Raw genomic sequence first — 70,247 nt, forward strand, 5'->3', positions numbered from 1 at the left:
GGAGTGCAATACCACAATCACAGCTCACTGCAGCCTCGACCTGCCAAAGCTCAGGTGATTCTACTGCCTCAGCACCTCTGAGTAGCTGGGATTACAGGCAGCTGCCACCACACCTGGCTAATTTTTGTATTTTTAATAGAGACGGGGTTTCACCGTGTTGCCTAGGCTGGTCTCGAACTCCTGACCTCAGGTGATCCGCCCGCCTTGGCCTCCCAAAGTGCTGGGATGACAGGCGTGAGCCGCCTCTCCTGGCCTGGGCTGAACTATATTATAGGGTGTCTGCAGTTCTGCCAGAGGATCAGGAAGACAGCTCAGTTCAGAAGCCACAGGCCAGCGTGCATCTCTCCGGATTTCCAAGGTTTGGGTCAAACCTCTGCAGAAATGTTTGTCTGTTTTTTTTTCTGGAATCTTCTTTTTCAGCTGCTGTCCCCAATCTCAGGCCTGATTTCATGCACTTTTATGCACTTTGAGAAGTGCACGAAAGGGACCAAGAGAAGTCTCATTTGCAGCTGAGGACCGCCCTTAGCAGCAGCTCATTAAACAGCCATTTAATGCCCAGTGTTTCCAGACTCGATTATGGCTCGAAGTGGGGGGATTTACGCTGTGGAGGCAGCATCCTTTCTTAATCCAAAGCTGTCACCTCGGATGCTACGACGGTGTGTGAAAATCTCTTGGGAGCGACAGAACCCAGGGCCACACGGTCGGCAGAAACGAAATGAAGAAATTACAGTAATTTTCTAGTTTAACGAGGTCGCGTTCCTTCTGTTGTCATTCACCAGCTACAAGGAGAGGAGACCAAATTTTCTGCCCCTGGCATTTTTTTTTTAAACAGAATTTCATATGCAAACAAAAATAGATCGCTCTAAAAATGAGTGTTTTGGAGGTTTTCGGTACAGGCAGGAGGGAGGGGAAGAGAGGTTTTCAATAAGGAGAGAAGGCTCACTTTGGAGACCTTGTTTCTGCGTCTCGTGAATAGACTCTTTTTTTATTACTACTTTTCAATTTTTATGGTTTTAGAGACAGGGTCTGGCTCTCTTGCCCAGGCTGCAGTGCAGTGGTGCAATCATAGCTCACTGCAGCCTCGACTTTCTGGGTTCATGCGATCCTCCTGCCTCAGCCTCCCGAGTAGCTGGGACCACAGGTGCCCACCACCACACCCAGCTAATGTTTTGTGTTTTTTTTGTAGAGATGGGGACTCTCTATGTTGCCCAGGCTGGTCTTAAACTCCTGGTCTTAAACGATCCTCTTACCTCAGCCTCCCAAGATGCTGGGATTACTATCTCTGGCCTGGTTATCGTCTTTGTTTATCAATGGAAAGGTATGCATTTTGCAGATACCTGGCTTGTAGCTTTTTGGGGTTATTTCGACACGGAGTCTCACTCTGTCACTGAGGCTGGAGTGCAATGATGCAATCTCAGCTCACTGCAGCCTCCACCTCCTGGGTTCAAGCGATTCTCTTGCCTCAGTCTCCCGAGTAGCTGTGATTACAGGTGCCTGCCACCACGCCCAGCTAATTTTTGTATTTTTAGTAGAGACAGGGTTTCACTGTGTTGGCCAGGCTGGTCTCAAACTCCTGACCTCAGGTGATCCACCCACCTCAGCCTCCCAAAGTGCTGGGATTATAAGTGTTAGCCACTGCACCCGGCTGCTTGAAACTTTTATAGAGATGGGGTCTTGCTCTGTCTCTCTAGCTGCCATGCAATGGCTTGGAGCTGCTCCAGGTCAACTTGGTCATCCAAGTCCATATAGCACCAACATCTTCCTGAGCTCAGAGAGCACTGAAGGCAAATAGAGCCCCTTCCCTTCCCTCCCCTCCCCTCCCCTCCCCTCCCCTCCCCTTTTTCTTTTTTCTCTTCTCTTCTCTTCTCTTCTCCTCTCTTCTCTTTTCTTTTCTTTTCTTTTCTTTTCTTTTTTTTCTTTTCTTTTCAATGGAGTTTCGCTCTTGTCGCCCAGGCTGGAGTGCAGTGGTGCAAACTCGGCTCACAGCCTGAGCAACACAGCAAGAGTCTATCTCTACAAAAAAATACAAAAAATTTCCTGGGCATGGTGGCCCACACCTGTAGTCCCAGCTACTTGGGAGGTTGAGGTGGGAGGATCACTTGAGCCTGGGAGGTCGAGCCTGCAGTGAGCTATGAGCATGCCACGGCACTCCAGCCTGGGTGACAGAGCAAGACCCTGTCTAAAAAAATAATCATAATAAAATAAAATGAATGTATATCTCTGTCCTTTATGTATTTCCCCCCTCTCTCCCTCTCTCTCTCTCTCTCTCTCTCTATATATATATAATGGAGATATATAAAAATATATAAATATAAGAGATAAATATCTAAAGGACTTAGATATATTTATTTTATATTATTATATAAAATACATATAAAGGATATCTATCCTTTATAGATCTAACTATATTATCTATATTATATTATCTATATTATACTGTCTATATTATGATCTGTTATTATGTTATATCTATAACTATTATAGATATATCTACATTATATTATATCTATATTATCTGTCTGTTATTATAATCTATTATCTATAATATCTATTATATTTTCTATATTATCTGTATCTATATTACTTATATTATTTATATATGCTTTATAGATCTATCTATATTATTTATCTATCTACCTATATTATCTATGTATCTACCATCTATATCATCTATCTATCTACCTGTATTATCTATCTGTCTTATCTATCTTATCTATCATCTATCTATCTAGATATATCTTAATATATCATGTAGGCGGGACACGGTGGCTCACGTCTGTAATGCTGGCACTTTGGGAAGCCAAGGCGGGTGGATCACGAGGTCAGGAGCTCGAGACCAGCCTGGCTAACACAGTGAAACCCTGTCTCTACTAAAAATACAAAAAATTAGACAGGTGTGGTGGCATGCACCTGTAATCCCAGCTACTCAGAAGGCTGACGCAGGAGAATCGCTTGAACCTGGGAGGCGGAGGTTGCAGTGAGCCAAGATTGAGCCATTACACTCCAGCCTGGGTGACAGAGGGAGACTCCATCTGTCAAAAAAAAATATATATATAAATATATATATATGTGTGTGCGTGTGTGTATATATATATCATCATATATATGTCATATATATAGATACCTATATATATCATGTCATTATATATATGTGATCCAATTTGCTAACATTTTACATGTATCTTTATAGATAAGACACACACACACACACACACACACACATATACACACACGGGCCTCCCAGAATGGTTTAGGGAGTGCCTCCACCCCTCCACTGCTGAAAAAGTTTGTGAAGGTTTGCTGTATTTCCTTAGACAGAATTCACTAGACAACCTGGGCCTGGAGATTTCTTTGGGAGCAGACTCTTCATCGCAGCCCCGATTTTTAAATGCTAAACAGGACTATCCACATTTTCTACTTCTTCTGATGTCAGCTTTGGTGACTTGTGTCATTCAAGGAATTTGTCTGCTTCACGTCAGTTAAATTCATCGCCATAAGGTTGTGGACGAAATTCTCTTGTCATGTTTTGAATAGTGTTGGGATTTATAACTTCCCTCCTTCCTAAAACACTGTCTTTCAGAGTCACCTTCTCTTGGTTTTTCTCCTACATCCCTGGCCACCCCCTCTGAGCCTGCTGCATCCCAACGTTTGTCTCGCCCTATAAACATTGCACTGCCCAGGGCTCAGTGGAAAGACCTCTCCTCTTCCCTATGCATGTTTAAGCCGTGGGGGATCTCATCCAATCCAATGCAATAATTCCCAAATATATCCATGTCTATCTCATCCCAGTCTCCTCATGGAGCTCCCACTCAGCAATCCAACCAATGACTCCACATCTCAGAGGTCCAGTAACCATCACAAATAAAACAAGCCCAAAACAGGCCACCTTTCATCCCCCTAAAACTCCCCTTCACATCCTCTGCCATTTTGGTGAATGTGCCACTTTGTATGTGGTCATGCACGTAGGTCACTGAAGCCCTTTGATTACTTCTGAATGTGAAAGGTTTATTCCAGCCTCCTGTCTCTCCTTGTTTTTTTTTTTTAAATTAAAAAAATATATTTTCATAGATTTAGGTGGTACAAGTGACTATGTTACATGGGTGTGTTGTGTAGTGGTGAGTTGTGGGATTTTAGTGTAACCGTCACCCAAATAGTGAACATTGTACCCAATAGATTATTTTTCAACCCTCAACCCCTCTCCCACCCTCAGGCCCTCTTGACCTTCCAAGTCTCTAATGTCTAGTATTCTACTCTCTGTGATCATATCCACACATGGTTGATCTCCCACTTCCACGTGAAAACATGCGGTTTTTGGTTTTCTGATTCTGCATTAATGTACTTAGGGGCTGTGACGAAGAGCCTGCTCCCAGACAAATCTCCAGGTGCATGGATGAGGGCATCCAGCTGCATCTATGTTTCTGCAAATGACTTGATACCATTCCTTTTTCATGCCTGCATAGTATTCCATGGTGTACAGATACCACATTTTTCTTGTTTTCTTGAGACAGAGTGTTACCCTATTGCCCAGGCTGGAGTGCAGTAGTGCCATCTTGGCCCACTGCAACTTCTGCCTCCCAGTTTCAAGCAATTCTCCTGCCTCAGCCTCCCGAGTAGCTGGGATTACAGGTGCATGCCACCACGCCCAGTTAATTTTTGTATTTTTAACACAGATGGAGTTTCACCATGTTGGCCAGGCTGGTCTCAAACTCCTGACCCCAGGTGATCCACCTGCCTCGGCTTCTGAAAGTGCTGGGATTACAGGCTTGAGCCACTATGCCTGGCCCACTTTTTTTTAATCCTGTACATTATTGATGTACACTGAGGTTGATTCCATGCCCTTGCTATTGTGAACGGTGCTGTGGTCAACATCCAAGTACATATAATGACTTCTTTTCCTTTGGGTAGAAACCCTGCCTGAGGATGGCTGGATGGAACACTAGTTCTACTCTTGGTTGTTTGAAAAATCTCCATACTATTTTCCATAGAGGTTGTAATACTTTACGTTCCCACTGGCAGTGTACAGCGTTGCCCTCTCACCATATCATCACCAACATCTGTTGTTGTTTGACTTTTTAATAATGGCTATTCTGCTGGTGTGTGATGGTATCTCATTACAGATTTGTTTGGAATTTCTTCTGTCCTTCTTTTATCTGCTTATCATGCCCTTCCCTCTAGGGTCTCATAACCCCTTCCCTCACTTCCCCAAGATTCTGCACTAAATGTCACTTTAACTTCCAACTCTTTCTTTTTATAAAAAAAAATTATTTCCATAGGTTGTTGTGAACAGGTGGTGTTTGGTTACATGAGTAAGGTCTTTTTTTTTCTTTTGTTTGTGTGTGTGTGTGTGTGTGTGTGTTTTGTTGGTGGTGGTGGTTGTCTTTTTTTTTTTTTTTTTTTTGAGACGGAGTCTTGCTTTGTCGCCCAGGCTGGAGTGCAGTGGCGCGATCTCGGCTCACTGCAAGCTCCACCTCCTGGGTTCACGCCATTCTCCTGCCTCAGCCTCCCGAGTAGCTGGGACTACAGGCGCCCACTACCACGCCCGGCTAATTTTTTTGTATTTTTAGTAGAGACGGGGTTTCACCATGTTAGCCAGGATGGTCTCGATCTCCTGACCTCGTGATCCGCCCGCCTCAGCCTCCCAAAGTGCTGGGATTACAGGCGTGAGCCACTGCACCCAGCCCAGTCCATTGTATCATTCTTACGCTTTGCCCACTTATGAGTGAAAACGTCCAATGTTTGGTTTTCCATTCCTGAGTTACTTTACTTAGAATAATTGTCTCCAGTTCCATCCAGATTGCTAAAAATGCCATTAATTGGTTCATTTTTATGGATGAGCAGTATTCCATCATATCCTTGACTCCCAGCTCCTTCTAAACAGCTCCTGCACCCCATCTCCTTCTCTCTCCCTCCATCTCTCTTTCTCTCTCTCACTTTTTCTCTCTCTGTATTTAGAGACAGGCTCTTGCTCTGTCACCGAGGCTGGTGTGCAGTGGTGCAATCACAGCTCACTGAAGCCTCAACCTCTTGGGCTCAAGCAATCTTCCCACCTCAGCCTCCCGAGTAGCTGGGACCACAGGTGCACGCCACCATGCCTGGCTAATTTCTAGTAGAAAGGGAGGGTCTCAGTATATTGCACAGGCTGGTCTTAAACTCTTGGGCTCAAGTGATCCTCCCACCTCAGCCTCCCGAGTAGCTGGGACCACAGGTGCACGCCACCAAGCCTGGTTAATTTTTAATAGAGAAGGGGGGGTCTCCCTATGTTGCCCAGGTTGGTCTTAAACTCCTGGGCTCAAGCAATCCTCCCACCTCAGCCTCCCAAAGTGCTGGGATTACAGGTGTGAGCCACTTCACCCAGCCCCAATCACTGTCAGACTCCCAGCCTTTCAGTCTACTTACCGTCTTGTGAGATTGTATCTGATTTTCGACTGATGTATTTCCTGATTGGCTGTGTCCTCCAGTAAGATGGGAACTCGGTGAGAACAGAGAATGTACTTCTGTATTTCCCGCTCGTGTGCCTGGAAGACAAGCAGGTGCTCGTCTAAGTGGGTGGATCTGTTTCTTCTTGCTGCTGTAAAAAGTGATCCTAAATGCAATGGTTCCAAACGGCACCTCTTCATCATCCTACGGTCACTGTGAGTCAGACGTCAGGCACAGCGTCGCCAGCTGCATCCCCTCCTCAGAGCCTTCTATGGCCACAATTATGAGATCCACGCGGTAGGCTCTGACTGAGGGTCCTCAGAGATGGTCCATGTCCGCATTCAGGCAGGTCGTTTGCCCAAACTAAGTTCCTTGGGGTTGCAGGACTGAGGCTCCCAATGCAGGACCTGGCTTTACTCTTGGAGGTGCTCATGGTCCTTCTCCTGCCCCCACGTGGGGCCCCTGTAGCAAGGGCAGGCTGAGTTTCTCTGTGCTTGGAACCCTCCTGATGCCGTCTTCTCCTTGTCTGTCTGACTCCAGGCACAGAAAGTTCTTTGCTATGGAGAGTGCATCTGATTAGATTGCACCCACCTGGATAAGTTTGGCAAACTGAATCCCATCTTTAAAGTCCCCTTTGCCAGCCAAGGTCATATTGAAGCTTAGAAAATGATACCCTAAATGAAGGCTTTATCAGCAGCCTGAGAGGCAAATGTTTCTCTCTTTGACCTTCTCTTATCCTCCTGCCTCTCAGTCCCATTCTCCGCTGAGACACCACCAGAGAAACTAGAATTTTTCTTCCCCCCACATGGGTCTTGGAATTCAGAACCTCTTTTCCTCAAAGACATCATAGAAACTAGAATCCCTCTTCCCCAACACGTGTCCTAGAAACAGGACCCCCCAAGCCAGGCGCCGTGGCTCACACCTATAATCCCAGCACTTTGGGAGGCCAAGGCAGGTGGATCACCTGAGGTCAGGAGTTCGAGACCAGCCTGGTCAACATGGTGAAACCCTGTCTCTAGTAAAAATACAAAAACTCCCGGACGTGGTGGCAAGCGCGCGTAATCCCAGCTACTGGGGAGGCTGAGGCAGGAGAATCGCTTGAACTTGGAAGGCGGAGGTTGCAGTGAGCCGAGATTGTGCCATTGCACTCCAGCCTGGGTGATGCAGCAAGACTCAGTCTCTAAAAAAAAAAAAAAGGAACAGGAGCTCTTTTTCCCCAAAGACATCATAGAAACTAGAATCCCTCTTCCCCAACACGTGTCCTAGAAACAGGACCCTCCAAGCCAGGCGCCGTGGCTCACACCTATAATCCCAGCACTTTGGGAGGCCAAGGCAGGTGGATCACCTGAGGTCAGGAGTTCGAGACCAGCCTGGTCAACATGGTGAAACCCTGTCTCTAGTAAAAATACAAAAACTCCCGGACGTGGTGGCAAGTGCGTGTAATCCCAGCTACTGGGGAAGCTGAGGCAGGAGAATCGCTTGAACTTGGAAGGTGGAGGTTGCAGTGAGCCGAGATTGTGCCATTACACTCCAGCCTGCGTGACAGAGCAAGACTCAGTCTCAAAAAAAAAAAAAAAAAAAAAAAGAGAGAGAAAGAAAAAAAAAGAAACAGGAGCCCTTTTTCCCCAAAGACACCAGAAAAACTAGAATCCGTCTTCCCCAACACGGGTCCTAGAAACAGAAGCCCCCAAGCCAGGCGCGGTGGCTCACTCCTGTCATCCCAGCACTTTGGAAGGCCGAGGCGGGCAGATCACCTGAGGTCAGGAGGTCGAGACCAGCCTGGCCAACATGGTGAAACCCCGTCTCTACCAAAAATAGAAAAAATAGCTGGGCGTGTTGGTGAGCACCTGTAATCCCAGCTATTCGGGAGGCTGAGGCAGGAGGATCACTTGAACCCGGGAGGCGGAGGTTGCAGTGAGCTGAGACTGCGCCATTGCACTCCAGCCTGGGCGACTGAGCAAGAGTCAGTCTCAAAAAAAAAAAAAAGAAAGAAACAGGAGTTCTTTTCCCCCAAAGACACCAGAGAAACAAGAATTCCTCTTCCCCCATATGGATCCTAGACACAGGAGCCCCTTTTCCCCAAAACCAGCCATAAAACCCAAAAATAAGACTCTAACTTTCCCTCTACCATATCTGTATAAAAACCAGTCATAAGGAAATTCGCTGACATACATTGTTTGACTGAAGGTCCTACGACCCCCATTTCAGAGAAGACCCTGCCCCACACCTAGAAGAAAGGAACGCTGCTCAGAGAGGCCGAGAAGATTCTAGACAGACAGGCCTGGCTCAGTTTCCCCACTTAGGCCATTAGCCTTAGGTCAAGCCCTTTTTGTGCAATATTGTTTCTACAGGCCTTTGTTAAACCAAAGCACAAAAATGGATAATTTCCTTTCTGAAGCCTCCTGTGTACACACGTTACATAAATGTGTATGTGTTTTCTCCTACTCTATTTTTTTTTTTTTGGAATTGGAGTCTTGCTCTGTCGCCCAGGCTGGAGTGCAGTGGTGTGATCTCGGCCCACTGCAACGTCTGTCTCCCGGGTTCAAGCGATTCTCCTGCCTTACCCTCCCTAGTAGCTGAGATTACAGGCATGTGCCACCACCACCACGCCTGGCTAATTTTTGCATTTTTAGTAGAAACAGGGTTTCACCATGTTGGCCAGGCTGGTCTCGAACTCTGGACCTCAGATGATCCGCCCGTCTCGGCCTCCCAAAATGGTGGGATTGCAGGCATGAACCACCGCGCCTGACCTCTCCTATTCTTCTGCCTTTTGCAAATTAATTTTTCAGCAAACTTTCAAAGGGCGAAGCTCCCTTGGCCCCCACAGTAAGACAATCACAGCTTCCGGGGATGAGGGTCTGGATATCTCTTTTTTTGAGGGGGGTGAGGAGATGGGGGCTGGCGTGATTCCATCCCCCACAGGGCTCAGGTACTATTTCATTACTCACAGAATCCGCAAACAGGACCCTTTCACAGCTGGCTTGGTCCTGATGCCTGCCTGGGGGCAGTGATGCCTTCAGAGCTCTGTGAGTCTTTTTCCTCCGGGGAACACGGGATTGTCTCCAACATTCTGGGAGATCAGATCCTCCTAAAGCACCGCAGCCCATTTTGCAGCAGAAAGGATTTTGGGAAAGCAAATGAGCCGAATAAAAGCTGCAGAGGGTGAAAATGATGGTGTCTCCCTCCAGACCGAAATGGTGTCATGTACCCTCTGGACCCCCAGGTTGTCGCCTCCCCTCCAGACCCCCACGTTCTCATGTCTCATGTCCCCTCCACATACCCACGCTGTCATAGCCCTGGGCATCGTGGCCTGTGTGCAGAAGAACCTCTCGTCCTTGGAGACCCAGAGTCCCCAAATAACCTGGCCACACGGGGGACCCCAGTCTTTCTGGTCCAACCTGGCTGCACCCTGAAGTCACGGAGACCTAGGGACCCCAAAACATGTCCCCCAAAGACACCTTACTGCGCCCTGGTGCAAGAGGCCTCACTCCCAACCTGGAAAGCTGCCTTCCTGACTCCCACACAGACCCCAGAGCTGCTGGGAAGGCCCTGGGCGTTTCAGAACTCCCCTGGCCAAGCTCCTGTAACCCCAGAAACTCTGTGACTCCTCTGAAAACAGGAGTGGGAGTCACTCCCACCTCCCCGCTGCCAGACCTCGGGCTACAGGGTCACGGAGGCAACCTCAACAGGTGTGAGAGGATGACAGCTGAGGCCAGCAGGCACACAGCAGAATGAATGAATGAATGGATGGATGAATGAATGAATGGATCAATGGATGAATGGATGAATGAATGAATGGATGAATGGGTGAATGGATGAATGGATGAATGAATGAATGGATGAATGAATGAATGGATGAATGAATGAATGGATGAATGGATGAATGGATGAATGAATGAATGGATGAATGGATGGATGAATGGATGAATGAATGAATGGATGAAGGAATGAAGTGAACCCAGGGCAGTCCCCTGCCTGCAGTATCTCCCCACACACCTCAGGGCTTTCTTAGCTGCGGCGAGCGGACAAATGCCCTGAGCTAGACTCCCTGAGTGACCAATGCAGACAGCTGTCCGCTCAGATCCCCCGGGACCCTCAGCCAGTGGCACAGAGTAGCTCTCCTGCCCACGCCTGCAGAAGCAGACATGCCCGGGTGGTTTATCCTGCGTGGCTGGGGGCGTGGGGGTCGCTGGGCTGTCGCTTGCTCCCATCCCTACCCCGGGTGCGGCCCCTGCCCCGTGCGCTGCGGGGGAGAAGCGCGGGGCGGTGCAGAGCGCAGAGCTGGGCTCCGGGAGAGAGTCCAGCCGGGTCGAGCTCAGGTCTCTCGCCCCAAGCTTCGCCTCGGGCCAGGAGGCTGAGCTGCGGGTGGAAACCCCCCTCTCCTGCCTCGCCCCGGGGCCCCCTCCCCCGCACTCCGGCCTGGGCCGGCGCCTGAGCTCCCCAATTAGCCCGGCTGCACTCGGACCTCCCCCAAATTCCTCCCCCAGATCCCTGCCCCGCACGCTCCTGCCTGGAGACCCCGCGCGCTCTGCGCTCCTCGCCTTCCCAGCCACCGCGGGCCAAGTTCCCCAATGCGCGCAGGGCATGACCGGGGCGCATCCCCGGCCCCCCAACAGGCAGCCTTGGGCGGTCAGCGCGGGCGCCTCATTAGTGGGGTGAGATGAAGGGTCCCCCGGAGAGACGCAAGGCGAGCCCCCACCCACCCACCGAGGCCCTGAGCATGGATAAGCGCCCCCAGTCCGGGCACCGTGGGGGACCCCTAGGGTCGTGGCCTCGCGGGCTGGTCCAGGAGCGCCCAGGAGCCTGGGGCAGGGGTGGGGGTGGGGGTTCCAGGACCGGCACGTGGGGGCCCCAGAGCCCCTGCGCTCACCGGGGTCGAGCTGTCTCTCCAGAAGCTGCGCTTGGTCAGGACTTGGGCCTTGTCCCCGTGGAAGTTCGGTTCCAGGGCAGCCCCCGGAGGCAGGAGGATGGGGAGGAGGCGGCCAGGTCTGCTGCACAAATTAGGCCATTAATTCCTTCCTGCTCCTAGAGAAGGCAAAGTTTCTGTCCTGGAACACGTTTCCAAAGACACAGCTTCTGGAAGTGGAAGGGAAAGGATGGAGAGACTGCGCGGTGCTGATTCCACCCGACAGGCAATGCTCCTTGGAGCATTCCTTGGAGGGGGAGGGGTGGGGGCGATGAGAAACCTCTGGGGGATCGGGGCAGGTGGACACGCGCGCTCGGAGCTGTCCAAGGCCTGGTCTCCCCGGCGATGAGCCTACCCAAGCGTCAGGTCCCCACCTCAGGGAATCCTCCCGTTCCTTGGAGTTGGGGGGATGGGGGCGATGGGAAACCTCTGGGGGCTTGGGGCAGGTGGATACGCGCGCTCTGGGCTGTCCAAGGCCTGGTCTCCCCGGCGCTGGCCCTACCCAAGGGTCAGGTCCTCACCTCAGGCCTCAGGCCTCAGCCGAGGAGGAAGGCGGTGAGCCAGGCACGGCGCCCTGTGCGCGCTCCTCGCTCCCCGGAGGCTCGGGGGCCCCCCGTGTCCCCGCCGCGCCCCTGGGTGCCATTCGCGTTCTGCCGAAGCTTCTGTTCTTGGGAAGCAAAGTGTGCCTCTTCCCGGCTCTGCGCGGTGGACGTCTTCGTTCTTTTCATCTGCGTTTTGACGTTGGAGAGACCAACGTCAAAGACTGGGAGCCAAAGACTCCCAAAGACTGTTTGGGAGTCCTGCCAATTTCTTAAGCCGGTGCGTCCTGGGGACGCGAATCCCGCGTCTGGGGCACGGGCAGGAGGAAGGAAGGACCAGTTCTTCTTCTGTCCCCTTGCGGAGGCCCGTGCCAGAAGTGGAAATAAAAATCGAAGTACACCTCCAAGATGTATTCCTCAGAACATGAATGACCGCAGAAAGGGGGCTGAATTTATTCCTGGCGAGGGAGGGCCGCCCCTTGTTTGTGCAGCGGTGGTCTCCAGCAAACGGCCTTGCTGGGTTTCTTCTTCGTGACAAACGCCTTTGCTCCCTGAAAAAAATAACGTTTTTCTTAAACAAATAAGAGTTTTCTTAAATAAAACATAGAGGCCCTGTGATTAAATCGGAAAGGAAAGACGTCTAATGCCCACCATATGTTGCAAAGTACATGCTAAGGTTTAAAAGAGAGAGAGAGAGAGAGAGAGAGAGAGAGAGAGAGAGAGAGAAGCAAATTCCACAGAAGGTCCCTGAGAAAAAGCAAACAACGTTTTCTCCTAGGAAGTTTTACTTTAAAAATTGCAAGTTTGCATTGTGGGGTATTTTAGAGACACCCCGTCCCACACACACACACGTAGGTACTAGGACTTGTAGAAAAAGTGAGATAAAATGAAACAAATACAAAAAAAAAAAAAAAACCCACACAAAAACAAAGCTACATTCCCAAGGCAGGTCCTTAGACACATATGGTCAGCCAGGCCTGTAGAGAGAAGAAAACAACCAACCAGGGCCTACGCGCCCTTTTTCAATATTATAGAGGTTGCGCTTGTCCATTGGATCAATGTCAGCCATTCACGGGCCAGACTGACAAACCTCACTTTAATGAAAATCTATTAGCTTCACGCGGGCAAGGTGGATGTTTGCGTCAATCAATAAACAGCGTCGGAGGGAGTACAAATCCAGGTTTCTGAATTTAAAAGGAGAGGAGGGAGAAAGAAAACAACAAGAGTTCGTCTAGGAAACGTGTTGAGACGTCTGTAAAATTCTGAAACCCTAAATCCATCCTTATACATATTTAATGTGTGGGGAGGGGTTGGTGCTTGTTGTAGGGGCTGAACCTGGGTCCAAAACCATGAATACCCGCCCTTCCGTGCTTATCATTAATAGAAATGGCCTTTCGAATTATGTGCTTAAAAAAAAAAGTTGGCCACACGGAAGGGGTATTTCTTGAAATAGCTTTAGGAGATATACCTAATGTCAATGATGAGTTCATGGGTGCAGCAGACCAGCATGGCACATGTATACGTATGTAACTAACCTGCACGTTGTGCACATGTACCCTAGAACTTAAAGTATAATAAAATAAAATAAAATAAAATAAAATAAAATAAAATAAAAAGAAAAGTGTTTCTTTCCTGGCTGGAGGACCCAGGAGGAGGTCCCAGTTTGCTGGTGGGGGTGGGCGCGGAGTAGGGGGCGGGGAAGGGATGAGGGCCTTAGATTCTGCAGTCAGGAGGGCTGGAGGCCCCAGAGGGCCCCGTACAAATGCCACTCTGCAATTAAGAGCTCTGGGCGTGAAATTTGACTTAAAGTAAATACATTAGGTTCCAGAGAGCGGAGTTTCGTTGGAGCTAAAACAGAAAAAATATAATCAAAGCCATACTTTTCGGGAGTTAAAGAAATCAAGTGTTCAGTATTTGAAGGTTCACGGCTTCTATTCCCCTTGGTGCTGCAAATGAGAGAGAGAGAGAAAGGAGAGAGAGAAAGAAAAGAGAAGGAGAGAGAAGACAGAGAGAGACAGAGAGAGAGAACAGAGAGAAAAGAGAGAGGAGAGAGGACAGAAAGACAGAGAGAGAGAAAGACAGAGACAGAAGAGAGAGAAAAGAGAGAGAGAGAAAGAGAGAAGACAGAGACAAAGAGAGAGAGAGGAGAGAGAGAAACACAGAGAGAGAGAAGAGAGAGAGAGAAAGACAGAGAGAGAGAAAGACAGAGACAGAAGAGAGAGAAAGAGAGAAGACAGAGACAAAGAGAGAGAGAGAAGAGAGAGAAACACAGAGAGAGAGAAGAGAGAGAGAAGACAGAGAGAGAGACAGAGAGAGAGAAAGACACAGAGAGATGAGAGAGAGAAGACAGAGAAGACAGAGAGAGAAAGACAGAGAGAAGAGAGAGAGAGAAAGACAGAGAGAAGAGAGAGAGAGAAAGACAGAGAGAGAGAAAGACAGAGAGAAGAGAGAGAGAGAAAGACAGAGAGAGAGAGAAGACAGAGAAAGACAGAGAGAGAGAAGACAGAGAGAGAGAAAGACAGAGAGAAGAGAGAGAGAGAAAGACAGAGAGAGAGAAAGACAGAGAGAAGAGAGAGAGAGAAAGACAGAGAGAGAGAGAAGACAGAGAAAGACAGAGAGAGAGAAGACAGAGAGAGAGAAGACAGAGAGAGAGGACAGAGAAGACAGAGAGAGAGAAGAGAGAGAGAAGACAGAGAAAGACAGAGAGAGAGAGAAAGAGAGAGAGAAGACAGAGAGAGAGAAGGAGAGAGAAGACAGAGAGAGAGAAGAGAGAGAGAAGACAGAGAGAGAAAGAGAGAGAGGACAGAGATAGAGAGAAAGAGAGACAGAGAAGACAGAGAGAGAGAGAAAGACAGAGAGAGAGAAGACAGAAAGACAGAGAGAGAGAAGACAGAGAGAGAAAAAGACAGAGAGAAGACAGAGAGAGAGAAAGAGAGAGAAGAGAGACAGAAGACAGAGACAGAAAGCGAGAGAAAGACAGAGAGAGAAAGTCAGAGAGGAGAGAGAGAGAGAGAAGACAGAGAGAGAAAAAGACAGAGAGAAGACAGAGAGAGAGAAAGAGAGAGAAGAGAGACAGAAGACAGACACAGAAAGTGAGAGAAAGACAGAGAGAGAAAGTCAGAGAGGAGAGAGAGAGAAGACAGAGAGAGAAAAAGACAGAGAGAAGACAGAGAGAGAGAGAGAAAGAGAGAGAAGAGAGACAGAAGACAGACACAGAAAGTGAGAGAAAGACAGAGAGAGAAAGTCAGAGAGGAGAGAGAGAGAGAGAAGAGAGAGAGAGCAAATGACTTATTCCTTAAAATGTACCTAATTCACATAGAAAAAGCCAGATTATTTGATAAAATGGGCCAGTGTCAGAGTTCCTTCCTCTTCGCAGCCATCCTAAGCGCGTTCCTCGTGTTTCCCCCCAGCAGATGCGTTCTAGAAAGGGCTGGTCAGGACGCATGGCTGCCCTATAGATTTCTTGGGGACGGGAGTGAGAGACGCCTGGAAGCCCAAGCGGAACTCTCCAGCCTCCAAGGTCCTACAACAGATGCAACAGCTACTGAGTCTCCTCTCTGGTTTCTTTTCCGCACCTGGGGAGAGAAAAGAGAAGGGGAGAAACGTCACCACCAGCAACTGCTCCCAGCCAGCAAGACGCACGGCGGGGAGGCCGGGGCTGGCCGCGTCCTGCAGCTCCTGAGCTGCGTGTCTCAGCTTTTCCCAGCCCCGCCTGCGTCTCCAGGGGCGAAATAAAAAGCAAATCTTGCTGGGACCAAGTTCAGGTCGGGGAACTCCGGGGCCTCTGCAGCCTCAGCCCTGCTGCGCTCCCCGCAGCTTCGGGCCTGTTGCGGGGAGTTGGGGAGGAATCCAGGGAAGGGGTGAACCAGGCCGGGATAAGAGGCTCCAGCTTGCTGTGGGCTGCATGAGGGGTGCAAAGGCGAGGAGAAGCCCCTGGGATCCTGGCTCGTCTGCTGCGGGGCCCCCAGCCCCGGCGGGCGGACCGCGGAGAGCGCTGTCCCGGATCCGGAGATTCGCTTTTCCTTTGCGACTGCGGGGCTGGCGCGCGCGCGAGGGGTCAGCACCCCGGGCATTGGGGTCAATGCAACCAGGGCAGGTCCCTGGGGGGGCCCCCAGGAGCCAATAGGGGTCTTCCAATCACCCTGCGGCCGCCTCCTTTTGCCCGGGTCCTGAGAACAGGGGCTCTCCACATTTTTCTTTTTTTTTTTGGTTTTGTTTTATGTCGTTTCCGCGCGTCTCTTTCTACTGCAAACAGAAATGGGAGGGTGGACAGGGGGGTAGGAGCGGATCAGACGCCCAGGACTCAGCAGCCCGAGTCCGCACAGGGTTTGCAGGAGGTGGTGACCGCGCTGGGGACGCCAGGACGCGAATCAACCTCCGGGGCGCGCTCGGGGCCTGCGCTCAGAGCTTGGTGAGCTCGGTTTTGGAACTTTTCCTTTTCTTTTCCAGAAAGCTTTTTCCTTCCTTCCCTCCTTCCTTCGTTCTTTCCTGCCTTCCTTCCTCTCTTCCTCTTTCTTTTCTCTTTCTTTCTTTCTTTCTTTCTTCCTTTCTTTTCTTTCTTCCTTTCACTTGGCAAGATTGGTTTTGGAGCTTTCCTTTTCTTTTCCAGAAAGCTTTTTCCTTCCTTCCCTCCTTCCTTCCTCCCTCCCTCCCTCCTTCCCTTTCTTTCTTCTTTCTTTCTTTGTCTTTCTTTTTTTCTTTCTCTTTCATTTCTTTCCTCTTCCTTCCCCTCCATCCTCCCCCTTCATCGTCCCTCCTCCTCCTTCTCCTCCTCCTCCTTCTTCTTCCTCCTGCTCCTCCTTCTACTCCTTTTCCTCCTCTTCCCTCTGCCATTTCTCTCTTTCCCCTTTGGGTTTTTATTCGCAGTCGTTGTTTTTGTCCATCCACTAACTTCTCTGAAACCTGATTCTTTTGGGACACTTGGCAAAAGGCATTTCATACAGGGAGGCGGCCACATGCTAACAAGACACGGTGACATGTGAAAAGTCCCTTCTCATCGGCTTGGTGTGCCGGTCTCTTCTCTCTCTCGCTTTCTCTCCCTGTCTGTCTCTCTGTCCCCTGTCTCTCTGTCTCTATTTTTCTCTGTCTCTCTCTGTATCTCTGTCTATCTCTGTCTCTCTTTCTCTCCTCTCCTCTCTCTTTTTCTCTGTCTCTGTATCTCTGTCTATCTCTGTGTCTCTTTCTCTCTCTCCTCTCTCTCTCTTTTTCTCTCTGTATCTCTATCTCTCTCCTCTCTCTCTCTTTCTCTGTCTCTGTATCTCTGTCTGTCTCTCTTTCTCTCTCTCCTCTCTCTCTTTTTCTCTGTCTCTGTCTCTCTGTCTATCTCTGTGTCTCTTTCTCTCTCTCCTCTCTCTCTCTTTTTCTCTCTGTATCTCTATCTCTCTCTCTCCTCTCTCTCTCTTTCTCTGTCTCTGTATCTCTGTCTGTCTCTCTTTCTCTCTCTCCTCTCTCTCTTTTTCTCTGTCTCTGTCTCTCTGTCTATCTCTGTGTCTCTTTCTCTCTCTCTTCTCTCTCTTTCTCTGTCTCTGTCTGTATCTCTATCTCTGTCTCTCTTTCTCTCTGTCTTCTCTCCTCTCTCTCTTTTTCTCTTTCTCTGTCTCTCTATCTGTCTCTCTTTCTCTCTCTCCTCTCTCTCTTTTTCTGTCTCTGTATCTCTGTCTGTCTCTGTCTCTCTTTGTCTCTCTCCTCTCTCTCTTTTTCTCTGTCTCTGTGTCTCTACCTCTGTGTCTCTTTCTCTCCTCTCTCTCTCTTTTTCTCTGTCTCTGTATCTCTATCTCTGTCTCTCTTTCTCTCCTCTCTCTCTTTTTCTCTGTCTCTGTCTGTATCTCTGTCTCTCTTTCTCTCCTCTCTCTCTTTTTGTCTGTCTCTGTATCTCTGTCTATCTCTGTCTCTCTTTCCCTCTCTCCTCTCTCTCTCTTTTTCTCTCTCTCCCTGTCTCAGGGAAGCATCAATAAAATCTCCAACAAGCACCCCCTTCTACACAGCCCAGGCCAACAGAGGTGCAGACTCTGCTTTCTGCCTGCAGCCGCCTGCTGTAAAATGTCAATGCAAAACATTTCATAAAGTCCACCCACTCTGCAGACGGGAGCTGCGGCCTCTCGGACAGCGTCTTGAATTTGCAACGAAAAACGTGTGTGGTAGAAAAAGCTGTCGTCTGGATTTCTAACACTCAAAGGCTGGGTGTTTCCTGCCTGTCTTTAAAGGGAAGGGCAGGGAGAGAATGTAAAAGCTCTGGTCAGAGAAGGGAGAGGGCTTTAGGTGAGAGGGGTGAGGCCGCCTGCGTGCTCATCCCAGAGAAAGAGTTGGAGTTTTACAGAAAGATGATCTCTTTCACGTAGCCAGAAACTCTTAGGAAAAGCGGGGTGTTGGAAAGGCAGAAAGTGTGCCATGAATTGGACATGCGTGATTTCAAAGCCACTTGTCTGCAATGAGAATTACAATTCGGGCTTCAGTTGAAAAAGGGCCTTTGCTTTTTCTCCGAGGCTGAGGGGCCTTGAATAGCCACAGCTCCTGACTGGTGTCCCCATTCTTGTTCCTGGAGGCTCGGAGACCCAGGCAGAGCGGAGTTTCCTACTAGACAAAGGGCTCCAGGTTGCAGCCCAAGAAGGAACCTCAGGTCGCAGAAGGCCTGGGCCTCACGGGACCCCAGGAAAGCCTGGTCCTTGGGGTTGGAGAAGACAGCTGAGCTGGGAGGACAGAGGGTTTTCGGTAGGGAGCCCAGTGAGCAGCAGAGGAAGAGATGGGGAGGCCTTTAGAAGCAGAAAATTTACCCGGCCTCTGAGGACCCCAGAAAGTTGCTCTAACCCAGAGATCCTTCTCCGAATCTCTCTCTCTGTCTGTCTCTGCCCCTCTCCCTCTTTCTCTCCCCACTCCCTGTCTCCCTGTCTGTGTCTCTGCCTCTCTTTGTCTCTGTGTCCCCTGTCTCTCTGTCTCTCTTTGTCTCTCTCTGTATGTCTATCTCTGTCTCTCTTTTTCTCTCTCCCTTTCTCTGTCTCTCCCTTTCTCTCCCTGTCTGTGTCTCTTTCTCTCTCTCCATCTCCCAGTCTCTCCCTTTCTCTCTCTCCGTCTCTCCCTGTCTCTCTCTTTCTCTCTCTCCATCTCTCTGTCTCTCCCTGTCTCTTTCTCTCTCTCCATCTCTCTGTCTCTCCCTTTCTCTCTCTCTGTCTCTCCCTCTCTCTCCCTGTCTGTGTCTCTCTTTCTGTCTCTCCATCTGCCAGTCTCTCCCTTTCTCTCTCTCTCCGTCTTTCCCTGTCTGTCTCTTTCTCTCTCTCTCCATCCCTCTGTCTCTCCCTTTCTCTCTGTCTCTCCTTGTCTCTCTCTTTCTCTATCTCTCTCCATCTCTCTCTCTCCCTGTCTCTCTCTCTCCATCTTCCTGTCTCTCCCTTTCTCTCTCTGCCTCTCCCTGTCTCTCTCTTTCTGTGTCTTACGCACACCCCCAACCCACCGTCCCTCGTGTCCCCCCATTGCTGTGCCATCTCACACAAGTTCACAGCTCAGCTGTCATCCTGGGTGCCCAGGCCCCGCCGGGGAGGGAGATGCACCGTGGGGTTACGGGAGGAAGGGGACTCCGGGCCTCCTGGTGCCACACCCGCGCCCCTGCCCACCCTCCCGGCCTCTCCCCAGGCCTCTTCCCGACAGCGACGACCCGGCGAGGCGCCTCTGCCTGATACATGCAGCTGTTTGTAATTCTCTGTGATATCTGGCGGCCCCCGCTTTGATGGGAGGGCGCAGCGACAAAGACCTGTTTGTTAAGTTTCCAAGGCGTCTTTGCGTTCGGTTTTGAAATCTGGGGAGGTGGCAGCGCCCGAAGTATTGGGATCAGCCGGTGTGTGCATGGGGCAGAGTGGCCCGGGACACGGTGAGAGGGGCCGGCTGCCAGGGCTGGGCTCCTGGGAGGGGAAGGGGGAGGGAGGGGAGAGGCAGAAAAGGGGGGAGGCAGACAGAAGGGCAGGGAGGCGGAGGCACAGAGGGAAGGAGGAAGATGGAGGGGGAGAAGGAGGGGCAGGAAAAAAAGGCAGAGACTGAGGAAGTGAGGGAGGGAGATAGAAAGAGAGGAAGGAAGAAAGGAGAGAGCGAGGAAGGAAAGAGGGAGATGGGGAGGAGGAAGATGCAGGGGAACAGAGAAACGAGGGAGGAAAAGAGAGAGGAAGGAGGGACGGGGGAAAGAGGAAGGAGAGAGGATGTGGGAAGGAGAGAGAGAGGGGCAGACAGCAGGCCTGGGGGCAGGGGTCTCGGGGAGGGAGGGAAGGAAAGAGGAAGGGAAAGAGGGAGGGAAGGATAGAGGGTTAGGGAGGGAAGTGTGCAGAAGGGAGGAAGAAAAGGAGGGAGGGAGGAAGGAAGGGAGTAAGGAAGGGAGGAAGGAAGGAAAGAAGGGAGGAAGGAAGGAAAGGAGGAAGGAGGGAGGGAAGGAAGGAAGGAAAGAAGGGAGGAAGGAAGGGAGGAAAGGAGGAAGGAAGGAAAAAAGAAGAGAGGGGAGAAAGGAGAAGCAGGAGAAAGTAGAGAAGGAAGAAAGACAAGAGAGGAAGGGAAAGAGGGAGGAAGGAAGGAGAGAGGGAGGAGGAGGGAAAAGGAGGGAGGAGGGAGGGATGGAAGGAAAGAAGGAAGGGAGAGAAGGAAGGAGGGGAGGAGGGAGGGAGAGAAGGAAGAGGAAGAGAAGGAAGGAAGAAGCAGAGAGCAGGGGAAGGAGGGAACAGGCAGGGAAGACGACAGCGGTTTCTTCGGCTCCTCAGCTCCTCCCCCTTCCTCTCAGCCCCTGACTCCCCAACCTGAACCTGACCCAGGCTGCTGGGGGCCCCTTCCCTGAGCCCTGGGGCCCGGGAAAACGTCTCACTTTCCTTCCGCTGAACGACACCAGGGCCCGGCTCCCGAGCGCCAACCCTGGGCGCCTTCGAGGCTGAGCGGTCCCCGGAATCTCCCTCAAAAAACAGTTAAGGGAACCTCTCCAAAAATCACACCTCCCTCAGGACACTCCCCAGCTACAAACGCGATGGGAGAAGGAAAATGAGAGCATTTTACAGAAAATGAAAGAAAGAGAAAGACAGAAAAAAAGAGAGAGAGAGAGGGACAGAGGGAGAGACACAGAGAGAGAGAAAGAAAGAAGAGAAAGGAAAGAAAGAAAGAGAAAGAAAGAAAGGAAGGAAGGAGAGAGAGAGAGGGAGGGACAAAGGGAGAGACACAGACAGAGAAAGAAAGAAAGAAAGAAACAAAGAAAGAAGGAAAGAAAGAAAGAAAGAAAACGAAAGAGGGAAAGAGAGAAAAAAGTCCACTTTATTTGCAGAAGGTCCTTGGCAGGAACCGTGACGCATTTGGTTTCCAGGACTTGGAAAACGAATTTCAGGTCGCGATGGCGAGCACCGGCTTCCCCTAAAGCACATTCAGTAGCGAGAGGCGGGAGGGAGCGAGCAGGAGCATCCCGCCATGAAAACCAAAAACACAAGTATTTTTTTCCCCCCAGTAAATACCCCAGACGCCAGGGTGACAGCGCGGCGCTAAGGGAGGAGCCCTCGCCGGGGTCTGCCGGGGTCTGGCGCGGGCAGAAAGAATATAGATCTTTACGAACCGGATCTCCCGGGGACCTGGGCTTCTTTCTGCGGGCGCTGGAGACCCGGGAGGCGGCCCCGGGGATCCTCGGCCTCCGCCGCCGCCGCCTCCCAAGCGCCCGCGTCCGGGTTTGGGGACACCCGGCCCCTTCTTCTCACTTTCGGGGATTCTCCAGCCGCGTTCCATCTCACCAAGTCTCCATCCAAGGGCGCGCCGCCACCAACTTGGAGCTCATCTTCTCCCAAGATCGTGCGTCGCCGGGACGCCCGGGTCCCCCCCTCGCCATCTCAACCCCGGCGCGACCCGGGCGCTTCCTGGAAAGGTCCAGGCCCCGGGCTCTGCGCTCCTCCCGGGAGCTAGGGGGGCCGGACGGCTGGGACCCTCCTCTCTCCAGCCGTGAACTCCTTGTGTCTCTGTCTCTCTCTGGAGGAAAACTGGAGTTTGCTTTTCCTCCGGCCACGGAGAGAACGCTGGTAACCTGTGTGGGGGGCTCGGGCGCCTGCGCCCCCCTCCTGCGCGCGCGCTCTCCCTTCCAAAAATGGGATCTTTCCCTCTTCGCACCAAGGTGTACGGACGCCAAACAGTGATGAAATGAGAAGAAAGCCAATTGCCGGCCTGGGGGGTGGGGGAGACACAGCGTCTCTGCGTGCGTCCGCCGCGGAGCCCGGAGACCAGTAATTGCACCGGACAGGCAGCGCATGGGGGGCTGGGCGAGGTCGCCGCGTATAAATAGTGAGATTTCCAATGGAAAGGCGTAAATAACAGCGCTGGTGATCCACCCGCGCGCACGGGCCGTCCTCTCCGGGCGGGCAGACGCGCGCATCCACCAGCCCCGGCTCCTCGCCAGCCCCGGCCCCAGCCATGGAAGAGCTCACGGCTTTTGTATCCAAGTCTTTTGACCAGAAAAGCAAGGACGGTAACGGCGGAGGCGGAGGCGGCGGAGGTAAGAAGGATTCCATTACGTACCGGGAAGTTTTGGAGAGCGGACTGGCGCGCTCCCGGGAGCTGGGGACGTCGGATTCCAGCCTCCAGGACATCACGGAGGGCGGCGGCCACTGCCCGGTGCATTTGTTCAAGGACCACGTAGACAATGACAAGGAGAAACTGAAAGAATTCGGCACCGCGAGAGTGGCAGAAGGTAAGTTCGTTTGCGCGCCGGCTCCAGGGGGGCCCTCCTGGGGTTCGGCGCCTCCTCGCCACGGAGTCGGCCCCGCGCGCCCCTCGCTCTGCACATTTGCCCCGCCCGGCTAGCCAGGGTAAGGCCCGGGCCGTCAGGTTTTGCCTAAGAAAGGAAGGAAGGCAGGAGTGGACCCGACCGGAGACGCGGGTGGTGGATAGGGGGGTGCGGGGGGGACCCAGGGAGGGTCGCAGCGGGGGCTGCACGCGTGGGCACCGACACGGGAAGGTCCCGGGTTGGGGTGGATCCGGGTGGCTGTGCCTGAAGCCGTAGGGCCTGAGATATCTTTTTCATTTTCTTTTTCTTTTCTTTCCTTTTTTTGTTTGTTTGTTTGTTTGAGACAGAGTCTCGCTCGGTCTCCCAGGCTGGAGCGCAATGGCGCGATCTCAGCTCACTGCAACCTCCGCCTCCCGGGTTCAAGCGATTCTCTTGCCTCAGCCTCCCGAGTAGCTGGGATTACAGGCGCCCACCACCACGCCTGGCTAATTTTTGTGTTTTTAGTAGAGACGGGGTTTCACCATGTTGTCCAGGCTGGTGTCGAACTCCTGACCTCAAGTGATCCACCCGCCTCGGCCTCCCAAAGTGCTGGGATGACAGGCATGAGCCACCACGCCCGGCCTGGGTCCTGATGGCTTAGGATGTGGGTTTCTGTCTCTGCCTGTCTGCCTCGTATTTACGGTCACCCAGACGCACAGAGGAGCTGTCTCCAGGCGCCTTCCCAGCGCTCAGCGCCTGCCGGGCCCCCCCGAGATCACGGGAAGACTCGAGGCTGCGTGGTACGAGACGGGAAGGCCCCGGGTCAGCTCGGTTCTGTTTCCTTTAAGGAACACTTCATTATTATTTCGTTTTTTTCCTTTGAACCTCGAGGCTTGATCTTGGCGAAAGCTGTTGGGTCCATAAAAACTACTCCCGTGCGCGCAGGTGGCCGGGATCTGGATGGGGCGCGAGGGGCCCCGGGGAAGCTGGTGGCTTCGCGGGCGCGTCCTAACTCAAGGTTGTCAGAGCGCAGGCGGTTGTGCGCGGCCCGGGGGAGCTCCCCTCTGGCCCTTCCTCCTGAAACCTCAGTGGTGGGTCGTCCCGTGGTAGAAATCGGGGAGTAAGATGCTCAGAGAGAGGGGCTGGCCCCGGGGATCTCTGTGCAAACGCGACAACTGGGCAGCATACATCTTAAGAATAAAATGGGCTGGCTGTATCGGGGCACAGCTGGAGACGGCTATGGACGCCTATTATGTTTTCATTACAAAGAGGCAGAGAATCTAGCCTTGGCTTTTGTTGATTCCCAGAGTTGAGGTGCGAGGGTGAATTCCCCAAAGGTAATTCTTCCTAAGACTCTGCGGCTACCTGCTCTCCGAGGCCCTGCATTTGGGGTGTGGAGTGGCCCCGGGAAATAGCCCTTGTATTCGTAGGATGCACCAGGCAGCTTCCCAAGGCCCTGACTTTGTCCAAGCAGAAAGCTGGCTACGGTTTACAAAGCAGTCCCCGGTTTCTGACCGTCTAAGAGGCAGGAGCCCAGCCTGCCTTTGACCGTGAGAGGAGTTCCTCCCTACACACTGCTGCGGGCACCCGGCACTGTAATTCATACACAGAGAGTTGGCCTTCCTGGACGCAAGGCTGGGAGCCTCTTCAGGGCCTGCATTTAATTTAAGAGGGTTCGCAGCGCCCGGCGGCCGGTTCTGTGGGGCTGCTTTTTGGTTGTCCTTCGCAGACACTGTTTTGCTCCTCTGAACTCTCTCTTCTCCCTCTGGCCATGGACCCGGGAGACCAAAGTGTCCTCCAGACCTTTCAAAAGTGAGAGGAAAGTAAAGACCAGGCCAAAGACCCAGGGCCATAGGAGAGGAGACAGAGAGTCCCCGTTACATTTTTCCCCTTGGCTGGGTGCAGAAAGACCCCCGGGCCAGGGCTGCTACCCAGGCTAGTATTTATTCATCAGATCCAAGTTAAATAGAGGTTGGAGGGCAGGGGAGACTCTGAGGTTACCGTGGAAGCCTGGAGTTTTTGGGAACGGCGTGTCCCCGCCGAGCCTGGGAGCCCGTGGGTTTTGCAAAGCCTGCGGGTGTTTGAGGACTTTGAAGTTCAGTTTGTCAGTTGGGCTCAATTCCTGGGGTTCAGACTTAGAGAAATGAAGGAGGGAGAGCTGGGGTCGTCTCCAGGAAACGATTCACTTGGGGGAAGGAATGGAGTGTTCTTGCAGGCACGTGTCTTTTAGGAGGTGAAAGAGAATGTGAAATCCACGTTGGAATAAGCGTCCAGCACTGAACGTAGCTCGGGGTGCGGTGGGAGGGCCCTGGTGTGGGTCGTGGAAGGAAGAAAGACAGAACAGGGTGCTAGTATTTACCCCGTTCCCTGCAGACAGCTTGGATTTGTCAGCTTTGCAAGCTTCTTGGTTGCAGCGGCGTTGCCTGTGCCTCTTTGAGACTGTTTCCAGACTAAACTTCCAAATGTCAGCCTCTTACCCTTGACAGCAAGGGGCACCTCGTTAGGGCATCGTGTGCTTCTCATCTGTGCTCAGCAGGCCCGAGATAGGAACAGAGGGGCGTTGGAGATGCCACTTCCACCAGCCCTGGGTTGAAGGGGAGCGAGGGAGACACCTTTTACTTAAATCCCTGAGCTTGGTCAGAGGCTGAATGTCTAAAATGAGGAAGAAAAGGTTTTTCACCTGGAAACGCTCGAGGGCTGAGTTTTCTGCCCTTCTGACTGCCCCAGCAAATACAGACAGGTCACCACTACTGGAGATGAGAAAGTGCCATTTTTGGCACACCCTGGTGGGGTAGGTGCCCGACCGCGTGTGAAAAAGTGGGAAGGAGAGATTTCTGCGCACACGGTTCACCGCCCAGGCGCGGTGGTGCATTCAGGTACTCAGACGCGGTTCTGCTGATCTGCTGAGAAACAGGCTTCGGGTAGGGGCTCCTAGCTCCGCCAGATCCCGGAGGGACCCCCAGCCCTCCTGCGCTGCAGCGGTGGGGATAGCGTCTCTCCGTAGGCCTAGAATCTGCAACCCGCCCCGGGCCCTCCCCGTGTCCTTCCCGGGCGTCCCGCCGGGGATCCCACAGTTGGCAGCTCTTCCTCAGATTCTTTCCCTTAAAAATAGGATTTGACACCCCACTCTCCTTAAAAAAAAAAAGAAAGAAAGAAAAGGTTAGGTTATGTCAACAGAGGTGAAGTGGATAATTGAGGAAACGATTCTGACATGAGGCCAAGAAAACAAGGCTCGTGCAAAGCCCAGGTTTTTGGGAAAGCAGCGAGTATCCTCCTCGGCTTTTGCCTTATGGACCCCACGCAGTTTTTGCGTCAAAGCGCATTGGTTTCCGAGGCCCCCCTTTCCACCGCGGGATGCACGAAGGGGTTCACCACGTTGCGCAAAACCTCCCCGCAGCGCGCGCCACGCTGCCTGCGCGGAGGACCCCGCGGGCCGTGCTGGGGGAGGCGGGCGCGGGCGGAGAGGACCGCGGGAGCCTTTGGCGAGGCGCTCCCGGCCTCAGCCCTGTGCCCTCCGCTCCCCACGCAGGGATTTATGAATGCAAAGAGAAGCGCGAGGACGTGAAGTCGGAGGACGAGGACGGGCAGACCAAGCTGAAACAGAGGCGTAGCCGCACCAACTTCACGCTGGAGCAGCTGAACGAGCTCGAGCGACTCTTCGACGAGACCCATTACCCCGACGCCTTCATGCGCGAGGAGCTCAGCCAGCGCCTGGGGCTCTCCGAGGCGCGCGTGCAGGTAGGAACCCGGGGGGCGGGGGGGGGGGGGGGGCCGGAGCCATCGCCTGGTCCTCGGGAGCGCACAGCACGCGTACAGCCACCTGCGCCCGGGCCGCCGCCGTCCCCTTCCCGGAGCGCGGGGAGGTTGGGTGAGGGACGGGCTGGGGTTCCTGGACTTTTGGAGACGCCTGAGGCCTGTAGGATGGGTTCATTGCGTTTGTTTTTCACCAACAGCAAACAAATATATATACATATATATGTTATACAAATAACAAATAAATATATATGTTATACAGATATGTATGTTGTATATATTATAGATATTTGTTCGTCCTTGGTGCAAACACACCCGGTGAACCCATATATTGGCCCCCGACTGCCTTCGGTTCCCGTGGGATTGGTTATAGGGGCCAACACATGCAAACAAAACTTTCCCTGGATTATACTTAGGAGATGAAGCTACAGATGCGTTTGATCCAGAGTGTTTTACAAGATTTTTCATTCTAAAAACATGTATCTTTTGGCCCCTGATTCCCCTCCGTCTTCCCGTGTGGCTGCATTGAAAAGGTTTCCTTAGGATGAAAGGAGAGGGGTGTCCTCTGTCCCTAGGTGGAGAGAAATAGGGTCTTCTCTTTCCTCCCTTTTTTCACCCACCGTTTCTATCTCCCTCCTCCCCTTTCCAGCCTTGTCCTCTGCTACAAACCACCCCCTCCTCCCTCCGGCTCTGGGGAGCGCAGGAGCACGTTGGGCATCTGGATGAGCAGAGACCATTAGCGGGGCACGGGGGCTCCCCGAGGAGCGCGCGAATTCACGGTGCCCCATCAGACCAGGCACTGGGGGGCGGAGGGGCCTTGGGTGTGCGCAGAGGGACGGGCGGGCAGAGCCTTCCTCCGCATTGTAAACATTAACTTAAAGGTATGAGTTTATTTCAGGGGTGCTGCTGGGAGAGCCTCCAAATGGCTTCTTCCGGCCCCTGCCTGACAGTTCAGCTCCCCTGGAAGGTCAACTCTTCTAGTCCTTTCTCCTGGTTCTGGGCAGGACAGAAGTAGGGGGAGGGAGAGAGAGAGAGAGAGAGAGACGGTCAGGATCCCCGGACCCTGGGGACCCCGTCAAAAATAAATGAAATTAAGGTTGCCGACCAGAGAGAGAACCGTGACAAAGCAAAGGGCGTTCAAAGCAAAGAGACGCCTTGAAAGCCCGTTCCCGTAGGATTGGTGATGAGGTCAACACATTCAAACACAGCTTTCCCTGGATTTTGCTGAGGAGAGGAAGATACAGATGCATTTGATGCAGAGTTGTTACATCTTTCATTATATGTGTGTGTATATATATAAACATATATAAATATATAAACATACATAAATGTATGTAAATATATATAATATATACACATATATAAATATATGTAAACACATATATAATATATAAATATATATAAACATATATAATATATAAAATATATAAACACATATATAATATATAAATATATAAACACATATATAAATATATAGAAACATATATAATATATAAACATATATAAATAAATATATTAACATATATAAATATATATAAGTATATATAAACATATATAAATATAGATATATAAACATAGATATATAAACATATATAAATATATACAAACATATATTGTAGATATATAAATATATACAAACATATATATAAATATATACAAATATATATATAAATATATATAAACATATATATACACATATAAAAATATATATTTTTTTGGCCCCTGATTCCGTTTGGTTCCTGTGGGATGGGTGATTGAGTCAACACATTCAAACACAATTTTTCCATCGATGTTGCTTAGGAGATGAGGATACAGATGCGTTTGATGGAGAGTGTTTTACAAGCTCTTTCATTTAAAAAATGTATATTGGCTCCTGATTGTCTTCCGTCTTCCCATGTGGCTGCATTTTAAAAGGCCTCCCTAAGATCGTTAGGATTAAATCAACCCTCCCCAGGCATCTTTACCGAGGGCTGTGGTCCCCAAAGCGATACAGCCCAGGAGGGAGAGAGGCTTTGGTGACTTGGAGGAAGGACTGTGTCCCTCCTTAGGGCGTCTGTGGTCTCAGTGAGGGAAGGAAGCTGCATCAGACAGGGGTTTCCTCGCCGTCCACCCCTCTGGCAGAAGATGGATTGGGCTGCCCCGTATAAATTAATGAAAAGATTAAAGTTTCGCTAAAGGGGACATCAAGTTTATGTCATCTCCTGGTGTCTGTGTGCCTGGGATCTGTAATATATCCCAGCCCTTGATGTACTGTTTCTATAAAAATAAATTACTTGTAATTTAATTCCACACTATTTCTTTCCGTAGTCTATTACCGACGAGAGCGCGTTAGTTCAGCTGCGGAAAATTGGTTGTGGGGTGTGTACGGACCCCGAGAACGCCCTAAAATAAAGACAAATCGGGGACAAGCTGGGGGTTATCGATCGCAGGGGTCGCCTGAAAATTTAACGACGGTAAATAATAATAAAAACAAACATGGGAATGCAATAAAAGACATAATTCTCCATCGCCGCGGGGGGAAAAGGATCCTATAATAAAGGCGAGTGCGCTTTGAGTGGTCATAAAAATCAATTAGTTCAAACCCCGACGTCCCGCGTTGAGGGGACGGGGACGACCAGGGACGGAAAACGAACCATACTTGAGTTTCACTACAGCCCGTCCCGTGCTGTGACCGGATAGAGTTTCAATTTACTGTGGAATTTTGCTGTAAATAAATTGAGCATCCGATAGAAGCTGTTACTGATTAACCTTTTATTTTTAGCGTGTGGCCCTGCAAAGTCGCATCACCCAGCTGTCAGGGTTCTAATCGAAACTTATGAGACCATGGTGAGGGGCAGGCGGTAATTTAATTACAACAAATATCTGTGGGTTTATGGCGCAGAGCTAAATTAAATGTCATTATTCACTGTCTGTAATGGAAATCAAAAGGAAATCGCATTACGGCATTTGGGAAAGAAAGCGGGGAGTGCTCTTTAATGAAGAAATAACTGTCTTAACCAGTGTCACACACTTCACTTACCATATTCGGGCCTAATTGGAATGGATCGTGAATCACTCCAAGACTGATTTATTAGCGCTTCACGCAGCGGTTAATTCATCACTTGTATTCTTCATCATTTTTTTTTTCCTCTCCCCGTGTTGAACGGAGACTGAATGAGGCTTTCCACGTTTCAGGACGATTTTCTTTTTTGAAAAATGCCCTTCCAGAGGCTTTTGGGTGGCTGGCTCGCTTTCTGGGCCCTGGAGGAGAAAGGCGGAGAGTCCAGGTGGGCATGGAGAGGCACAGTGACAGTCACCTGGATGGTCAGTGGAGGTGGAGGTCCGAAGGCGCCAGCTTTGGAAATTATTGGTGAATTTCGATGTCAGCACCAGGCAGGGGCCTTTTTGGCGGGGGTGTGAGGGAGGATGACTTTGCTGGGAAACAGGATCAGGTTCTCCAGGCGCGCCGCAGCCCGGCAGGACCCACTTTGGAAATGAAAAGCCACTTCCGAAAGCTGGGCTGGAAGCTCGGTGTTGGGTTCAAGAGCAGGTTCACGTTGCGTTGTGTAGACTCCTGGCTGCTCCCAAACTCTGAGGGTTTTGTGAGGTTCCCTTCATAGGGGCACCGGCCCCGGGCCACGCACAGTGCGTAAGGGTGGCTGTGGGCCGAGGGACCCGGCACCTGTTTTGCCCACAACAGCCGGAGTGACTGGTTCACTTACCGCCTTGGCTGAGGACGCCTGTCTCTAGACGAATTATTTCTCTTGGGCGGTGACTGCCTTGTGGGTCAGGGTGCAGCTTTTCTGCCACAGAAAACCTGTTAGGAGGAATTAAGCAACTAAGACTGTCAGGGAGGTGGTGGTGGGGGAGGGGGGGGGTGTCCAGATTACCAGGCATAGGCTAAACCGCCTGCACCCTCCAGCTGGTCTGTCTGTGGAGGAGGGGATTGTCAATACTGGGAGAGCAGAGGAGGCTTGTAGGAGGTGAGAGGGGGTGGAATTGGCACGCAAATCTTCACATGAGGCCTGTGTGAATTTCTCCAGCCTCCTGAGGGTCCCCTGCGCTATTGCACTCAACTTCTTGATAGTTTACCCCAAGACTCAGAAGTCCTCAGAGGGGCAGAATGCCCCTACCACAAAGCCTGCTATCCTTGGGCGTCCTCATGACCCTTGGTCATGAGTGGGACCCCTTCATGTATGGGGACCCTTGGTAATAAGAATGGGACGCCTTCAGCTCCCCAGCGCTTCCGAGGAGGCCGAGAAGGGCAGAGACATTTTCCGGGCTTGGTGTGTCAAGAGCTAGATTGGAGAAGGGGCTGGATTTGGAACTCTTTAGCCATCAGCTCGCCCTCTCCGTTTGTGGCTAAAGTCTGAAGGGGGAAACTTGGATTGTCCTACAGGGTCTACAGGAGTTGGGGGGCGGGGCGCCCACACAGAACGCTGGAAAGTTCGACGGTCCACTTCCACTGTCTCGGAACTCACTTTTTCACCTTAAATTCATCACTGGTAACGCACAGGTCTCACTTAGGCAGGGCACGGAGGATTTAGCAATTTCTACTTCTAGGTCAGGTGCGGTGGCTCACACCTCTAATACCAGCACTTTGGGAGGCCCAGGTGGGTGGATCGCTTGAGGTCAGGAGTTCGAGACCAGCCTGGCCAACATGGTGAAACCCCGTCTCTACTAAAATACAAAAATTAGCCAGGCATGGTGGTGAGCACCTGTAATCCCAGCTACTCGGGACGCTGAGGCAGGAGAATCTCTTGAACCTGGGAGGTGGAGGTTGCAGTGAGGTGAGATCGCACCACTGCACTCCAGCCTGGATGAGAGAGCAAGACTCTGTCTCAAAACCAAAATAAAACAAAAACAAAACAAAAACCAAAAGACAAAACCCAATTTCCAGTTCTAGGTCAGGTGCGGTGGCTCACACCTCTAATCCCAGCACTTTGGGAGGCCGAGGTGGGCGGATCGCTTGAGGTCAGGAGTTCCAGACCAGCCTGGCCAACATGGTGAAACCCCATCTCCACTAAAATACAAAAATTAGCCAGGCATGGTGGTGAGCCCCTGTAATCCCAGCTACTCCGGAGGCTGAGGCAGGAGAGTCGCTTGAACCTGGGAGGTGGAGGTTGCAGTGAGCCAAGATCACGCCAGTGCACTCCAGCCTGGGCGACAGAGCAAGACAACATCTCAAAAAAAGAAAAAAAGTGTAAAACCAAGCTGTAAGGCCAGACATGGTGGCTCACACCTCTAATCCCAGCACTTTGGGAGGCCCAGGCGAGTGGATCACTTGAGGTCAGGAGTTCGAGACCAGCCTGGCCAACATGGTGAAACTCTGTCTCTAATAAATACAGAAATTAGCCAGGCGTGGTGGTGGGCACCTGTAATCCCAGCTATTCGGGAGGCTGAGGCAGGAGAATTGCTTGAACCTGGGAGGTGGAGGTTGCAGTGAGGCGTGCCACTGCAATCCAGCCTGGATGAGAGAGCAAGACTCCGTCTCAAAAACAAAATAAAACAAAAACCAAAAAACAAAACCCAATTTCCAGTTCTAGGCCAGGTGCAGTGGTTCACGCCTCTAATCCCAGCACTTTGGGAGGCCCAGGTGGGTGGATCGCTTGAGGTCAGGAGTTCGAGAGCAGCCTGGCCAACATGGTGAAACCCGGTCTCTACTAAAAATACAAACATTAGCTGGGCGTGGTGGTGCGTGCCTGTAATCCCAGCTACTTGGGAGGCTGAGGCAGGAGAATGGCTTGAACCTGGGAGGTGGAGGTTGCAGTAAGCCGAGATAGTGCCACTGCAGTCCAGCCTGGACCAGAGAGCAAGACTCCGTCTCAAAAACAAAAGAAAGCAAAAACAAAAAACAAGAGACCAGCCTGGCCAACATGGTGAAACCGTGTCTCTACTAAAATACAAAATTAGCTGGGCGTGGTGGTGGGCACCTGTAGTCCCAGCTACTCGGGAGGCTGAGGCAGGAGAATCGCTTGAACCTGGGAGATGGAGGTTGTAGTGAGCCGAGATAGTGCCACTGCACTCCAGCCTGGGGACGGAGCAAGACTTGATTTCAGAACAACCACCACCACAACAAAACGAAACAAAACAAAAAATCCAAAAAACCCCAATTTCCAGTACTAGGTAGTCAGTGATGCAGGGCTGGAGACAGAGGGGCGGTAAGTGTCTGGGCGCCCACCATCAGTCACCTCCCGGCTCCCAGAGGTGCAAAGTGCTTGGTTCAGCCTCATGGGAAGGATGCTCCCTGGGGAGGCTGGGCTGGGTTCACAGGGTTCTTCACATCTCTCTCTGCTTCTCCCCAAGGTTTGGTTCCAGAACCGGAGAGCCAAGTGCCGCAAACAAGAGAATCAGATGCATAAAGGTGGGTGTCGGGACTTGGGGGACCTGAAGCTGGGGGAGCCTCCTCCAGGAGGGATGGGGGGCGACGAGGTGCTGGCTACACCCAAGACCACCACACTGACACCTGCTCCCTTTTGACACAGGTGTCATCTTGGGGACAGCCAACCACCTAGACGCCTGCCGAGTGGCACCCTACGTCAACATGGGAGCCTTACGGATGCCTTTCCAACAGGTAGCTCGCTTTTTCTTCCTCTGAAGATCCCTAGGGACCTGCTGCTCCCCTCCCCTTTCCCCTATTTGCTGCCGCATCCTGACACTCCTAGTCCCTCCCTGCCCCTGCAGACTTCTCAGCTGGCCCTCAGAAAAAAAGCCTCTTTTCCGAGGAGGCATTTACAGGCACCTTGGCACCTATGAAATCAGGCTGGGCCAGGCGGGGTGGCTCACACCTGTCATCCCAGCACTTTGGGAGGCTGAGGAGGGTGCGTCACCTGAGATCAGGAGTTCAAGACCAGGCTGGCCAACGTAACGAAACCCCGTCTCTATTAAAAATACAAAACGGGCGTGGTGGCTCACGCCTCTCATCCCAGCACTTTGGGAGGCCGAGGCAGGTGGATCACCTGAGGTCAGGAGTTCGAGGCCAGCCTGGCCAACACGGTGAAAACCCGTCTCTACTGAAAACACAAAGCTTAGCCAGGCGTGGTGGTGCACACCTGTGATCCCAGGTACTTGGGAGGGAGAATCACTTGAACCTGGGAGGTGGAGGTTGCCGTGAGCCAAAATCGCGCCACTGCACTCCACTCTGGGTGACAGAGTGAGACTCCAAGACTCCATCTCAAAAAAAAAAAAAAAAAAAAAATCAGGCTGTAAAACTCCACTTTTGGGAAGGTGAATACATACAAGCCCAAACAGAAATCTGACTAAACCAGAGGGGTGAAAAGTCCACACAGTCAGGCACCCCCACCTGGCTTGCTGCCTGGTTAATAAGGGCGCAGATGCCTGTGCCTGGATATCAGAGATGGGACAGACACCCATTCCCTTTTCATCACCACCCCCGAGTGCCCGAGGGCCTGGGGCGTCTGCCTGGCCCCTGGCCCCTGGCTTGGGCTCTGCACCTCTGAGCTGGAGACACCCTACTCAGCTCCCCACTTACTTTGGAGTGAGCAGCGCTTGGGTGCCCAGCGTGGATTTGGGGCTTCCAGGGAGTCGGGGTTCGGTCGCGGAGCCCAAGCTTCCCAAGGGCGCCCCCGCCCTGCTCTAGCTTAGTGGCAGGGATGGGATGGGGGGAAGCGGGGAGCTGCGTGGAAGGAGGTGAAGGGTCACAGGAGGAGAGAGCGCAGCGCCCACGTGCGCCCTGCCTGAACGCTCAGCGCAGCGCCCGGCTGCGGTGCCCGTTGCCCCTTCGGTCCCTAATTTGGGGGTCGGGAGTGCATGCGCGGGCGGAACGGGGTTGGGGGGGGCTCTGGCAGGGCGGACGCGTGCGTTCTTCACCGTTTTATTACAAGGGGACAGGCTGGGGATTGTATTTGGGCGCGTGTTTGGCTGAGGGTGCAGGGGCTTGGGGGGTGGCGGTGGGGAGCGGAAGGTATAAACGTATAAATCATAAGTGAACGACTCAGAAATGGACCCCAAGCGCTGGTCGCCGCGAGCTCTCCAGCTCTCCCTGGCCTAGGCCCGAGGGAGAGGGGTCCGCATCCCTCCGCGGTTCTCCTCTCCTGGGTACCTGGCCTTGAGGTGGGGGAACGAGCCCACTTCTTGTACCGTCTCTTGCCGACGGCGGGACCCAGTGAAATTAGGCCGTTGGAGCCCGCAGGCCTGCCTGGCTTTGCGCACCGGAGTCTTGGGGACCTGGTGTCCCCGGGAAAAACTTGGGGACCTGGTATCCCCGGGAGAGGCTTGGGGACATGGCGTCCCGGGAGAGCCTTGGAGACCTGGTGTCCCAGGGAGAGCCTTGGGGACCTGGTGTCCTAGGAGAGGCTTGGGGACCTGGTGTTCTGGGAGAGCCTTGGGGACCTGGTGTCTCTGGAAGAGGTTTGGACACCTGGTGACCCGGGAGAGCCTTGGGGATCTGCTGCCCCGGGAGAGCCTTGGGGACCTGATGTCTCTGGGAGAGGCTTGGGGACCTGGTGACCCGGGAGAGCCTTGGGGATCTGTTGACCCGGGAGAGCTTGGGGACCTGGTGTCCCGGGAGAGGCTTGGGTACCTGGTGTCTCTGGAAGAGGCTTGGACACCTGGTGTCCTGGGAGAGCCTTTGGGACCTGGTGTCCTGGGAGAGGCTTGGAGATCTGTTGTCCCGGGAGAGGCTTGGGGACCTGGTGTCCCTGGAGAGGCTTGGGGACCTGGTGACCTTGAAGAGGCTTGGAGACCTTGTGTCTCTGGAAGAAGCTTGGACACCTAGTGACCCGGGAGGGCCTTGGGGATCTGGTGTCCTGGGAGAGGCTCGGGGACCTGGTGACCTTGGAGAGGCTTGGGGACCTGGTGTCCTATGAGAGCCTTGGGGATCTGGTGTCCCAGGAGAGGTTTGGGGACCTGGTGTCCTAGGAGAGCCTTGGGGATCTGGTGTCCCAGGAGAGGCTTGGGGACCTGGTGTCCTATGAGAGCCTTGGGGATCTGGTGTCCCAGGAGAGGTTTGGGGACCTGGTGTCCTAGGAGAGCCTTGGGGATCTGGTGTCCCAGGAGAGGCTTGGGGACCTGGTGTCTCTGGAACAGGCTTGGACACCTGGTGTCCTGGGGAGAGGCTTGGGGACCTGGTGTCCTAGGAGAGCCTTGGGGATCTGGTGTCCCAGGAGAGGCTTGGTGACCTGGTGACCCGGGAGAGCCTTGGGGACCTGGTGTCCTGGGGAGAGGCTGGGGGACCTGGTGTCTCGGGAGAGCCTTGGGGACCTGGTGACCCGGGAGAGGCTTGGACACCTGGTGTCCCAGGAGAGGCTTGGGAACCTGGTGTCCCGGGAGAGCCTTGGGGACCAGGTGACCTTGGAGAGGCTTGGGGACCTGGTGACCTTGGAGAGGCTTGGGGACCTGGCGTCTCGGGAGAGCCTTGGTGACCTGGTGACCCGGGAGAGGCTTGGACACCTGGTGTCCCCGGAGAGGCTTGGGGACCTGGTGTCCTGGGGAGAGGCTTGGGGACCTGGTGTCCCCGGGAGAGGTTACGGGGGCTGGTTGGGGGAGAGAACGTTGTGAGCCAAAGTCCCCGAATCCCTGCGAAGAGAGCGCATCTGGAGCTCCCCCGAGGGCGTTCCATTTGTGGACCCCCCTCCCATGCGCTTTGCAGGGAGCTGTTCGGATTCCCCTGGCCCGGCTCCCGCGGATGCATCCAGTGGCAGCGCCAATTCTGGGCCACGGGGAAGGAGGAAAGTCGGGTGTGGGGTGGTCTCCAGGGCTGGAGAAGGGGCGACGCTCCCTAGGGGAGAAGAGGCACGTTGGGGGTTTCCGGGGGCGCGGGGCGGAGCAGGCCCCCCAGTCCCCATCCTGCGCCCTCACCCCGCCGGGTTCGCTCCTGCAGGTCCAGGCTCAGCTGCAGCTGGAAGGCGTGGCCCACGCGCACCCGCACCTGCACCCGCACCTGGCGGCGCACGCGCCCTACCTGATGTTCCCCCCGCCGCCCTTCGGGCTGCCCATCGCGTCGCTGGCCGAGTCCGCCTCAGCCGCCGCCGTGGTCGCCGCCGCCGCCAAAAGCAACAGCAAGAATTCCAGCATCGCCGACCTGCGGCTCAAGGCGCGGAAGCACGCGGAGGCCCTGGGGCTCTGACCCGCCGCGCAGCCCCCCGCGCGCCCGGACTCCCGGGCTCAGCGCACCCCGCCTGCACCGCGCGTCCTGCACTCAACCCCGCCTGGAGCTCCTTCCGCGGCCACCGTGCTCCGGGCACCCCGGGAGCTCCTGCAAGAGGCCTGAGGAGGGGGGCTTCCGGGACCGTCCACGCACGACCCAGCCAGACCCTCGCGGAGATGGTGCAGAAGGCGGAGCGGGTGAGCGGCCGTGCGCCCAGCCCGGGCCTCTCCAAGGCTGCCCGTGCGTCCTGGGACCCTGGAGAAGGGTAAACCCCCGCCTGGCTGCGTCTTCCTCTGCTATACCCTATGCATGCGGTTAACTACACACGTTTGGAAGATCCTTAGAGTCTATTGAAACTGCAAAGATCCCGGGGCTGGTCTCCGATGAAGATGCCATTTCTTCGTTGCCAACGATTTTCTTTACTACCATACTCCTTCCTTCATCCCAAGAGGCTGCGGAACGGGTGTGGATTTGAATGTGGACTTCGGAATCCCGGGAGGCAGGGGCCGGGCTCTCCTCCACCGCTCCCCTGGAGCCTCCCAGGCAGCAATAAGGAAATAGTTCTCTGGTTGAGGCTGAGGACGTGAACGGGGGGCTTTGGAAAGGGAGGGGAGGGAGACCCGAACCTCCCACGTTGCGACTCCCACGTTCCGGGGACCTGAATGAGGACCGACTTTATAACTTTTCCAGTGTTTGATTCCCAAATTGGGTCTGGTTTTGTTTTGGATTGGTATTTTTTTTTTTTTTTTTTTTTTTTTGCTGTGTTACAGGATTCAGATGCAAATGACTTGCATAAGAGACGGACGCGTGGTTGCAAGGTGTCATACTGATATGCAGCATTAACTTTACTGACATGGAGTGAAGTGCAATATTATAAATATTATAGATTAAAAAAAATAGCCGTGCACTCTTGACCCTGTCAGCGTCCAACGTGGAAAAGGCGTTACCTCTTCTCCCAGCGCTGGCCGCCTGGCCACTGAGGGCCTCTTGCAAAAATCACGGGTGTAGAGACGGCCCTGGGCGCACTGGGAGTGTGGTTGTGTTTCTGAAGGGGATAAAAGAGGGCACGGTGGTGCCAAGATACCAGTTTGGTACCTGAGCTGTTTCTGGTTAGGAAGCATAAAAGCCAGGGAGACATCCGGAGAGTTTTCAAGTTTTTGCAGATGTAGGTGGTTCCAGCTTTTCTTTCTCCCCTACTCCGTCTTCTGCGTTCCCCCAGTTCTTTTATTTCTTTGTTTTTTATTTTTGAGACAGAGACTTGCTTTGTAGCCCAGGCTGCAGTGCAGTGACGCAGTCTCAGCTCACTGCCACCTCCGCCTCCCGGGTTCAAGCGATGCTCCTGCCTCAACCTCCCGAGTAGCTGGGACTACAGGCACCCGCCACCACCCCCGGCTAATTTTTTGTATTTATAGTAGAGACGGGGTTTCACTGTGTTGGCCAGGCTGGTCTCGAACTCCTGACCTCATGATCCACCCGCCTGGGCCTCCCAACGTGCCCCCAGTTTTATAAACAGCAGATAGCAACTTGTCGTCACAGCTGGCGTGGGCTGGACAGTTGCTTGAAATGACCTAACCAAAAACATTCAAGGGTTCTGCCCCCAGATTTCGGGAGATCCACGTTCCATGTTCTGATTGGTTTTCTGGGAACACAGCAAGGGGTTTGGTGACCTCCGAGAAGATCCATCTGCATGATTTGCATTAGTTACCACAGCCTGCCCAGAGAGAAACTATCTTCTCCCAACATTTACTAACATCCAGTGGTCAACTCTCTTATTTCCATCACACATTTGCATCTTTCTGGATTCAAGCTTGGTGGTTTTCTTTCCTAACTTCTGATTTAGATACTTCTCCCTGAGGTGGGGATAAAAGAAAAAAAACAAACTTCTTTTTTTCTTCCACATAACACTTTCTATCTTGTCACTGAGCTGAACTACAGATTCATTTGGACCCGTCTGATTTGTATCTTCTCATATTCTTTATACAAACCAAAAGTCCCCTTCAACATTTTTTATGTCAAAATGTTACAACTGCTGTAAAATGACGGAGAGAGAAAGAGAGAATCCCAGACATTAACGGTATTAGAGAGTTTGCCTCATTCATCCATTTTTTTTTTAAAGCTGGAAATTTAAAAAAAAAAGAGAGAGAGAGGCTTTTATAGTTAAGCTGAAATTTTTATCGAAAAGAAGAATTGCATTTTGAATCTTTGGCAAGTAGGTTCATTCATCAGAGTATGTAACCCTTTGGAAAAGTGGTTGGTAAGATATGTACAGCCCTAGATTTTTTTTTTTTAACCAAAAAGGCTGAGTAATTTTGAAAAATCGAAACATAACAGTGTGTCATTTCCTCCCAATAAAAAGCTCACTCCACGTGAGTAGAAAGACATATACCTGGTCCCTGTAGAATCTGAACGTTTCTTTTTAGAGACGGAGTTTCAATCTTGTTGCCCAGGCTGGAGTGCAATGGCACAATCTCGGCTCACCACAACCTCCACCTCCCGGGTTCAAGCCATTCTCCTGCCTCAGCCTCCCGAGTAGCTGGGATTACAGGCACCTGCCACCAGACCTGGGTAACTTTTTTGTATTTTTAGTAGAGACAGGGTTTCAGCCTCCCGAGTAGCTGAGATTACAGGCACCTGCCACCAGGCCTGGGTAACTTTCTGGTATTTTTAGTAGAGACAGGGTTTCAGCCTCCCGAGTAGCTGGGATTACAGGCACCTGCCACCAGGCCTGGTTAACTTTCTGGTATTTTTAGTAGAGACAGGATTTCAGCCTTCTGAGTAGCTGGGATTACAGGCACCTGCCACCAGGCCTGGGTAACTTTCTGGTATTTTTAGTAGAGACAGGGTTTCAGCCTCCCGAGTAGCTGGGATCACAGGCACCTGCCACCAGACCTAGTTAACTTTCTGGTATTTTTTGTAGAGACAGGGTTTCAGCCTCCCGAGTAGCTGAGATTACAGGCACCTGCCACCAGGCCTGGGTAACTTTCTGGTATTTTTAGTAGGGACAGGGTTTCAGCCTCCCGAGTAGCTGGGATTACAGGCACCTGCCACCAGGCCTGGGTAACTTTTTTGTATTTTTAGTAGAGACAGGGTTTCAGCCTCCCGAGTAGCTGGGATTACAGGCACCTGCCACCAGGCCTGGTTAACTTTCTGGTATTTTTTGTAGAGACAGGTTTTTGCTGTGTTGGCCCGGCTGGTCTCAAACTCCTGACCTCAGGTTGACCTGCCCGCTTTGTCCCTCCCAAAGTGCTGGGATTACAGGCGTGAGCCACCGCACCTGGCCTGAATCTAAACTTTTGAAAGGGAGTTACTTACTCTCAACTGTGCGGGGACAGTTTCAGTTTGATTTAATATGGAAAGAGGGCCAAGTGTCACCCTCACAAATGGGTCCCCGAAGCAGATCAAACGCAGAGAACTGTGAGGGTGGGACACGAGTGTCTGTGGACACTGGCTGTCTTTGGCTTTTCTCCTGAGAGAGAAGTTGGGTGACTTTCTGTAGGTGGATGAGTGATCCCCGAATGAGTGTGGGGTACGTGTATGCTAGCTGCTTCTTTCTCCCTGAAACTCTGGGATGGAAGGAAATAAGAAATTCAGCTTGGGCTGTGACCAGTTCTCACCACCAATACCCTCTTCTCTCTCCCTTCCCTTCTCCTTCCTTCCTTCCTTCCTTCCTTCCTTCCTTCCTTCCTTCCTTCCTTCCTTCCTTCCTTCTTTCTTTCTTTCTTTCTTTTTCTTTCTCTCTCTCTTTCTTTCTTTCTTTTCTTTCTTTGTTTCTTTTTCTTTCTTTCTCTTTCTTTCTCTTTCTTTCTTCGATGAAGTCTCACTCTGTCACCCAGGCTGGAGTGCAGTGGTGCAATCCCAGCTCACTGCATCCTCCACCTCCTGGCTTCAAGCAATTCTCCTGCCTCAGCCTCCCAAGTAGCTGGGATGACAGGCACCCACCACCATTCCCGGATAATTTTTGTATTTTTTAGTAGAGACCGGGTTTCGCCATGTTGGCCAGGCTGGTCTTGAACTTCTGACCTCACATGATCCACCCACCTCGGCCTCCCAGAGTGCTGGGATTATGGGGTGAGGCACCGTGCCCGGCCTCCTCTCTCTTTTTCTGAGATGTGTAGGAAGGACTGGGCTGATGGGGACCGTCTGTATGTGATGTGCGTGGGTTTGGTTTCCTGGAAGGCCCTCCAGAGACACGTTTGCGTGAACATTCAGCATGGAAACGACGCACGTCTCTCCACAGGAGGTGAGAAATTGAATTTATGTGGTGGGTGTACGTTGGCGATTCTTGGTGCTTTTTGCTCGAAACAAGGTTCTTTTGAAAGTCACGTTCCTGCTTTCCCTGTGGCTTCCCGGTGAGCTCGCTCGCAGAGCAAGGAATACCAGCCAGATAGCAACGTGGGCTGTGTTCCGTTGTAACGCCGTTGCAGAGAGAGGGTTTGGTGTGTGAGAGCCGTAGCAGCTCCAGCACACTGATAGGAACACGTTGCTGGCCGAACTGAACGATGCTGGGTTGGGTCCTGATTGATATGTATTTTCTTCCCTCCCCTCCCCAAAACTTGGCCAAATAGTCTGTGGAGGGTTGTCAGTTGCCCCGGTTGAGCAAAATGCACTTCTTCCTTCGTGTGGCTGTTCTGGTGAAATCTATGTCTGACATATCCACTTTTCTCTCTCTTTTCTCTCTCTCTGACGGCAAAGCACCCACAGGGAGAAGGAATTGGATGTGTCGGATGTTGGTATTAGATTTTCTTTCTCCGTTCGAGTCTCTGACTGGTGCATACTTTGCAAAGGTCTGTTCCTGAAAATTGCCAAGAGTTAGAAAAATGCACCTTCTCTGGTGGCGGTTGGGGTAGGGGTAGGGGTGTGATTTCACAGTCAGTGGTGACAGGGCCCCTTGTCTGTGGCTCTCTCCTCCAGCGCCGTGAATACAGAGATGGGGCAGATTCTGTGCCTCTGTACGATTTAGAGGATAACTGACCACATCCAACACCCGTTTTTCCAGTTACAAAGCTGGTGATGCGACGGGCTTGGTGTCTCCCGTACGGGAAGGAGGGCTTTTGGCTGCTCCAAAGATGCCCTGTCGTAGGAATGGCCTCTCCATCCCGCCGAAGTCCAGCCAGGCCCCCGAAATGGTCCCATGTCCTTGGAAGCCTGGGTTTCTGTTCTGGTCTTGCTGCTGTCCTTGGCCACGTCAGCACGTGTCAGCATCTGTGGATACCGCAGAGTCTGGGGACAGCTGGGCGTTCAACCGAAATGAAGCCGAGACGGGTTTCAGGTTGGTGCCAAGCTCTGGTCAGGATGAAAGGGAAATACCAGAGTCGTCTGTCCTCGCCTCTGGGTTTCATGCTGACCTTTCTAACATTTTTTTTCCCCTAAGAACAAGCAGAACCCTCCAGCTCCCTTTAGCTCCACAGTTTTCCCGGGGATATAGCGAGGATGACGCACGGCAGCCACTCCAACGACACACATTTTGGAGGCACTTTGCTGGAAGCCGCTTGTCTCCTGCAGCTTTGGGAGGTCTGGGGAGGAGAGAGGCTTTCGGTGGACACGTTTGACATTAAAAAAAAAAAAAAAAAAACTGGTGCCTAATTTATTAAAGAGAATTAGCTTAGCGAGTATATGCTGATATTCTTCGATACACGTGGATAAGTTGATGCAATTTATAAATGTTTTATTGAAATTTGATATTTAACGAGAAGCCGGTTAAGGAATGTAGACAATATCCAGTTTCGAAGCTATGAAATGTGCTATTTATTGAAAGGGTATGGCTTCACGAGTTCAGCCCATTGTACGTGCAGGTCCCGTGGGAAGGAGGCAAAAGCCCCCTGCTTCTTACTTTGTGATGTATGTGGATTTGTTATTTATTTTTTTTCCTTGGTCGGACATTCATAAATATGTACTATTGTAATTATGTCGACTGTAAATTTGACATCGCGTTTGCCTTTATTTTTATATTTCTGAAAACTGTTGCTTTTTTTTTCCCTCCCCATATACAAGGAGCCTGTTATGATTTACGACATAGCGGCCCCCGCGTTCGGGTTACGAATACATCTACAGATATTTTCAGGGATTGCTTCAAATGAAAAGAAATCACACACCGTTTCCCAAACCAACAGTCTTCACGTTTCTATCCCTCTGTTACAGTCGGCAGGCGGTGAGGGGTAGAAAAAAAAAAAAAAAAACACCCTGAGTTTCTCTGGTGATGCCCTCATTCTCCTAACGTTCAATAATCTTAAAGTTGAGTTGCAGCAACAGACTGTATTTTGTGACTCCCCGTAGTATGAATGTACATCTTGTAAAAGTGAGATATAAATAAACTTATAAATATTTGTATTCAAGTGTTAAAAAAAAAAAAAAAAATTCTCAACCTCTCCCCTGAGGACAGGCTGATTGGAAAAAACAAAATCCTGAGTCGGCCGTGGCTGAAAACAGAGGGTTGTTCTGGGACCAGTAGCCCCGGGTGCTCCGTGCATTTCTGGGGTGGGGGGTACCTGGTGTTACCCGCCCAGCCTTAGATAGGGAGGTATCATTGACTTTTGCTTGTATCCCATCCCCTTCCTTTACTGAAACCTACCTCCCGGCTTCTCAGCCAACGTTCGCCCAGAAGGTGGGGAAAAAACAGAGGAAAAAGCCCTGATTTGAATCAAGTCAGAGCTGCTAATTTTCCACTTTCTTTAATTAATTTATTTTCTTTTTTGAGACTGAGTCTCGCTCTGTCGCCCAGGCCGGACTGCAGGGGCACGATCTTGGCTCACTGCAACCTCCGCCTCCGGGTTCAAGCGACTCTCCTGCCTCAGCCTCCCGAGTAGCTGGGATGACAGTCACCTGCACCACCACGCCCGGCTCATTTTTGTATTTTTAGTAGCAATGGGGTTTCACCGTGTTGGTCAGGCTGGTCTCGAACTCCTGACCTCGTGATCCACCCGCGTCTGGGCCCGGCCGGTGATGTGTGTGCTTTTAACTTTTATTTTGTTCCACTTTTCGACAGTGGCACGGATTTTCCAGCACGGTCTTGCAAGGACGATTGAGTCATTTTTGAGACAAAAAATAATAACAATAAATGGAAAAAGAAATCGACTTTTAAAAACGACAATTTTTTTTTTTTTTTTTTTTTTTTGCATAGATTTTTCTCTCTTTATGTAAAGGAAAGTTCATGATTGGATTTGGCCGGCCTGACTGCTTCCCGGCTGTGATAAAAAACACATGTGGGCTGGGAGGGAAGTGAGGGAGGGACACAGCTGCCCACACAGGGTTCCCACCGTGGTTACAGGGTGGGCAGTGCCGGGGAAGCTTTTCTCTGTGGGGGGCTCAGAGGCTGAGGACAGGTGGGCCTCTCCGACACCTCCCCAGTTGCCTGGAGTCTAAACGGTCTGTTGTCTGTACCGTCCGTTCTTCCTGCTGACTCCTGGTAGTTTGTGAAAGCTTCTCTTGGCCAGAGAAGGGGTTTCAGAGGCCATGTGTCCAGGCCATTCTGCAAAGTGCAACTTGACCGTTCTTTTCCTTTTCTGGCCTGCATGGTCTGAAGCTCAGAGCCCTCTCTTCACCCAGCCTGTGTGTGTCTTGCCGGACAGAAGAAAAATGGTGCTTTGCCTGTTAGCAGAGGTGCTTTTCATGGCTGACCTCAACGTGTCCATCTCCAGCCTTGACCAAGCTGTTTTTTAGGGGCAAACGCAGGCAAGTTCGGTCTTTGCAGACGACTCCTGTGGCCTCGGTGAAAAGGTGAATGCACACGGTTATTTCATGGTTAAAATGTTCAGCTTTGGCTGGGCGCGGTGTGGCTCACGCCTGTCATCCCAGCACTTTGGGAGGCCGAGGCGGGTGGATCACCTGAGGTCAGGAGTTCGAGACCAGCCTGGCCAACATGGTGAAACCCCGTCTCTACTAAAAATACAAAAATTAGCCGGGCGTGGTGGTGCGTATCTGTAATCCCAGCTACTCAGGAAGCTGAGGCAGGAGAATCGCTTGGACCCAGGAGGCGGAGGTTGCACTGAGCCGAGATCGCGCCATTGCATTCCAGCCTGGGCGACAGAGCCAGACGCTGTCTCAAAAAAATGAATAATAAAATAAAATAACAGGAACTAAATAAAATAAAACGTTCAGCTTTGTTCTGCAAATCCACTCCTATTGTTTCATGTGGTTTGAGAGACCCTGTCCCTTAGAAATAGATGTTTGTTGCCAATTGTAATGAATCTGTTTCAAAAATGAACAGAATATTCAAATGGTTTGAGAGATCCTTTCCCTTAGAAATAGCTTGTTGCCAATTGCAAAGAATGTTTTTCAAAAATGAATGGAATCTTCCTGGATATCTCGTCCAGATCTTCATTTTTTTTGCATAGTTCAAACTGAAAAGTAAGTGTCTCAGCCCTGAATTTCTTTCTGATTTTTCCATGGGTTCTCTTGCAGGCTTCTCTGGACTTGACCACATTTAAAAAAAAAAAAAAATTAACTTTTTCACATGGACACAGTTTCAATAGGAATGAGATCTTTGAGTTTTTATGTAACAGATTCTTACCATCAGTTCTCAGATTCCCAAATTACTCACAAAAAGCCACAGACTTCGCCTCCTGCTAACATGTCCTTCTGTTTCTGAGGCTTCTGTTGGTGTTAGACTTTCATGTTTAATAGCAGACAATGTAGGGATTTAAAGAAAAATGCAGAGAAAGCAAAAACACTGACCAAACACACGGAGATAAGCTTTCTGAAACCTTTGTTCGTGGAGTTGTCGTTAAAAAAAAAGTTGTTTTAAACTTTGCAAGCATGCCTATATTGAACTCATAAGCAAGAGAGCCAAGAAAAATAGTGTCTGTCGTCTACTGTAGACGTTTTCCCAAAACAGACGTATTTTAATTTCTTTTGTTTGAACTCACAGATGCTGAGAGTTAAAAGTTAAATTTTTGTCATGAACAATAATAGCCAAAACCACAGTTACTTTTGCACTATACCATAATAAGAAAAATACAGGCAGGGCTCGGTGGCTCACACCTGTAATCCAAGCACTTTTGGAGGCGGAAGAGCAAGATCACTTGAGCCCAGGAGATTGAGACCAGCCTGGGCAACACAGCGAGACCCTCATCTCTACAAAAAAAGTTTGTTACATATGTAACAAACCTGCACATTGTGCACATGTACCCTAAAACTTAAAGTATAATAATAAAAAAATTAAAAAAAAAAAAGAATTCACCAATCAACCATCTGCTGCCTTCAAGAGACTCACCTAACACATAAGGACTTGCGTAAACTTATAAAACAATTCAATGGAAGAATCCTTGAAAGTATTCTGCTCAGAGAGAAGACAGTATAATACACTGATTTCTAAAAAGGCTATAAAAAAACTGAATAAATCATTGTTGGGTATCCTGTGCTGAAATACAATGCAGCCAATAAAAATTACAAAATGAATAAACATTTTATAACAATAAAAAAAAGTCAAATAATTAGGCAGGCATGGTGGTGCTCTCCTACGGTTGAAGCTATTCGGCAGGCAAGAGGATACTTTGTTTTTGTTTTTTAATTTTTTTTGAGACAGAGTCTCGCTCTGTTGCCAGGCTGGAGGGCAGTGGCCTGATCTCAGCTCACTGCAACCTCCGCCTCCCAGGTTCAAGCGATTCTCCTGCCTCAGCCTCCCGAGTAGCTGGGATTACAGGCGCCCGCCACCACGCCTGGCTAATTTCTTTTGTATTTTTAGTAGAGACGAGGTTTCCCCATGTTGGCCAGGCTGGTTTTGAGCTCCTGACCTCAGGTGATCCACCCGCCTCAGCCTCCGAAAGTGCTGGGATGACAGATGTGAGCCACCGTGCCCGGCCCAGGAGGATTATTTGATCCCAGGAGGTGAAGGCTGCAGGAAGCCATGATTGCACCACTGCACTCCAGCCTGGGTGACAGAGTGAGACCACGTCTCTAAATAAATGAATAAATACAGGCAGAAACTTTTTTTTTTTTTTTTGATGGAGTCTCGCTCTGTCACCCAGGTTGGAGTGCAGTGGCGCGATCTCAGCTCACTGCAACCTCCACCTCCTAGGTTCAAGCCATCCTCCTGCCTCAGCCTCCCGAGTAGCTGGGATTACAGGTGCCCGCCACCACGCCCGGCTAATTTTTTGTATGTTTAGTAGAGACGGGATTTCACCGTGTTAGCCAGGATGGTCTCGATCTCTTGACTTTCTGATATGCCTGCCTCAGCCTCCCAAAGTGCTGGGATTACAGGCGTGAGCCCAGGAGTTCAAGACCAGCCTCGGCAACAAAGTGAGACCCTGTCTCTCCAAAAAATAAAACATTTAGCCAGCTGTGTTGACTCATGCCTGTAATCTCGGTACTCTGGGAGGCTGAGGCAGAATCGTTTGAGCCCAGGAGTTCAAGACCAGCCTCAGCAACAAAGTGAGATCTTGTTTCTCCAAAAAATAAAACATTTAGCCAGCTGTGGTGGCTCATGCCTGTGATCCCAGTACTCTGGGAGGCTGAGGCAGAATGGCTTGAGCCCAGGAGTTCAAGACCAGCCTCGGCAACATAGCAAGACCCTGTCTCTACAAAAACTCAAAAATTTAGCCAGGTGTGGTGGCTCATGCCTGTAATCCCAGTATTCTGACAGGCTGAGGCAGAGTTGCTTGAGCCCAGGAGCTCAAGACCAGCCTCGGCAACATAGCAAGACCCTGTCTCTATATAAAGTCAAAAAGTTAGCCTTGTGTGGTGGTGCACACATGTGGGGCCAGCTGCACAGGAGATTCAGGTGGGAGAATCACTTGAGCTCTGGAATTGAAAGCAGCAGTGAGGCCGGGCGCAGTGGCTCACGCCTGTCATCCCAGCACTTTGGGAGGCCGAGGCGGGCGGATCACGAGGTCATGAGATCGAGACCATCCTGGCTAACATGGTGAAACCCCGTCTCTACTAAAAATACAAAGAAAATTAGCCGGGCGTGGTGGCGGGCGCCTGTAGTCCCAGCTACTCGGGAGGCTGAGGCAGGAGAATGGCGTGAACCCGGGAGACGGACCTTGCAGTGAGCCGAGATCACGCCACTGCCCTCCAGCCTGGGCCACAGAGCAAGACTCCGTCTCAAAAAAAAAAAAAAAAAAAAAATGCTACCCAAACTGTGTTTGCACCACTGCCCTCCAGCCTGGGCAACAGAGCAAGCCCCAGCTTTCTGCCACTTCCGCAACCAAGAAAGCAATTCACACAGAAATCAGTGCATCGTGCAGTGACCTCTTCAGAAAACCAGTGAGTTTTCCACCTGACGAACTGTTTCCGAGTCCCATTCAGAAGAACACATCCCTGTAACTGCAGGGCAGATTTACTCACTGATACCTGTTTAAATAAAGCTTCCAGCCTCTGCACGGGGTCTGTCTGGAAGCTCCTGTATCTGTCCCACATTCTTGGAATCACAATGCACCCTTGGGAGGAAGATATGTATTTAAAGGGAGTGGATGTTATGGTGAGAAAATGCTACCCATCCTTCTAGAAGACAAAAGCCACACAAAATACATCTCAAGAACCAGTTTTTTTCAGAGAAGAACCTGCTAAAAGAACCTGCTCCCCCCACACACAGGTGAATTAACAGGATGCATATTTTATCATAAAAGCACAAATTTGTTTCCTATGCACTCTCTGAGGATTTGGCCATACAAAGATGTACAAAAACCTTCTCTTTCCCCAGGGAACCATAACCCATCTGAAAAGATGCCCTTCTCAGAAGCGCGTTGAACGATTGTTGGAAAAGATAAAATACAACGTGCACACACAGAGTAGAGAAATGTCACCCATGCAAATTATGTGTTTGAATGGAACACATTCAGGAAGCTAAATGGGGTATGACCACACATTTTGGTTGATTTATTTGACCAGTGGAAGGGGCAGATGGAAATGAATACTGCTGTTTTCCTTTGGAAGGCCATATATGGGATTACTAAGAGGATTACTTTGGAAGTTTAGCTTCTCCAGGTGGTCTCTCTCTCTCTCCCTTTTTTTGAGACAGAGTCTCACTCTGTCACCCAGGCTGCAGTGCAATGGCCTGATCTCGGCTCACTGCAACCTCAGCCTCCCAGGTACAAGCGATCCTCCTGCCTCAGCCTCCCGAGTAGCTGGGATCACAGGTGTGCACCACCACGCCTGGCTAATGTTTGTATTTTCAGTAGAGACGGGGTTTCACCATGTTGGCCAGGCTGGTCTTGAACTCCTGACCTCAGGTGATCCGCCTGCCTCGGCCTCCCAAAGTGCTGGGATGACAGACATGAGCCAGCACGCCCGGCCCCGGGTGGTCTTTTTAGCGGGTATTAAAGCAGCTTTCTCTCTGAGCCTTAAACCATGAAGATAGACAGACTCAGTGTATGGGTTTTAGAGTTGTCATTTTATAAAAATAAGAAAAAGTCAACCTATCATTGATGGTTAGTATTTTTTGTAGCAGTTGCATGCAATATTAGGATAAGGCATGTTCTCAAAAAGAACTCTTTTTTTTTTTGTTTTTGAGACGGAGTCTCGCTCTGTCGCCCAGGCTGGAGTGCAGTGGTGTGATCTCGGCTCACTGCAAGCTCCGCCCCCCGGGGTTCACGCCATTCTCCTGCCTCAGCCTCCCGAGTAGCTGGGATTACAGGCGCCCGCCACCACGCCCGCCTAATTTTTTATATTTTTAGTAGAGTCGGGGTTTCACCGTGTTAGCCAGGAAGGTCTCGATCTCCTGACCTCGTGATCCGCCCGCCTCGGCCTCCCAAAGTGCTGGGATTACAGGCGTGGGCCACTGCACTTGGCCTTTTTTTTTTTTTTTTTTTTTTTTTTTAGATGGAGTTTTGCTCTTGTCACCCAGGCTGGAGTGTAATGGCGTGATCTCGGCTCACCGCAACCTCCGCCTCCCGAGTTCAAGCGATTCTCCTGCCTCAGCCTCCCGAGTAGCTGGGACTATAGGCGCCCGCCACCACACCCGGCTAATTTTTTATTGGTAGTAGAGACACGGTTTCTCCATGCTGATGAGACTGGTCTTGAACTCCCAGCCTCAGGTGATCCACCCACCTGGGCCTCCCAAAGTGCTGGGATGACAGGTGAGGGCCACCACGTCCAGCCTTCTTCTTCTTCTTCTTCTTCTTCTTTTTTTTTTTTAAGATGGAGTTTCACTCTGTTGCCCAGGCTGGAGTGCAGTGGTGCAATCTCGGCTCCCTGCAACCTCCACCTCCCAGGTTTAAGAAATTCTTTTGCCTCAGCCTCCCGAGTAGCTGGGACTACAGGTGCCTGCCACCACACCCACCTAATGTTTGTATTTTTTTTGGTAGAGACGGGGCTTCACCACATTGGCCAGGCTGGTCTTGAACTCCTGACCTCAGATGATCCTCCTGCCTCGGCCTCCCAAAGTGTTGGGATTACAGGCGTGAGCCACCATGCCCGGCCAGACATCATGTCTTAGGAAATCAGAAAGTGGGTAGTTTCTGCACTCTGAGGAGAAAAAGAGACGTCCGGCGAAGAGAAAGGAGAGTGAAAGCATGTCTCCTCTTGTCTGTAGCCCGTTCTCAATCGGGAGTGAGCCAATTGCCAGAAACTGAGGGTGCGTCGTTTGGCCAGGCAAGCTTCTCAACAGAATGTCTAAGTAATTGTTAATGCTGAGAAGCTCTCCAAGCTACTGCACTCCAGCCTGGGTGACAGAGCACGACCTTGTCTGAAAACAATTAATTAATCAATTAATTAATGTAATGAAATCATACTGAACCCAGGAGACCACTGGGGTGGGCGGGGCTGGGGTTGGAAGGGAACAGACAATATGGTCAAATGGACTTTGCTCCAGTCTCCTTCCCCATCTCTTCTCGCCAAGAACCTCTGGAGGGAGCATGGGGAAGATGCTTTGGGAATCTGTAACTTCTTGTCTTGTAAACAGAATATCTAAGTAATTGTTAATGCTGAGAAGTTATAGATTTCCAAAGCCTTTCTCCAGGCTACGGACAAGGGTCATGAGTTACTCAGTGTTACAGAAAGAACGACATGGAGATGTTTGTTACATCTTAAGGAACCATGAGGGGCCAGAGTATTTTACTCTGAGTGTAGATGGTACGTTGCCCACGCCTGTCCCAACACCACCAATGGTGGCACCTAACTTTTGTGTTCCTGCCCCACATTTCTTCTTCTTTTCTGATGTAACTACAAGTGATATTCCTTGGAAACCATGCTGCAGCAAGAGGCCATCTGACTACTAGTGATACCCTGTAGCTCACCTACAGCAGCTCACCTGAAGCAGCTCACCCATAGCTCAGGTATAGCTCACGTGCAGCGGCTCACCTGTAGCTCACGTGTAGCTCCCTTGTAGCAGCTCACTGGTAGCTCACCAGTAGGTCACCTGTACCTCACCTGTACCTCGCCTGCAGCAGCTCACCAGTAGGTCACTTGTACCTCACCTGCAGCAGCTCACCTGTACCTCACCTGCAGCAGCTCACCTGTACCTCACCTGCAGCAGCTCACCTGTACCTCACCTGCAGCAGCTCACCTGTACCTCACCTGCAGCAGCTCACCCATAGCTCACCGGTAGCTCACCTGCACCCTGATTTCCACTGGGATACAATAGGAGTGTCTTGGGCCCACCATAACAAATGACTAAAAGCTCGGTGGCTTAAAACAACAGAGATGTATCCTCTCCCAGTGTTGGAGACCAGAAGCCTGAGATCACGGTCTGTCAGGGCCAGGTTCCCTACAGAAGTTCTAGGTGAGGCTCCTTCCTGCCTCCCTCAACTCCTGGGGGCTCCAGGCATCCCTGGGCCTGTGGCCCCATCACTCCAGTCTCTGCCTCCGTCTCCACGTGGCCTTCTCCTCTGTGTCTGTGTCTCCTCTTCTATCTCTTACAAGGACAGCTGTCATTGGATTTTGGGCCCACCCTACTCCAGAATGATCCAGTCTCAAGGTCCTTAATCACATCTGCAAAGACCCTATTTCCAAATAAGGTCTTACAGACTCTGAGCATTAGGATACGGACAAATGTTTCTGGTGGCCACTATTCAATCCGCTACAATTGTATCCAGTTCCTTCTGGGAGGCTCTAAGGGAGGATCCTTCGTGCCTCTCCCAGCTCCTGGGGGCTCCAGGCATCCCTGGGCTTGTGGCCGCATCACTCCAGTCTCTGCCTCCGTCTCCACGTGGCCTTCTCCTCTGTGTCTGTGTCCCCTCTTCTGTCTCTTACAAGGACAGCTGTCATTGGATTTTGGGCCCACCCTACTCCAGAATGATCCAGTCTCAAGGTCCTTAATCACATCTGCAAAGACCCTATTTCCAAATAAGGTCTTACAGACTCTGAGCATTAGGATACGGACAAATGTTTCTGGTGGCCACTATTCAATCCACTACAATTGTATCCAGTTCCTTCTGGGAGGCTCTAAGGGAGGATCCTTCGTGCCTCTCCCAGCTCCTGGGGGCTCCAGGCATCCCTGGGCTTGTGGCCGCATCACTCCAGTCTCTGCCTCTGTCTCCACGTGGCCTTCTCCTCTGTGTCTGTGTCTCCTCTTCTGTCTCTTACAAGGACACCTGTCATTGGACTTTGGGTCCACCCAGATACTCTAGGATCATCTCCTCATCTGAAGGTCTTTCATCTCACCAGCAAAGCCTTTTGCCAAGAAAGATGACTCTTCCAAGGGTCCCAGGTATCCTTGACGTCTGTTACACAGACAACGGTGGCCGCCCTCTGTGGCAGACCTCTGGGCTGGGGTGGACTGTCCTGCAAGCTGCGATTTGCACGCGGGTCCACTTCATTCTGAGCTGGACTGAGTTTCCGAAAGGTTGGGGATGGTGTTGAGTGACTGATATCATTCCTGAGATTTTCTCTTCTTACCTAAGCAATGTGCAGAGTGAGGCTGAGTACGGGGACTAAAAACACGGTTTGAGCTTCAGGAAAGAACGTTGTTCTGTAGACTGTACGTCCCTTTCAGGGAATTCTCATTGGTTTATTGGAGACTCGTAAAAGACTTTTCCATGCACAGCTGAAGTGCTAATTTCTGCCTAATAAGTATTTCAGATAATGCTATAGAAAAGAGAGCCGGCTGGGCGTGGTGGCTCACGCCTGTCATCCCAGCACTTTGGGAGGCCGAGGTGGGTGGATCACCTGAGGTCAGGAGTTCAAGACCAGCCTGACCAACATGGAGAAACCCCCGTCTCTACTAAAAATACAAAATTAGCCAGGTGTGGTGGCAGGTGCCTGTATTCCCAGCTACTCGGGAGGCTGAGGCAGGAAAATCACTTCAACCCAGTTGGCAGAGATTGCAGTGAGCTGAGATCATGCCATTGCACTCCAGCACGGGCAAGAGGAGCAAGATTCCATCTCGAGTCCAACGCCTTAACCGCTCGGCCACCGTGACTTCTCGAGATTCCATCTCAAAAAAATAAAAAAAAAAAAGAAAAGAAAAGAGCCGTGGGCCGGGCATGGTGGCTCACACTTGTAACCCAGCCCTTTGGGAGGCTGATGTGTGAAGATCGCTTGAGCTCAGGAATTTGAGACCAGCCTGGGCAACATAGCGAGACCTCAGTTGTTTTTTTTTTTTGAGGCGGAGTCTCACTCTGTCACCCAGGCTGGAGGGCAGTGGCGCGATCTTGGCTCCCTGCAAGCTCCGTCTCCTGGGTTCACGCCATTCTCATGCCTCAGCCTCCCAAGTAGCTGGGACTACAGGTGCCCGCCACCACGCCCGGCTAATTCTTTTTTTCTTTGTATTTTTAGTAGACACAGGGTTTCACCGTGTTAGCCAGGATGGTCTCGATCTCCTGACCTCGTGATCCACCCGCCTCAGCCTCCCAAAGTGCTGGGATGACAGGCGTGAGCCACCGTACCCGGCCAGCAAGACCCCATTTCTAAAATAAATACACAAAAATTAGCTGGACGCGGTGCTGCATGTCTGTAGTCGTAGCTACTCAAGAGGCTGAGGTGGGAGGATTGCTGAAGGCCGGGAGGTAGAGGCTGCAGTGAACCGTGATCCAGCCACTGTACTCCAGCCTGGATGACATAGCAAAATCTTGTCTCAAAAAACAAAACAAAAAAAAAAACAAAACAAAGAAACAAACAAAAAACCCACACACACCAGAGAACAAAACAAAAAGCAAAAAGGAAAGAAAAGAGAGCCAGGCCCCAAATATATATTTCCTTGGAGAACCATTTGCAAAGAGCACACTTAAGGCTGGGCGCGGTGGCTCACGCCTGTCATCCCGGCACTTTGGAAGGCCGAGGCAGGCGGATCACGAGGTCAGGAGATCGAGACCATCCTGGCTAACACGGTGAAACCCCATCTCTACTAAAAATACAAAAAGTCAGCCGGGCGTGGTGGCAGGTGCCTGTAGTCCCAGCCACTCGGGAGGCTGAGGCAGGAGAATGGCATGAACCTGGGAGGTGGAGGTTGCAGTGAGTCGAGATCACGCCACTGCACTCCAGCCTGGGTGACAGAGTGAGATTCCTTCTCAAATAAATAAATAAATAAATAAATAAGTAACAAAGAGCAAACTTAACATTGTCTCAGAAATCCCACGGGATATTGGATTTCCCCCATGCCTATCTGATGACACTTTGAGTGTCTGGGGCTCCGTGCCTATTTTCTGGGGTTCCCAGAAGCTGCCGTTGTGAAAGTGTGGCTCTCGGGGACATGGCACAGGCGTGGATATTTGTTTTAAATGTCAGGCGTTAGGACGTTGAGGAACGTGAGACTGAAGGTCGCCTTTGCCGAGCCCCTGAGTTTAGGGTCCTGCCTTTTAAATCTTCCCAGCACTCTGTGTTCACGCAAGCCTCCCATCTGTTTGGGTGGCCGTGCCGTCTGCACCTGTCTCGAACCTTCACGGCTTTGCAGAATATCCCGTTTCTCAATACGGATGGAGAAATACGAGACGCGTTTTCTGGGTTATTTTAGTCGTCACGGAGAACCCCAGACTCATGTGTGCTAATGACCTCATTAATGATACTCTGAGGCAGACAGCCCTGCCTGATCTTAACAACATTTTTTTAATTTCTTTTTTTGTTCTTGTTGTTACAGTATCATTCATATAACGTAGGAAACCATGATCAGTAGCTTTCAGGATATTTGCAACAGGGTGTGACCATCTGTTAGACTCCAGAGCGTTTTTATCACGCTAAAGAGAAACCCCAAGCCCATTCAGCCATCAGTCTCAGGTTTCTCCATTTAGCCTGGGCAACCATTAACCTGCTTCCCATCTCTCTATACCTCTCCGTACTCTGAATATGTATATATACGTGTGTATATATATGTGCATATATGTGTGTGTATATATATGTAAATATATGTGTGTATATATGTATATATGTGTGTATATGTGTGTATATATAGTGTGTATATATCTATATATGTGTGTACATATGTATATATGTGTGTGTCTATATGTGTATATAGTCTGTATATATGTGTATATATGTCTGTATATATGTATATATGTGTGTATATATGTATATATATCAGTGTATATATGTGTATATATGTATATATGTATATATATCTGTGTATATATGTATATATGTGTGTATATATGTATATATGCATATATATAGTGTATATATGTCTGCTTATATGTATATATGTCTGGACATATGTATATATTTGTGTATGCATATGTTATATAGTGTGTTTATATGTGTATATATGTATATATGTGTGTATATATGTATATATATCAGAGTATATATGTGTATATATGTATATATGTGTATATATGTATATCTGTGTATATGTGTGTATATATGTATATATGTGTATATATGTATATATGTGTATATATGTATATCTGTGTATATATGTGTGTATATATGTATATATGTGTATATATGTATATATAGTATATATATGTGTGCTTATATGTATATATGTGTGTATATATATGTACATATGTATATATATGCACTTTTTTTCCCATTCACCTATAAGTACGAGGCAGGTCATGTTCATTTATATTAAGAAATATGTAGACTGCCAAATGAGGCAATCGTATTTCTGAAGCCAGCCAATGCAAACCCTCCTTCTTTCACAAGGGACGTCTCCCAGGCAAAAAGAAAAAAAAAAAAAAAAGTCAGCTTCGCAAGATCGCTTACCGTGAGCGGAAAATGCAGTTAAGTTAAGAGAGCCGGCCAGCCAGGCTCCCGACGGCGGCGTGACGGGTGGCGTGGACGATGCTGGGAGAACCACGGGGAAGATGGCTGATACGATGCTCCTTCTAATTGACACCTCTAGGTCCAGGGCAAGTTAATGATGAGCTTGGACCACGTTGCCACCGGTTCGAATGGCCTTTGCCAGTTTTCTCTGCACAGAGCAGCATTCGGCTTCACATTTTTGCCTCTTAACTTCATCCACTTGGTCTGTTTCTGAAAAGCACCTTCTCCTCTGGCATGGAGCTTAGAATCTTGTGGCGGGTCATGGGGTCTGTCATTTTCTCTTATTTAATTAATTAATTAATTTATTTATTTATTTTTGAGACAGTGTCTCACTCTGTTGCCCAGGCTGGAGTGCAATATGGTGCAATCTCGGCTCACTGCAACTCCGCCTCCCAGGTTCAAGCGATTCTCCTGCCTCAGCCTCCCGAGTAGCTGGGACTCAAAGCATCTGCCACCACGCCCGGCTAATTTTTGTATTTTTAGTAGAGACCGGGTTTCACCATGTTGGCCAGGATGGTCTCGATCTCCTGACCTCATGATCCCCCCGTGTTGGCCTCCTAAAGTGCTCGGATGACAGTCGTGAGCCACCGCACCTGGCCTATTTATTTATTTTTGAGACAGTCTCACTCTGTCACCCAGGCTGGAGTGCAGTGGTGCAATCTCGGCTCACTGCAAACTCCACCTCCCAGATTCAAGAGATTCTCCTGCCTCAGCCTCCTGAGTAGCTGGGACTACAGGCATCCACCACCACACCCACCTAAGTTTTGTATTTTTAGTAGAGATGGGGTTTCACCATGTTGGCCAGGCTGGTCTCGATCTCTTGACCTCGTGATCCACCCGCCTCGGCCTCCCAAAGTGCTCGGATGACAGTCGTGAGCCACTGTGCCCGGCCTATTTATTTATTTTTGAGACAGAGTCTCACTCTCTTGCCCAGGCCGGAGTGCAATGGTGCAATCTCAGCTCACTGCAACCTCCACCTCCCGGGTTCAAGTGATTCTCCTGCCTCAGCCTCCTGAATGGCTGGGACTACAGGCGCCCGCCACCACGCCTGGCTAATTTTTTGTATTTTTAGTAGAGACAGGGTTTCACCATGTTAGCCAGGATGGTCTCGATCTCCTGACCTCGTGACCCGCCTGCCTCAGCCTCCCAAAGTGCTGGGATTACAGGCATGAACCACTACACCTGGCTAATTTTTGTATCTTTAGTAGAGATGGGGTTTCACCATGTTGGCCAGGCTGGTCTCGAACTCCTGACCTTGTGATCAGCCCACCTGAGCCTCCCAAAGTGCTAGGATTACAAATGTGAGCCACCGCGCCCAGCCCAGGCTCATGGAGTGTTTAGTAAGAGTCCATGCTCACAGCCTGTCTTAGGGGAGACATTCTCCAGATCCTGGGTGGTGCCGTTTCATGGACAACAAATTCATTCTCAAAAAGCGTAGCCCCAGTGGAAGACCTTAGGTGCTTCCACTTGGAGTGTGTCAGTTCATCACCATAACCCTTTGTTGAGGTGTGTTCAAAACACCTATAGCCAAATTCCACGAGAGGAATAGGATGAGGACTCTAAGGTTCCCGACTTGATGTAGAAACCGGGTCTTTGCAGATGTCTTTAAGGGAAGGATCTGAAATGAGGTCATCCTGGATTAGGGAGGGTCTTAAATCCAATAACAGGTGTCCTTGTAAGGGACAGAAGAGGACCATAAATCTAACGACTACTGTCCTCCTAAGAGACGGAAGAGGAGACATAGACACAAGCATAGACAGAGAGAGGAGAAGGCCACATGGAGACGGAGGGAGCGACTGGAGTGATGAGGCCACAAGCCCAGGGATGCCTGGAGCCCCCAGGAGCTGGGAGAGGCAGGAAGGATCCTCCTTTAGAGTCTCCAGAGGGAAGTTCATACGGTTGAACTGGATTGAACTATGGTACCCCCCAAAAATATGTTCATATTCTAACCCAAGAACCTGTGAAAGGAGGTAGAGACTGGAGTGATGGGGCCACAAGCCCAGGCATGCCTGGAGCCCCCAGGAGCTGGGAGAGGCAGGAAGGACCTTCCCCTAGAGTCTCCAGAAGGAACTGGATACAAATGTAATGGGTTGATTGGTGACCCCAAAACATATGTTTATATCCTACCCCCTAGAACCTATGAATGGGACTTTATATTTGGAAAGAGGGTATCTGCATACATAGCAAAGTTAAGGATCTCAAAATAAGATCATGCTGGATTAAGGTGGATCCTACATCCAATGACAGGTGTCCTTCTAAGACACAGAAGAGGAGACACAGACACAGAGGAGAAGGCCACGTGGAGACGGAGGCAGAGACTGGAGTGATGCGGCCACAAGCCCAGGGATGCCTGGAGCCCCCAGGAGATGGGAGAGGCAGGAAGGATCCTCCCTTAGAGTCTCCAGAGGGAGCACGGCCCTGAGACTCCTTGACCTCAGATCCTGGTTTCCAGGACTGGGAGAGGCAGGAAGGACCCTCCTCTAGAGTCTCTGGAGGGAGCATGGCCCTGAGACTCCTTGACCTCAGACTCCTGGTCTCCAGGACTGGGAGAGGCAGGAAGGACCCTCCCTTAGAACCTCTGGAGGGAACATGGTCCTGAGACTCCTTGACCTCAGACTCCTGGTCTCCAGGACTTGATGGGGATGAATTCCAGTGGCATGCATCGTCATTCCTGGTCCTTTGTTATGGCTGACTCAGGAATCTAAGAAACTGACCTGCGGGGTTTAGCCCATCAGGATGGTGGCTTCTCCGGCTGTGGATTTGTTGCTTTTCCATCTTCTCTGCGGCTGACACTCTTACGGGGAGTAATGGTGCAGAGAATTTCGGTTGCCTCCCAGAGCTGCAGCCGGAAGACGCAAGGACCAACGAAAACATTCGCATCGTGGCTCTCTGTGAGGAAGAGTCCTGCTGTGAAAGCATTTTTATTCCGAAAGAGGATCATCTTTGGGAGCAGAACCATGGAAAAGTCTCTTTCGGCAGCCCACGGAATGATGGGCCGGCCACATTTTGGATACATCTCATGCTTCTTACTGTTTTCAAATGGTTTTGGCTTGAATGGAATTCCAAGCTCATTTTTTTTTCCTCTTTCCCAAGTACTTTTTGTTCTTGAGTCTTGCAATCCTATGAATTCCAAGGGAAGCTGAATCTCTGTCTTTTTGATACGTGGACACTGTCATCCTGCAAACAAAACCGTAGACGTCTTTGGGGGGGTCGTGAACTTGGCAGTGAAGTTCGAACGTCTCCAGTGCTTCTCACATCCGAAGTCAGAGCCCATATTTCTCCGTCAGTTTGTAGCCCTGGCAAAAGAAGGTCTTCGGCTTGCTTGTTTTCCTGAAAAACAGGAAGTTTTATTTTGCCAAGAATGAATGGAATGGGAAACCAAAGCGTTTGATATGCACAAGGGAAAATGCAGGATTTTTTGTGTGCAAAGTTTACGTGGGGCTACACACCCTATTTCCTCTTTCCTCACAATGATGCCACGAAATTGATTTTATTCCCTGCAGCTACTACATTTACCGTTCAAGTGCTGAATTCCTCCCCTCCCCTCCCCTGTCCTCCCCTCCCCTCCCCTGCCCTCCCCCCTCCCCTCCCCTGCCCTCGCCACTCCCCTCCTTCTCCCCTCCCCCATCCCCTCCCCCCTCTACTCCCCCTCCTCCTCTCCCCTCTCCTTTCCCCTCCCCATCCCCTCCCTCCCATCCTCTCCTCCCCTCCCCTTCTCCCCTCCCCTCCTCCCCTCCCCTCTCCTTTCCCCCTCCCCTCCCTTCCTCCCCTCCCTTCCCCTCCTCCCCTCCCCTCCTCTCCTCCCCTCCTCTCCTCCCCTCCCCTCTCCTTTTCCCCTCCCCTCTCCTTTCCCCCACCCCTCTCCTTTCCCCCTCCCCCTCGCATCCCCTCCCCTCTTCCCCTCCCCTCCCCTCCTCCCCTCCCCTCCTCCCCTCCCCTCTCCTTTCCCCCTCCCCCTCCCCTCCCCTCCCCTCCCTTCCTCCCCTCCCCTCCCCTCCCCTCCTCCCCTCCCCTCTCCTTCCCCTTCCCCCCTCCCATACTCCCCTTCCCTCCGGTCCTCCTCTCCCCTCCTCCCCTCCCCTCCTCCCCTCCCCTCTTCCCCTCCCCTCCTCCCTTACCCTCCTCCCCTCCCCTCCTCCCCTCCCCTCTCCTTTCCCCCATCCCCTCCCATCCTCCCCTCCCTCCCATCTTCCCCTCCCCTCCCCTCCTCCCCTCCCCTCTCCTTTCCCCCCATCTCCTCCCATCCTCCCCTCCCTCCCATCTTCCCCTCCCCTCCCCTCCCCTCCTCTCTTCCCCTCCCCTCCTCCCCTCCCCTCTCCTTTCCCCCCATCCCCTCCCATCCTCCCCTCCCTCCCATCTTCCCCTCCCCTCCCCTCCTCTCTTCCCCTCCCCTCCCCCACTTCTCACTCTCCTCCCCCTCCCATCCCCTACCCTCCTCTTCTCTTCTTTTCTTTTCTTTTTTTTTCTTCTTCTTTTTTTTTTTTTTTCTAATGGTCTTCCTCTGTCACCCAGGCTGGAGTGCAGTGGTGCGATCTCGGCTCACTGCAGCCTCCACCTCTCTGGCCCAAGAGATCCTTCCACCTCATCATTCTGATTCTGTTACCTATTTTTATTTTTTTAATTAATTAATTAATCTTTTTTTTGAGACAGAGTCTCGCTCTGTCGCCCAGGCTGGAGTGCAGTGGCGCGATCTCGGCTCACTGCAAGCTCCGCCTCCCGGGTTCACGCCATTCTCCTGCCTCAGCCTCCCGGGTAGCTGGGACTACAGGCACCCGCCACCACGCCTGGCTAATTTTTGTATTTTTAGTAGAGACAGGTTTTCACCGTGTTAGCCAGGATGATCTCGGTCTCCTGACCTTATGATCTGCCCGCCTCAGCCTCCCAAAATGCTGGTATGACAGGCGTGAGCCACCGCACCCAGCCTAATTAATTCATTTTTTACATTTTACTTTAACTTCTGAGATACATGTGCTAATTAATTAATTTTTTGAATTTTACTTTAAAAAAGTCATACTTAAGTAAAAGTAAGTAAATGTGAGTTAACTGAACACATTCTGGGGTACATGTGCAGAACGTGCAGGTTTGTTATGTAGCTATACACGTGCCATGGGGGTTTGCTGCTCCTATCAACCCATTATCTAAGTTTTAAGCCCCACATGCACTAGGTATTTGTCCTAACGCTCTCCATCCTGTTGCCCTCCATCCCCCCACAGGCCCTGGTGTGTGATGTTCCCCTCCCTGTGTCCATGTGTTCTCACTGTTCAACTCCCACTTACCAGTGAGAACATGCAGTGTTTGCTTTTCTGAGGATGCGGAAAAATAGGAAAGCTCTTACTCTCGATGGTGGGAGGTGAATAAGTTCAACCGTTGTGGAAGGCAGTGTGATGATTCCTCGAGGATCTAGAACAAGAAGTACCATTTGACCCAGCCATCCCATTACTGGGTATATACCGAAAGGATTATAAATCATGCTGCTATAAAGACACATGCACATGTATGTTTATTGAGGCACTATTCACAACAGCAAAGACTTGGAACCAACCCAAATGTCCATCAACAATAGACTGGATAAAGAAAATGTGGCACAGAGACACCATGGAATACTATGCAGCCATGAAAAAGGATGAGTTCACGTCCTTTGCAGGGACATGGGTGAAGCTGGAAACCATCATTCTCAGCAAACTAACACAGGAACAGAAAACCAAACACCACATGTTCTCACTCATAAGTGAGAGTTGAACAATGAGAACACATGGACACAGAGAGGGGAACATCACACAGCAGGGCCTGTCGGGGGGTGGGGAGATAGGGGAGGGACAGCATTAGGACAAACACCTAATGTAGATGACGTGTTGATGGGTGCAGCAAACCACCATGGCATGTGTATACCTATGTAACAAGCCTGCACGTTCTGCACATGTACCCCAGAACTTAAAGTAAAATTAAAAAAAACAAAACAAAAAAAAACAAAGGCCAGGCCTGGTGACCTACACCTATAATCCCAGCACTTTGGGAGGCCGAGGTTAGGAGTTTGAGACCAGCCTGGACAACATAGCAAAAGCCTGTCTCTACTAAAAATACAAAAAAAAATTAATAGGGAGTGGTAGTGGGCACCTGTAATCCCAGCTACTTGGGAGGCTGAGGCAGGAGAATCACTTGAACCTGGGAGGCCGAGGTTGCAGTGAGCGGAGATCCCGCCATTGCACTCCAGGCTGGGCGACAGAGTGAGACTCTGTCTCAATAAATAAATAAATAAATAAATGTAAAAAAATAAAAATAGGTCAGGCATGGTTGCTCACGTCTGTAATCCCAGCACTTTGGAAGGCCGAGGTGGGTGGATGACAAGGTCAAGAGATTGAGCCCATCCTGGCCAACATGGTGAAACCCCGTCTCTACTAAAAAATACAAAAATTAGGCAGGTGTGGTGGCGGGTGCCTGTAATCCCAGCTACTCGGGAGGCTGAGGCAGGAGAATCGCTTGAACCAGGGATGTGGAGGTTGCAGTGAGCCGAGATCACGCCATTGTACTCCAGGCTGGGCAATAAGAGCGAAACTGCGTCTCAAAGTAAGTAAGTAAGTAAGTAAATAAATAAATATAAATAAATTTTACTTTAAAAACAGACCCCGGCCGGGCACGGTGGCTCACGCCTGTAATTCCAGAGCTTTGGGAGGCCGAGGCAGGAGGATCATCTGAGGTCAGGAGTTCAAATCCAGCCTGGCCAACACGGTGAAACCCCATCTCTACTAAAAATACAAACATTAGCCAGGCACGGTGGTGCATGCCTATAATCCCAGCTACTTGGGAGGCTGAGGCAGGAGAATTGCTTGAACCCAGGATACGGAGGTTGCAGTGAGCCGAGATCATGCCATTGCACTCCAGCCTGGGCAACAAGAGGGAAACTCCGTCTCAAAGTAAATAAATAAATAAATAAATAAATAAATAAATAAATAAATAAATAAATTTTACTTTAAAAACATCCCGGCCGGGCACGGTGGCTCACGCCTGTCATCCCAGCAATTTGGGAGGCTGAGGCGGGTGGATCACGAGGTCAGGAGTTCGAGACCAGCCTGTCCAACATGGTGAAACCCCGTCTCTACTAAAAATACAAACATTAGCCAGGGGTGATGGTGCATGCCTGTAATCCCAGCTACTTGGGAGGCTGAGGCAGGAGAATCGCTTGAACCCGGGAGGCGGAGGTTGCAGTGAGCCGAGATCGCGCCGTTGCATTCCAGCCTGGGCAACAAGAGCAAAACTCCGTCTTACAATAAATAAATAGATAAATAAATAAACAAACAAATAAACTTTACTTTAGAAACAGATCCCTGTCCGTGTTTGTCTTTTCACCTTTCCTGCAGGGAAAACAAAACATAAAATGTCAAGGCAAATAGTAGTGATTTCATTCCGGGAAAAAGAAAGTGGATGTTTGCCTTCACCCTTTCTCCTCCTTCCTGTGGTGCTCCTCAGGCCCCGGGAGAGGGTGGAAAGTCAGAGGAAGAAAGACGGGGGGGTCCGTGGGGACCCAGGCAGGCATGTTCCCATTTCCTGTCTTCACTTCAAAGGGGGGCCCCTCGCTCCGGAATGAGGCCTACGGTTTCCTTTCCCGAAGAGTTCCCCTTTGTGAGCTTACGGCTTCGGAGTGAACCTCGGTGCAACCTGTTATTAAAACACACAGAGGCTAATGCCAGCAAAAACACGCCCCCCGCTCCTGGTTTCAGAGGGAAGAAAAAAATTCATAAGCACAGCCATGCTTTTCTAATAAAAATTCATTAAATAATAGTTATAAGGGATGAAGCCGGGGGGTGGAGAGGAGAGGAATACAATCAAGAGACTTTCTTTGAACTTTTTCTCCCTGCTTCAAATACAAAGCAATCTTCTGTGGGCCTGGGCCTGGGGGGGTTTCCCCCTTTCTCAGCAGCCCATTGGGAGGAATAAAACGCTTGTCCTGAAGTTGCTGCAAAATTGTTTCTATTTTTCTTTTCTTTTTCTTTGTTTTTTTTGAGACGGAGTCTCGCTCTGTCGCCCAGGCTGGAGTGCAGTGGCGTGATTTCGGCTCACGGCAACCTCTATGTTCCTGGTTCAAGCCATTCTCCTGCCTCAGCCTCCCGAGTAGCTGGGATTACAGGTGCCCGCCACCATGCCTGGCTAATGTTTGTATTTTTAGTAGAGATAGCATTTTGCCGTGTTGGCCAGGCTGATCTTGAACTCCTGGCCTCAAGTGATCTGCCCGCCTTGGCCTCCGAAAGTGCTGTGTTTCTGTTTTTCTTTTCCCCCTTTCTTAGGAGGCCGTCGGGAAGAATAAAATGCTTTCCTTGAAGTTGCTGCCAAATTATTTCTGTTTTTCTTTTTCTTTCTTTCTTTTTTTTTTTTTTTTTGAGACGGAGTCTCACTCTGTCACCAGGCTGGAGTGCAATGGTATGATCTCAGCTCACTGCAACCTCTACGTTCCTGGTTCAAGTCATTCTCCTGCCTCAGCCTCCTGAGGAGCTGGGACTACAGGCGTCCACCACCACGCCCGGCTAATGTTTAGAAAAGACAGGGTTTCCCCATGTTGGCCGGGCTTGTGTTGAACTCCTGTCCTCAAGTGATCTGCCTGCCTCGGCCTCCCAAAGTGCTGTGTTTCTGCTTTTCTTTTCCCCCTTTCTTAGGAGGCCGTCGGGAAGAATAAAATGCTTTCCTTGAAGTTGATGCAAAATTGTTTCTGTTCTTCTTTTCTCTTTTCTTTTTTTTTGAGATGGAGTCTCACTCTGTCGCCCAGGCTGCAGTGCAGTGGCATGATCTCGGCTCACTGCAACCTCCGCCTCCCGGGTTCAAGCGATTCTCCTGCCTCAGCCTCCAGAGTAGCTAGGATTACAGGCACCTGCCACTATGCCTGGCTAATTTTATTATTTTTAGTAGAGACGGGGTTTCACCATGTTGGCCAGGCTGGTCTCAAACTCCTGACCTCAGGTGATCCACCCGCCTCAGCCTCCCAAAGTGTTGAGATGACAGGTGTGAGCCACCATGCCCGGCCCTCTCTCTTTACCAGACATAAAGTCTCCTTCCCCTTTCTAAATGTATATATTGTGTTTTTAAAAGTTAACAACAGGGATCCCACCTCATTCCCCGCTGTCTCTCCCAAGACCTGTCCTGCACGTTGCACACAGCAGGTGTGCCCTGGACATATCCCAAACCCACGCTGAAAGAAAGAGGGTCTCACTACATGTATGACATCTGTGATCCTTTAAACATCTCCGTGGCTTCCAGGCAACACAGCCATAAATAGGAATCTCATGTCTGACATGATACCGGGACCACGTATGGGAAATTCTGGGTGTGAGGTTCCAGCTACCCCCCGAGAGGCACCGTTGCATACCCTCCAGAAACTCCGCTGTCGTTCAAGCCAAAGACACAACACAAACAGCTCCAAGAGAGAGGGTGTCATTGAAAATCAATACCATCATAAGAGCACACAGCACCGTCTTTCTCTTCTGCCCGTTGATACACAATTACGAGCAATCTGCAAACGCTGACAACTCGTGGCAAGAACAGGTCGTGTTGATATGGTTGCCTCGTGAGGACCCATCTGTCTTCTGGGGTCTTGCCTGGAACGGAGATCGGAGTTCAGGGTGGCTAATAGAATCATTACTCACCTAGGGACACAGAATATGAGGGTTACCCCCAGTTAAGTGCACACAGTCAAACGGACGGCTGCTCTGGAAGGTACAGTGACGTGAACAGCTTTTATGAAATGCCTAGATCTGGACCTTCCATACCTGAGCCACCGTTCCAAAGCACTGGGCGTTTTTCAGATGCTTTCATGAGAAATGTTGTCAACACCAGAAGTTTGCAGTACACAGTCTGAAAGATACTCTTGTGTATGTAGATGTCTGTAGATGCCCTGAAGGTGTGTAGGCGTCTGTAGATGCCCTGCAGGTGTGTAGACTTTAGATACCCAGAAGGTGTGTAGGTGTCTGTAGACACCTTCTATGTGTGTAGATGTCTGTAGATGCCCTGCAGGTGTGTAGATGTCTGTAGACACCTTCTATGTGTGTAGATGTCTGTAGATGCCCTGCAGGTGTGTAGATGTCTGTAGACACCTTCTATGTGTGTAGATGTCTGTAGATGCCCTGCAGGTGTGTAGATTCTAGACGCCCTGCAGGTGTGTAGACTGTAGATGTCTGGAAGGTGTGTAGATGTCTGTAGACACCCTCTGTGTGTGTAGATGTCTGTAGATGCCCTGCAGGTGTGTAGATGTCTGTAGATGTCCTGCAGGTGTGTAGATTCTAGACGCCCTGCAGGTGTGTAGACTGTAGATGTCTGGAAGGTGTGTAGATGTCTGTAGACACCCTCTATGTGTGTAGATGTCTGCAGATGCCCTGCAGGTGTGTAGACTGTAGACATCAGAAGGTGTGTAGATGTCTTAAGACACCCTCTATATGTGTAGATGTCTGTAGATGTCCTGCAGATGTGTCAACTGTAGACACCCAGAAGGTGTGTAGATGTCTGTAGACACCCTCTATGTGTGTAGTTGTCTGTAGATGTCCTGCAGGTGTGTAGATGTCTGTAGACACCCTGCAGGTGTGTAGATGTCTGCAGACGCCCTGCAGGTGTGTAGACTGTAGACACTCAGAAGGTGTGTAGATGTCTGTAGACCCCCTGGAGGTGTGTAGATGTCTGTAGACACCCTGCAGGTATGTAGATGTCTGTAGATACCCTCTATGTGTGTAGATGTCTGTAGATGTCCTGCAGGTGTGTAGACTGCAGACACTCGGAAAGTGTGTAGTCTGTAGACAACCTCTATGTGTGTAGGTGTCTGTAGATGCCCTGCAGGTGTGTAGATTGTAGATGCCTTGCAGGTGTGTAGATATCCATAGACGTCTTGCAGGTGCGTAGGTGTCAGCAGATGTCCTGCAGGTGTGTAGCGTGGTATAGATGTTCTGCAGGTTAGTAGGTGTCTGTAGATGCCCTGCATGTGTGTGGAAGCATGTAGCTGTTGTTGTGTACTGTGTACATATCTGTGGATGGGCTGCAGCTATGTCTATAGATTTTTTTGCATGTGTGAAGAAATATGTCGCTGTCCTGTACTGTGTACACATCTGGGGACGCAGTGCAGGTGTGTAGATATATCTAGGTGGTCTGCCTGTGTGTGATACAGGCTAAAAAGACATTTGTGGTGGACACTAGGTGATTATTTAGGACTATGAGATGGGAAAGGAAGAGCAACCAGCAGTGAAAGGCATGTGGTGGGTGGGGGGTTGGCATTGCAGTGGGGTCCTCTGAACAGGTGACACCCGCTATAGGGCTACCCTTGGATAGACGCTTTGTGAAGCTGTTTGATTTCGCTGCACTCAGCCTGGAGGCACGGACATTCCAGGATGGTGAGGAGTCTGCAAAGGAGGAGATTGGAGGAGGTGCAATATCCCTAGAGTACTAGAGATGAGATAGGAGAGCTGTATAAATAGCACTACCAGCCAGATGCGGTGGCTCACGCCTGTCATCCCAGCACTTTGGGAGGCTGAGGCAGGCGGATCACCTGAGGTCAGGAGTTCGAGACCAGCCTGGCCAACACAATGAAACCCCATCTCTACTAAAAATACAAGATTAGCTGGGCACGGTGTCTCACGCCTGTCATCCCCGCTCTTTGGGAGGCCGAGGTGGGCAGATCACGAGGTCAGTCTGGCCAACGTGGCGAAACCCCGTCTCTACTAAAAATACAAAAAATTAGCTGGGCATGGTGATGGGCACCTGTAGTCCCAGCTACTCGGGAGGCTGAGGCAGGAGAATCGCTTGAACCCGGGATGCGGACGTTGCAGTGAGCCGAGATCACACCACTGCACTCCAGCCTGGGAGACAGAGCGAGACTCCATCTTAAAATAAAATAAAATAAAATGCCAGTGGTAATGACAATACGCTGAACCCCAGCTTGGACCCGTGGGATAGTCAAGGAATGTGGAGGTTGGGAGAGCCGTGGATATCAGAGACAAAAGGAGGGAAGAGGGCCAGGCGCGGTGGCTCACGCCTGTCATCCCAGCACTTTGGGAGGCCGAGGTGGGCGGATCACGAGGTCAGGAGATCGAGACCATCCTGGCTAACAGGGTGAAACCCCATCTCTACTAAAAATACAAAAATTAGCCAGGTGTGGTGGCGGGTGCCTGTAGTCCCAGCTCCTCAGGAGGCTGAGGCAGGAGAATGGCTTGAACCTGGGAGGCGGAGGTTGCAGTGAGCCGAGATCACGCCACTGCACTCCAGCCTGGGTGACAGAGCGAGAGTCTGTCTCAAAAAAAAAAAAAAAAAAGGTGTTGCTGAGACCCCACTGCTGGTCAGGGAGGCACAGACGGGGCAGAGACCCCAAGGTTGGAACCTAGAGGGCTCCTCGTTGCAGTGTTGGAGTAAGGGTAAAAAATCAGGTCCCAGTGAATTAAGGAGCCGGCTGGGGAAGGATCGCAAGTCACCGTCATTGAATTAGGGCCCACCCTCCTCCAGTACAACCTCATCTCAACCTTATTACATCTGCAAACACCGTATTTCTCAATAACACCCCATTCACAGGTAGTGAGGGTCCGCAGACATATCTCTTGGGGGGATAAAAAATTAACCCACTACCTGCTCTTAGACTATAGTACAGAGGAGACCATCCCTCTCCCAAGAACAGATCACAGGACAGATCTGGTCATAAGTGGCACGTCTTTCCCTTTTTGCCGTGGCTGCTGGGAAGCCCAGAGCTGAGGTCACCCCTCCATGAAAGTCATTCTCTGAATGGACCTGCCTCAGTCTTGACCTCTGCTCCTATGGTACTTAATGATTTCATTTTGTGTGTTTTTTTTGTTTTGTCTTGTTTTGTTTTTTGAGATAGACTTTAGCTCTGTTCCCCCTGCTGGAGTGCAATGATGCAATCTCACCTCTGTTACCCAGGCTGGAGTGCAGTGGCACCATCTTGGCTCATGACAACCTCCGCCTCCCAGGTTGAAGTGATTCTCCTGCCTCAGCCTCCCGAGTAGCTGGGATTACAGGCACCTGTCACCACAGCCAGCTAATTTTTTAATTTTTTATTTTTAGTATAGATGGGGTTTTGCCATGCTGGCCAGGCTTGTCTCGAACCCCTGACCTCAGATGATCACCTTTTGCCTCGGCCTCCCAACGTGCTGAGATGGCAGACGTGAGCCACCGGGCCCTGCAATTTTATGTGTTTTGTTGTAAGCCTTCTCAGGATTTTGGAAAGATGATGATGAATGAATCAAGGAATGAAAGTTTAAAAGGTAGAAACAAAAAGAAAGTAAGGGCCAGGCATGCTGGTTCACACCTGTCATCCCAGCACATTGGGAGGCCAAGGCAGGAGGATCACTGGAGGCCAGAATTTAAACAGCAGCCTGGGCAACATAGCGACACCACGTCTTTACAAAGGCACAAAAATATTAGCCTGGCACGGTGCATGCATCTGTGGTCCCAGCTACTCAGAAGGCTGAGGTGGGAGGAGGGCGTGAGCCAGGGAGTCGGAGGCTGCTGTGAGCTCTGATGGCACCAGTGCACTCCAGCCTGAGTGACAGAGCAACAGCCTAGTTCTTTAAAAAGAAAAAGAGAGAAGAAAAGAAAGAGAAAGAAAGTAAAAACAAAAAGAAAAAGAAAGAAAGAAAGAGAAAGGAACGGAGAGAGAGAGAAAGGAAAGAAAGAAAGGGAGGGAGGGAAGGAAGGAAGTAAGAAAGAAAGAAAGAGAAAGGAACGGAGAGAGAGAGAAAGGAACGGAGAGAGAGAGAAAGGAAAGAAAGAAAGGGAGGGAGGGAAGGAAGGGAGGAAGAAAGAAAGAAAGAAAGAAAGAAAGAAAGAAAGAAAGAAAGAAAGAGAAAGGAACGGAGAGAGAGAAAGGAAAGAAAGAAAGGGAGGGAGGGAAGGAAGGAAGGAAGAAAGAAAGAAAGAAAGAGAAAGGAACGGAGAGAGAGAGAAAGGAAAGAAAGAAAGGGAGGGAGGGAAGGAAGGAAGGAAGAAAGAAAGAAAAAGAAAGAGAAAGGAACGGAGAGAGAGAAAGGAAAGAAAGAAAGGGAGGGAGGGAAGGAAGGGAGGAAGAAAGAAAGAAAGAAAGAAAGAGAAAGGAACGGAGAGAGAGAGAAAGGAAAGAAAGAAAGGGAGGGAGGGAAGGAAGGAAGAAAGAAAGAAAGAAAGAGAAAGGAACGGAGAGAGAGAAAAAGGAAAGAAAGAAAGGGAGGGAGGGAAGGAAGGAAGGAAGGAAGAAAGAAAGAAAGAGAAAGGAACGGAGAGAGAGAAAGGAAAGAAAGAAAGGGAGGGAGGGAAGGAAGGAAGGAAGAAAGAAAGAAAGAAAGAAAGAAAGAGAAAGGAACGGAGAGAGAGAAAGGAAAGAAAGAAAGGGAGGGAGGGAAGGAAGGAAGAAAGAAAGAAAGAAAGAGAAAGGAACGGAGAGAGAGAAAAAGGAAAGAAAGAAAGGGAGGGAGGGAAGGAAGGAAGGAAGAAAGAAAGAAAGAAAGAGAAAGGAACGGAGAGAGAGAAAGGAAAGAAAGAAAGGGAGGGAGGGAAGGAAGGAAGGAAGAAAGAAAGAAAGAAAGAGAAAGGAACGGAGAGAGAGAAAGGAAAGAAAGAAAGGGAGGGAGGGAAGGAAGGAAGGAAGAAAGAAAGAAAGAAAGAAAGAAAGAAAGAGAAAGGAACAGAGAGAGAGAAAGGAAAGAAAGAAAGGGAGGGAGGGAAGGAAGGAAGGAAGGAAGAAAGAAAGAAAGAAAGAAAGAGAAAGGAACGGAGAGAGAGAAAGGAAAGAAAGAAAGGGAGGGAGGGAAGGAAGGAAGAAAGAAGAAAGAAAGA

The 70,247-nt window shown here is 50.6% G+C and overlaps 1 protein-coding gene across 1 annotated transcript; it reads left to right on the top strand.

Annotated features, from left to right (window-relative positions):
* The first annotated feature begins 22,135 nt into the window (after positions 1-22,135).
* Positions 22,136-37,117, top strand: LOC101147858 (short stature homeobox protein). The gene is made up of 5 exons (XM_055377167.2): positions 22,136-22,540; positions 26,085-26,293; positions 32,594-32,651; positions 32,773-32,861; positions 36,129-37,117. Exons 1-5 carry the CDS (start codon positions 22,264-22,266, stop codon positions 36,372-36,374), a joined length of 879 nt encoding a protein of 292 aa, XP_055233142.1. The 5' UTR covers positions 22,136-22,263; the 3' UTR covers positions 36,375-37,117.
* Positions 37,118-70,247: the final 33,130 nt, after the last annotated feature.

Source organism: Gorilla gorilla, chromosome Y, assembly GCF_029281585.2.
Source record: "Gorilla gorilla gorilla isolate KB3781 chromosome Y, NHGRI_mGorGor1-v2.1_pri, whole genome shotgun sequence".
NCBI classification, from domain to species: Eukaryota; Metazoa; Chordata; class Mammalia; order Primates; family Hominidae; genus Gorilla; species Gorilla gorilla.

Excerpts from the sequence above, each read along its gene's own strand:
- LOC101147858 (XM_055377167.2), top strand. The coding sequence starts at position 22,264 with ATGGAAGAGCTCACGGCTTTTGTATCCAAGTCTTTTGACCAGAAAAGC. Across the intron at positions 32,652-32,772 it reads AGAGAATCAGATGCATAAAG|GTGTCATCTTGGGGACAGCC; the intron begins GTGGGTGTCGGG and ends CTTTTGACACAG. Across the intron at positions 32,862-36,128 it reads TACGGATGCCTTTCCAACAG|GTCCAGGCTCAGCTGCAGCT; the intron begins GTAGCTCGCTTT and ends TCGCTCCTGCAG.